The sequence below is a fragment of the Eutrigla gurnardus genome, assembly GCF_963514095.1.
Source record: "Eutrigla gurnardus genome assembly, chromosome: 15".
NCBI classification, from domain to species: Eukaryota; Metazoa; Chordata; class Actinopteri; order Perciformes; family Triglidae; genus Eutrigla; species Eutrigla gurnardus.
Window position 1 is genome coordinate 3,898,669 of NC_139938.1, and position 71,543 is coordinate 3,970,211.

General features: G+C 40.8%; 5 protein-coding genes across 11 annotated transcripts in view; 2 read left to right on the forward strand and 3 right to left on the reverse strand.

Annotated features, from left to right (window-relative positions):
- The window catches only part of tbc1d8b (TBC1 domain family member 8B), a 16,073-nt gene extending 9,718 nt beyond the window's left edge, over window positions 1-6,355 (forward strand). Inside the window, exons 17-21 of one of the 2 annotated variants that reach the window (XM_084028859.1) lie at window positions 87-152; window positions 2,139-2,231; window positions 2,406-2,453; window positions 2,690-2,787; window positions 2,907-6,355. In XM_084028859.1, the coding sequence (XP_083884985.1) occupies window positions 87-152; window positions 2,139-2,231; window positions 2,406-2,453; window positions 2,690-2,787; window positions 2,907-3,395 (794 nt within the window). In that variant the 3' untranslated portion in view covers window positions 3,396-6,355. The remainder of the gene's footprint in view (window positions 1-86; window positions 153-2,138; window positions 2,232-2,405; window positions 2,454-2,689; window positions 2,788-2,906) is intronic. The other variant, XM_084028860.1, reaches the window with a different exon arrangement.
- A 7,295-nt stretch (window positions 6,356-13,650) lies between these two features.
- gja2 (gap junction protein, alpha 2) lies at window positions 13,651-14,757 on the reverse strand (the record flags this gene model as incomplete). Its single annotated transcript, XM_084028908.1, has 1 exon — window positions 13,651-14,757. The coding sequence occupies exon 1, from the start codon at window positions 14,719-14,721 to the stop codon at window positions 13,651-13,653; it is 1,071 nt and encodes a 356-aa protein (XP_083885034.1). The 5' UTR covers window positions 14,722-14,757.
- A 4,860-nt stretch (window positions 14,758-19,617) lies between these two features.
- Window positions 19,618-22,794, reverse strand: gjb1a (gap junction protein beta 1a). 2 transcript variants are annotated; one of them, XM_084028915.1, is made up of 2 exons: window positions 22,062-22,200; window positions 19,618-20,552 (listed from the first exon to the last, which is right to left on the reverse strand). In XM_084028915.1, the coding sequence occupies exons 1-2, from the start codon at window positions 22,087-22,089 to the stop codon at window positions 19,816-19,818; spliced, it is 765 nt and encodes a 254-aa protein (XP_083885041.1). In that variant the 5' UTR covers window positions 22,090-22,200; the 3' UTR covers window positions 19,618-19,815. The 2 variants fall into 2 exon arrangements, with proteins under 2 accessions (XP_083885041.1, XP_083885042.1); XM_084028916.1 differs by lacking the exon at window positions 22,062-22,200 and adding an exon at window positions 22,641-22,794 and having other exon boundaries at window positions 19,620-20,552.
- A 3,629-nt stretch (window positions 22,795-26,423) lies between these two features.
- On the forward strand, window positions 26,424-46,762 carry ophn1 (oligophrenin 1). 5 transcript variants are annotated; one of them, XM_084028876.1, is made up of 24 exons: window positions 26,424-26,989; window positions 28,053-28,148; window positions 28,461-28,522; window positions 29,415-29,486; window positions 30,430-30,531; window positions 30,624-30,734; window positions 30,854-30,958; window positions 31,040-31,163; window positions 31,245-31,345; window positions 31,452-31,543; window positions 32,594-32,672; window positions 35,103-35,136; window positions 35,279-35,341; window positions 35,905-35,979; window positions 36,814-36,898; window positions 37,254-37,312; window positions 37,955-38,060; window positions 38,157-38,316; window positions 39,003-39,150; window positions 40,009-40,293; window positions 40,487-40,634; window positions 41,870-41,920; window positions 45,889-45,934; window positions 46,020-46,762. In XM_084028876.1, the coding sequence occupies exons 1-24, from the start codon at window positions 26,836-26,838 to the stop codon at window positions 46,029-46,031; spliced, it is 2,370 nt and encodes a 789-aa protein (XP_083885002.1). In that variant the 5' UTR covers window positions 26,424-26,835; the 3' UTR covers window positions 46,032-46,762. The 5 variants fall into 5 exon arrangements, with proteins under 5 accessions (XP_083885002.1, XP_083885001.1, XP_083884998.1 ...); XM_084028875.1 differs by having other exon boundaries at window positions 26,425-26,989; window positions 40,484-40,634; XM_084028872.1 differs by having other exon boundaries at window positions 26,426-26,989; window positions 40,009-40,314; window positions 40,484-40,634.
- A 4,221-nt stretch (window positions 46,763-50,983) lies between these two features.
- ar (androgen receptor) overlaps window positions 50,984-71,543 on the reverse strand; it is a 22,879-nt gene continuing 2,319 nt past the window's right edge. Inside the window, exons 2-8 of the mRNA XM_084028885.1 lie at window positions 66,102-66,253; window positions 65,864-65,980; window positions 62,045-62,323; window positions 60,348-60,492; window positions 55,540-55,670; window positions 55,263-55,414; window positions 50,984-54,891 (exon numbers count right to left, since the gene is read on the reverse strand). Coding sequence (XP_083885011.1) covers window positions 54,733-54,891; window positions 55,263-55,414; window positions 55,540-55,670; window positions 60,348-60,492; window positions 62,045-62,323; window positions 65,864-65,980; window positions 66,102-66,253 — 1,135 coding nt within the window. The 3' untranslated portion in view covers window positions 50,984-54,732. The remainder of the gene's footprint in view (window positions 54,892-55,262; window positions 55,415-55,539; window positions 55,671-60,347; window positions 60,493-62,044; window positions 62,324-65,863; window positions 65,981-66,101; window positions 66,254-71,543) is intronic.

Below are 71,543 nucleotides of genomic sequence, written 5' to 3' on the forward strand. Positions count from 1 at the left end.
AGTTCACTTGCTCTCTGCTCTCCACTAATGCAGCCATTAGCGTCAGTATCCCCACTGCTCTAATTTTCTAATTGCTTCACCCGCAGATACCTTGTACAGTGGATCGTTCACTAATAAGCTGAAATTCCTCTTCAAGCTGCATCTGCCACCAGGTGAGTGAACAACTGTAGTAGCAAATCTAAATGACATAAAAAAGATTAACGTATCTTATGTGACAACTCTAAACCCAAACCCACTGTGTTGTCATGGTCACATCTGTCTTTCTCTCGTTGACTACAAAACAGATTTGTGTTAGCTTCAACTTTTAACCCATTTCTCTCACGTCTTCAATAATGATGCACTCCTGCAGGATCGAAGTTCAAATGCAGCAAATGTTTTCATACTGGATCCTTATCAGTCTCTATATTCTACCCTTTATGGCAGCAGTAACGCGACAGCTACGACACTAAAGTGAAACATAAGGTCAGGTGGACATCCGTCTCCGGTCTACAGGGCTTGAAAATGTAGTTGTCCATAACTCAGCATTTGTTGACTGAGAACATTGCCTGTGGGTAGAAACTGTCCTTGAATGTGTGGGTCTTGCTGCGTGACGTGGTGGTGCATGCTTAAAGGCAGGGTTAAGAATAGTCTATGTTGGGTGGAAGAACTTTGCCATGGCAACGATGGGTGTAAGGGCATTTTGCAGCGGGCTAGTTTCTCCACAAAGAGGGTATGTGACGAGGATAAAATGCTCAAATTACAACTGACAGCTTAGCAGCAGCAGAGCACTGAGTCACTTTTTTTTGACGTGCCAGGCCAGTGAACGTCAAGCAGCAAAGCTTGTTTTATGTGTAGTGGAGAGTGCACTTTGCTTCAGCACCAAGGACAGGTCCCCAGTACTGAGCAGACTTTAATCAGCCCGAGGGCACCAAACGCTGTCTGATAAGTGGGACAGCACTTTTTTGGTATCATTTTATCTGGACGGTGATGTTTCTCCCCACAGTACATGTGAGGCTGATAGTTCATTGTGGAGTCTAATGAAATGACCCGTTGACGTTAATGAGTTCTGTCAGACCAAATTGGCATATTTGATGTCACCATCATAAGACAAACAACTACACATGCTCAGTGTTTGTTTTTATGATGCAAGATTCCACTCGCATCCCAGTTTTTGATGTCACAATATTATGCATTGTAGGTTTTTCCTTCAAGCAAAGTTGGAGTTTTGGACTTAAGAATGCAGAGAGAGTTGGAAGAGTAAACCACAGTAACCCCAAACACTTGCCGATTCACAGTGGGACAGCCCTTAGCCCTGGATCTGGGCCAAACGCTTCGTTGATCAAGGAAATGAAATCATGTGCTAATTAGAACTGAGTCTGTAGGTTTTTCAGTCCAAACAGCAGCTGGAGTCATTTATCAGCTTCAGTCAGTGAGCAGGGACTACACATCGACATCATCCGTGTCGTGATTGCTTGTAGGGGCGACAAAATGTTTTGTTTTAACTTGGAGCGACAGATGCTAAGAATGTTAACGTCAGGATGGCACATAACGCTCTTTGTGTGTAAATGCTTTCACAGTTGATCGTTAGTTACCTGTGTAAAAATTAACATCACACAAGGGAAAAGGCAGTATTTGAAGATAACTATACTTTGAAGATAATCAATATGTTTCATGATCATCTGCCCCTTATATTTTAAGTAATATGTTAGGTGGACCTCTTAGCCGCTTGAGTCTGGCAAGTGATGAAAGGTCACCACAATCATTGAGGTTAATTTTTAAGGTCAGAGACACTCGGAAGGGGTAACAAGGCGATCTTCAGGCTGTGCCGCTTCAGCATACAAAGCTTTCTGCCAAATATAATGACACCGCTGGCTTGCGAGGGTAATTGTGTAATCCAGCAATGCAAACTGACATGCATGCATGAATACAGCACATCTCATTTAACATGACCTCAGAGTGGTCAGCGTCTCAAAGATGCTATTTCAGGACTGTCGGATGGGGTTGTATTACACTGTATCTAATAAACATAACACGGAACAGCCATGTTTTCTTTAACTAAATTTAACTAACGAATGTCATCTATGTTGCTCATGTGAATCCTCTGTCACCTCTGTGTCTTCATCTTTCATCTCAGTGCACTTACAGCCGGTATCTTCTAGCTTTTACAGGTAGTCCTTTGCACTTAAAGGAACAAAGAATCCAGCACTTTATTCCAGTGACTGAAGACTCTTCTCACTTGAGTAGACTCACTGGTTAGCTTCTTTACTCTCTCTTTGCCTTTTGAAACTTCAAATTTCATCTTTACACTTTCCTCTTAAGTTCTGTCATAATTCTGTCCTGATGCTTGCCTGATTTCCTTGAATTATTTGATTGTCCTTGAAGCATTTCTTTATATAGTTTGTTCACACGCTGCTTCTATGTTTCAGCATTTGATCTACCAGAAGATGGCGTGATAAGGAAAAGCCCTGAAAGAGGTATCATTTTACCCAAATTGATCACAATTAATGGATATGACAAACTAGAATTACTACAAGCCAAGTTGCAGTTTACATAAATGTCTGTCCCTAATGTCATTAGGTCATCTTTTTGCCCTATTACACATGTGTAAGACATTATCATCATTTTTTTTAGCATTCTCTGAGATCATGCACAGAAAACTGTAAATGTCTGTTTTGTGTGATTGTTTACGGTTTGTGTGTCAAATTGACAGGTCGAGGAAAAGTGGACCTGCAGGCCTACCTGAAACAATGGCAAAATGAAATACTTAAGAAAGAGGAAACCATTAAGGACCTACCACGCATTGACCAGGTAATGTAATCCTTTTGACTGAAGGGTAGTGGCGAAAACGAAAAAAGATTTCACCTTTTTCACAATTAGACATCTGATGTGAAACTTCATATTATCCTAAGAAGTGGTTTCTATCTCAGACTCAGTTCATCCAGTTCTCCAAGACCTTGTACAACATCTTTCATGGAGATCCAGAGGAGGAGACACTGTACCGAGCTGTGGCCCACGTGACCAGTCTTCTCCTGAGGATGGAAGAGGTTGGACGGAGGCTGCAGGAGTCGAGCAGTACGCCCGAGCCGAGCAGTACGCCCGAGCCGAGCAGTACGCCTGAGTCCACAAAGCCTGCCAACACCACTGCTGCTGCTGCTGTGGAGGAGGAGGTGGAAGAGGAACCTTTAACAGAAGAAGCCGCTACAACCCCAGAGAGCTCCGATACCTCCAGCTCCCGCAACAGTCAGGATGCAGGGTCTGACCTCACAGAGATGGAGTGGTCGTTTTCGTTTGAGCAGGTCCTGGCTTCTCTGCTCAACGAGCCCACCATAGTCTGCTTCTTTGAGAGGCCCGTTGACTTTCAGACTAAACTGCAACAAGCTAGGGTTGCCCAGCTGAAGCTAAAGGCAAATAAGTGAAAGCATACAATAATTGATGCTTTGCTTCTGATTCAACCCCCCCCCCCCGGTCTCCATGAATTTCCTTTCTCCACTTGGACAGGACAGCGGGCTTTGGCAAGGCAGACAGTGGGATTACTCCTAAAGTAGTATCATACATGAAGAGGAGACATCCTGTGTGTGTGTGTGTGTGTGTGTGTGTGTGTGTGTGTGTGTGTGTGTGTGTGTGTGTGTGTGTGTGTGTGTGTGTGTGTGTGTGTGTGTGTGTGTGTGTGTGTGTGTGTGTGTGTGTGTGTGTGTGTGTGTGTGTGTGTGTGTGTGTGTGTGTGTGTGTGTGTGTGTGTGTGTGTGTGTGTGTGTGTGTGTGTCTGACTGTAGTTCAGTACATTGTCGTATTAGGCCTGGTTGCATAGGTTATATTATTGTCGTTCCTCAATTCTGATTATGCATTTTTTCCCCTCATGGAGCCTCGGACTCTTTCGGATCTTATGTACGTTTAGTTTAAGATGTTTTCTCCTATGCGTCATGGAGCTTATACAGTTATAGGTTTTTGTTGTGTAAGTGACATTCGGTCCTGTCGCCTGTATTTAGAAACAAGAGTTTGTCCTTCCCTCTTCCCCTGATGTCATGATGCAGAGCTTCATAACGAAGGACTTAAACGAGGTGACTGAGGCGTCCACAGGAAGAGTCTCCCTCTGGATATCTTGATACGTTTTCTCTTTCAGATAAGTGTAAATGCTAATGTGTCCTGTGACTTCAGTGTCTCCTGTTGTTAGGCAACATTAGTGCTATTCTGTAAATGTCAACCTATTGTGAGAAACAGCAGCTTTCCAGGTGAAGAGGCACATAATGAATGCAAGGGCAAGCAGGAGTGGGACTGGAAGCCATAAATAGATGTCAGACATTATCTGAATAGGGATGTCGGATGCATTTTATTGAGAGCATCAAAGATTCAATTATGGTATTATACAGTTGCAGCAATGCGCAAGAGAGGATGCCATACTGCCACTCTCATACGTCTAGTTCCTCCAAAAGCAGCACACACAGTAAAATTATTATAGCATGACTTCAGATAACTATGGTGTGTAAAGGTAAATAGTTTGAGTGCCACAGTGCTGCTGCAGGGAAATCTCCTGCACCAGCTTCTGAAACTGCAATCTTCATAGTGCGATTGGTTGATGTTTGCTTACGTCCGTCTCTGTATATGTAGGATGTTTTGCTCTAGTGGAAGTGCAGCATTTTGTACATAGGTCAGTTCAATAGTCGTGGGATTGCTGTATTTACGAGGCCTGTATTGACAATGTAGGGTATGATGAGCTAGTGGACTGTTGTGGACACAACCTAAACCTTTTGAAGGTCATTTTGTTTTATCAAATCTCAGGGTGCAATGTGTGTAAAATAAAAGGGAGAAAAGGGATATTTTTTTGATCTGGGATATATAAATTATATGACTGAGTTATACATAGCTTTAGCTTACAAATGTCTAACATTAAAACATAGAGCATGTGTAGCATAGTTACAGGACTCACCACATTATGCTAGCTTTCATTGAACAGCAACTATTACTGCTCGCCACAGAAAGCCAGATCTGATTTACAGTATTTCAGTTGCATCCTTTTTATCTGTGCATTTTCTGCTTCTCTGTTTTTGCCTTTATCTCTGTGAATCGTTTGCACAGTTGTTTGAGATTCACACATGGTAGATATGCCAGTATCTCAGCCAGATCCCAAAGGCATTGGATTTAAAAAAGGTCACGACTGCTTTAGCTGCAGCTTGTCATCTCCAGGGGCCAAATTCAGAGCTTTATCTCTGGTTTTCTAGTGAAACAGTTGTTTTGGAAGCTCTTTAAGCGCAAGTGCAATTCTCTGTGTTCTATGTTTTTATCATTTTGCTAGTAACGTGTTGTGGTTATTTTTTCAATTGAGATTGAAGGAAAAGTCTGAAATGTATTTCATTGTGCAATTATTGGGTTCATTGATATAGATTGTTTAAGTCTATGAAAATAACTCATTGGGCCTAAAAAGACAAACCTGTCACTATTTACATGACTAATGTAAACACACACATATATATATATATATATATATATATAAATAAATACATAAATGCAGCAGAGATTCAACGGATCATCTCTGACCATGGTCTGACTATTTCAGTGCGGCTGTTCCCCGTCACTTTCACTTTCAGCAATTGGAACAATGATTACAAATGGCAAATTCCAACCTCTGAAAGACTACGTTTTAGTGTTTCTGTGAGGCTTCTGAGCTTTTCATTTCAGTTTATTGCTTAGTCTACTTCTGATTATGTAATACTACCTTAATAATTTGAAATCATACTAAATATTAATTCCATTTGTTGGTCTTTATGAAGGAAAAAGTGGTTAAGACAAAACAAACGTTGTGATGCTTGGTTATTTATTATAGTAAATAATTCAAAGGCGACAACTTTTAAGAAACATAGGAAGGAAAATCAGATGGTCAGAAATCTTCATCCCCCTGGCATGCAGTCAGATTCGCCATTAGGCATCGGAGTGTATACAGCAGGCATGGATAATGCTCCAGCTCCTGCATTAGTATATGATTAATCAAGTCCTTATGTGTGCAAGTGTAGTGAAGAGCTTTTACAGTTTGTAGCTTTTGATTGAAAGCTTGTTTTGCAAAATATGTGAAGCACAGATATTTGTTTACATGCTCGATTATGCTTTCTTCTTTTTTTTATCCCCATGCAAAAGTATCAGAATAAAAAGTAATGATTCTATGAATAATACGGTTTGGGTCATTTTTAGTGTTACCTGAAGCACCATAGATCTATACACACCCATGAGAATCATGTTAATTGGTACTTGTTGGTTTGTGTTATAAGGCTCTTAAACGTCCGACTGTTTGGGTTATCTGTTAGTAAGTCATGTATGTTGTTTGTTTAAAATGATAAAGGGATAATCATGAAGGATTTTATTGTATAATAAATATAGTTATGGATGATTAGTCAGACTGTCAGTATTATTGTTTGAGAATTATAGTTGAAATCAAAAATTCTTTTGAAAAACACAATTTTTAAGACGTCCCTACAAAGAAAAGAAGGTAGGTTTATATACAAATGAGCAGCCTTTAGCCAACTCATAACTGCCCATAGGTGTATGTAAAATGTAATATTAGGCTACTTTTCTGGAATAGATTATATGCAGCTACATACAGTATGTTTACCTGTATTACGAATCACTGGCATGCCCATGTATGAATATATAGTAATGCTATTTAATGCTAAGAATTTAAAGGGGCTGTATACGAGATTGGGAGCTAATGGCGCTAACAGTGCAAAATACAGCAAACGTGGTGAAAGAGCTAACAGTGTTTACTTGAGGGGACGAACCCCAGCGTGCATGCTACACTTCTGCATTAACTCCATTGTTCTGGATGTTGTTATCAGCAGTAATTGCTGTATAACACAGTTCAGCGACCAACTTCACATGCCTGAAACACCTCTAACGGGAGTCGTCTAGGTGGCATCCCAACCAGATGCCCGAACAACCTCAACTGGCTCCTTTCAATAACATGGAGCAGTGGCCCTACTCCGAGCTCCCTCTATCTCTAAAGCTGAGCCCAGCCAGAGGAAGCTAATTTCAGTCGCCTGTATCCGCCACCTGATTCTTTCGGTCATACCCAAACCTCATGGCGATATTTGAGGGTTGGAACGTAGATGGACTGGTTAATTGAGAGCTTCGTCTTCCGACTCAGCACCCTTGTCGTTGTAGATGAATGCAATGGGCTTGTCTGGTTGACGCCCCTGGTCGGCAAATGGTCCTCCAGTACACATTGAGGATAGACAGCCATTTGCAACACATCCCAACACAACACACTACAGTATAATGAAAACGTCTGAAGACACCCTGAATGGACAAGTCCTGATCATCACAGAAACGCATGATTAAATAGGAATTTTCCTCACAACCCTCTTCACCACAACGGTCCAGTATAATGCCCACATCACTGCTGCCGCTGCACCAAACCGCCTGTCCCCCGCTTGGGGTAGCGACTCACTCCCAACCTGGAGGGTGCAGCCCACCCTTTTCAGAGCACCATGGCCTCAGACTTGGAGGTATTGACCTTCATCCCAACTGCTTCACACTCGGCTGCAAACCGTCCCCTAGTGCCCACATTCTGGAGCTAACAGGAATGCAATTCTGAGAATACGGACACCCCATATTTCTGCAGTACCTCCTACAGGATGCCCGAGGGACACAGTCGTATGCCTTTTCTATGCCTCTTTCACCTCTGATGTCCACCAGCGGGTTCTTCGGTTGCCGCCACGACAGGCCCTGATGACCTTCCCTGTGTTGAACATGCTCCTCCCCACGGATGCATGAAAAGTTCTTCCGGAGGTGGGAGGTTAAGACCTCGTGGACAGGGGCACCCGCCTGGCATTCCCAGTTCACCCTCACTACACGTTTGGGTTTACCAGGTCTGTCCAGTAGCCTCCTCTGCCATCTGATTCAACTCACCACCAGGTGGTGATCAGCTCTGCGCTTCTCTTTACCCGAGTGTACCCGGCTGCAGGTCTAACGATACGACCACAAAGTCGATCATTGACCTTTGGCTGAGGGTGTTCTGCACCTCCTTATGCTTGAACATGGTGTTTGTTATGGCAGATCCATGACTAGCACAGTAGTCCAGCAACAAAGCACCACTCAGATTCAGATCAGGCAAACTGTTCCTCCCAATCACCCCCCTCCAGGTTACTCTATCCTTGCCAATGTAAGCGTTGAAGTCCCCAAGCAGAACTATAGAGTCCCCAGTCAGCCACCAAGAGACTCAAAGAGACTCAAAGGCCAGGTACTCTACAGCTGTTTGGTGCATGTGCACACAACAGGGAATTGCATGTTTAATGTTCCTCACACTACAGTGTGTGCTACTAGGAACATTAAACCTGCAATTCACCTTTTGGCCATTATGGGACAGTGAAAACGATTGACATTGACATATCAGCTTTGAAATGAATATGGTAAACTTATTGGCAAATAGACTGACAGATAGTCTCTCAGCTGCCTGTTGCTTCCAAAAAGGACATAGGAAAGTGTGAGAGAGAATCAAATCAATAAAGTTTGGGGTTGGACAGCTAAATTAAGAGCCAAAACGCTCTATGCAGATCCGAAAACTGAACCCATATCAGTTGTTCACTTCCAGGTTTTTCCACAGCACGTATGTGGTTGTAAAGTTACAATACAATAAATAATATTTTCAAAAGCCAGAAATGTAATTTTCGACATGCAAAGGATGTGTAGCAAAATTAAACATGGCGCCACCACAGACTAGAGGCCAACTTTTAATATCTCGGGTAAAGAGAAGCACAAATCTTGGTTATTATCCACTTTCTCCATTAGTGGGTCATATTTTGACCTGAAAACCAGGCTTTATGATGACTTGTAATCTTACCACTCACTGGCGATACAGCAGCTACAAAAATAGCCTCTTGATGGCATGACAAAAGACACAGGACCATACAGTACATCTAGGCCAGCAATAAAGCCTCATTAACCCTGAAATGTCCACTCGTTAACTCGTCCTAAAGCGTGCACTCTGTCTGTCTGATTTACGAGTAGCAGTGTGACTCAGTGCGGATGGTGTCAGCGTATCACTCATACTATTCTGGCTCAGAGATTTGGTTGCATATGGTTTTAACCCAGAGTTCACAACCTTCACCCCTGTCACCTGTTCAGTTTTCAGCCTTGTCCTGTCAAGAGAGAACAGGCTGTTCTGGAAGTTTTAGAGTTCTTATCATGGTTCATAACATTGATGAAAGCCAGTGGAGGCCGTAAATGTCTAGTTTGGATCCTTTCAAGTGGGATTGTAAGCGATACTCATCCATAGACGGCACATCCCCATTTTGGAGAAACAGACAGGAGAAGACATAATGTTAGCCTCCTAAAAAAGAACAATATTAGTTTAACTATATGCTATATTTTGAATATGTTCACCGCCTTACCTTACTGTCACAAAGACAGTCTGAAGCGATGACTTCTTCAAAGCCTTTAGACAAATACAGTCATTTGACCTTGCAGATGGAGGGCGTGACTGGTCTGCCGCTGCCTTGATCAGTAAGTTTGTTTGTTATTGTGTGCCTTTGGTGTTTTAAAGGGTTGGATTCACCAAAGTCACACAAACAAACTAACTGATCGAGAGAGCAGAAGACCAGCAACATGAGGTAAAAAAACATGAGGTGGCTTTTAAGGGAACACATGTATAAAAGCTTCAGTTCCCAGATGGAAAGGGTTATTTGATAGCTGATATTAAGATCCATGTTAGCGTTTGCAATGCAGCAGATATTCTTCTGTGGTTTATTTTACAGAAATAAAAATGTGTACTTCTCACACGCATAGACTAACACAACACATCGTAATGGATGGCTACTGTAAATAAAACAACCCAAAGAAAACAGACTGGCTCCAACTGAATTTACCATGATCAACGAATAAATATCACCATTTCACATCGAATGGCCATGCAACCCATATAAACTCAGGAAAACTTATTCTAATGTCCACATATGTTGTTTTGTTGTGCAATATGGTTGGGAAGTGGGTAAAAAATGCTGCTGGCGCTTTTAAATTGAAAACACCAACAATAATTTATAGTATTTGACTGAATGAATGAAACTATTACAGTTGTTGGTCAGCTGCAGGGCAGAGAACGATACATTATACACACCAAGCTTCTTGTCTTCACTTGGGCTAAATTGCTGGCAACAACTTATTGTTGCTGATGCAGTAGAAGAAATGTTTGGCCCCCTACCCCCATTGCACCCACAACAGTCCTGCAAGTGTGCATGAGAGTTATTTATAGCAGCAGTGAGGAAGTCTTTGAAGCAGAGCTCTCACCAGTGTATGATGGCATGTGTTTTAGAAATGGGTCCATCCACACCGCACTCAGTCTGGACATGTTGGCTGCAGCTGCTGGGAATCAAGCAGTTAAGGTGGCAGCTTCCGGAATAAATAAATAGAACGGCTGCACCGAGCGCCGCAGGAATGAGTCCGACAGGCCGGTCATGAATCAGCACTTTTTGAATGGGTTCTCGTATATTTTGAAGCTTCTTAAGTGTCTAGAAAAAGGTGGCTGCTAACAAGTGGCTACAGACTACAAAATGTCATCACACCTAGTGGTCACAGCCTCGTTGTACTCACGCTCATGTGACCGTGTAGCTCGTTTATAGACGTTAGCCCTTTACTTCTGGCGATTAGATTCACGCTTCTAAAATCATATGATTATCTTGCTGAACAAGACATAAGAATCATAAACTTTTGTTTGCCCCAAACTATTTTCCTATTTTATAGGAAGTTAGCCTTGTAGCGGGATGTAATGGGAGTATGTAGCCACCAGTGCTCTTTAGTGCAGCTCTTTAGTGCATCCAAATGATTTCTCACTCTCAATTTTTGTTTTTTGTTTGTTTGATTAAAAAAATATACTGTATACGCTTTTGTTTTTTTTTTCATTTTGTTGCAAGTAGTTAATGCTTCTTAAATCAAATCATCTTTTTGGTTTTTGGCTTAAAAACTCTGCGATGACTTGCTGATAATCCTGAATTCTGTTGAGCATGCATGTGTGTCTTTTCTTTGCTTTTTCAGCATTTTCAGTCTTATCACTCTGCCCAATGACATGCTTGGTACAGGAACACTCACATGAATAGATCAAACAAAAAAGGAGCTTAGATAAATGATGTATAAATAAATACTGATGGGATATAACTCCTTGAGAAGCATGTGATTCCTGACTAGTGAGTATTTGTAAGAATATCTTTGAATAAATTCATGCCACTTAATCTCAAACAAAAGAGTTTTTCAATAAAGTGGAACATTTTCTCCCCCCCCCCCAAATTGTGAATAGGCCCAGTGAGTAGATGTCAACTCTTTTCTGGTAGCTCACAATGCTGATGGCTAAAAACTGTTACATAGCAGTATAGTAAGTATGACTTTGAGGTAAATATAAATATTTTTTTCAAGCAAAGATCCATTAAAATGATTAAACATTCACAAGGAGGGGACAGTTGAAATCCAACTTTACTTTTCAGCTGCCAAGTTGACACTGGAAACCGACTCTTGGCCTTGTGGCGCCAAATCTTTGATTTTGTAACAAATAAAAAAACAGGGAACCCAAAATGATTATTGTATAATATTTATTGCCCACAGTCCAATGCTACATGATGTGGTGACGACTCTCCTGGTCAGAAATGAGCTCAAAGGTCCAGAAAATCCAAATTTGAAGAGAGACCGGATGAACAAGCAAGCAGTGACTTGTGAGGTCCGTGTCTGAGGGATCAGTGAAGAACGTTGACAGCAGCTGCACTACTGGTGTTACGTAGAGCAGGAACTGAGGGTGGACACGTCAACTGATAACACTTAAGATTCAAATCCTGCAAAGTTCCATATCAAACACAAATTACAAATCATTTTCTTCCGTTTTATTCTTTTATGTTACCTTGTCATTATTAATTATTATTCTTACAAAGATGTGAAATGGTGCGATTGTGGAACCGTCTTGTCAGTCTGCCAGAAGAAAGGCTAACTAGGACATGTTTTAATTGGGACAGAGCCAACAATCACCCCTGGTCTAGAGAGGTTTCAATAATATTGTCTGCCTCTGACTTACATATAATGTTTCAAAATAATTTGCAATGTAATATAAACGTCATCAGACAAAGTATGAAGATCAATGGAAACAGGATATCAGGATATATGGAAGAAGCCAAAGCTTATAAATGATGTTCAGTTTAAGAATGACTATGTTACAGAACCTTATATTTTCTTGAACTTAAAGAGAAGTCAGAGGTCCCTCTGTGCTCAATTAAGAACTAGTACCTTACCTCTGGCAGTGGAAGTGGGTCGATTTAAAGGTATACCTCAACATTTACAGTTGTGTGAATTTTGTGAACTCCAGGTTGTGGAAAATTAATTTCATTTTGTTTTTTATTGTCCTTTATATTGTGATCTCTTTTTGAATCAATCCAGTTTAAAAATTCTGATATATTTTGGAAATACGAAGGGGAGATTCTGTGCTGGTTGTTTGAAAATTATGTTTTTGCTTTGGCAAAATTTATAGAAAAGGTCTGGTATCTGCGGCAAAGTATTCTGTATCCTATATGACAATCCATTTGTATTTGTATCCATATTTTTAATGGTTTAGTTATGTTAGGATGTGTTCTGTATTGTCTCACGTGGCTATCGTGGATGTAACTGTGAAATTATTATTTGATGAATATGATTAGTGTCCAATAAGCCCATGAGGGCTGGGCACCAACCATGGTGTTTGACACTTCAATCAATCAATCAATCAATCAATCAAATATTTAGCTGATGTGTAACTGCACAGAATATGAATTACTTAATATGGCAACTATATTTTCAATTTCAGCAAACCAAAACCCGATGCCTGGTACCCAGCCTGGCAACCGTGCTGCAGTTGGATCAAAGTCACAAGTAAGTAAAATATAACAACCGAGTGTTTGTATACGTCAGCATGTCTACTTTTTGTCAAGAATTCCAAAAAAGCACTTTCACATTTCTTGCCCATAATTTGGTGGATAAAAATCAAACATGTTCAATGTCATCAAACAGAACGGTTAGAAACAAAAGTGTTTGTCTCCCAAGCATTTCACATATTCTTACTACAGTAAAGAGTTCATTTCTATCAAGCAACAGCTTTTTGATTTGATCTTTTCTGTACATTCACAGTTTTAACGAGTAAACTGCTTGTAAACAATACAATTCTCAAGTCATCTGCATCTTTATCATCCACAAATATGGACGATCAAAACCACTGAGCAAGTGCAAAAACAAATTTGAACATTATTTAACCGGCAGGTCAGCACGTTTGTAGACACAAGACCGTAAACTGTGGATGTAGTGGATGAAATCATCCCACAAGGGGAAATGAAATGTATTATTTTCATCCCCATCATCACAAGCAAACTCCTGGTGAGAGCGCGGTAAAAAGGATGAAAGTGTCCCTGCCTTCTAAGTAACAACACGCTACTTTGCTCTCTCAGGTTTATTTCTGAGAACATTTGACCACAAGAGCCATTTATGGGTATGTCCTTAAAGCGTGTTTGAAATGGCCTCTCACATGTTCTACGTTTACAAAGCTGTCCTTGTGCGGCCTCAAATCTAGACTTGCAGATTGATCACAGCTGCAATCTGTTACAGGGTTACTCAGTAGTTTTGTCCCTAATAGTCTTCCGTACCTTTGCACATATTTTTACAGAGTCTCGGGTAAAAACAATCTCTGAGCTCTTAGATCTTCAGGTCGTCCAGCCTGCTCTTGTTATTGCTGTGCTTGCTTGACTGACTGTTCCTGCGCTGATGTTCAATAGGCGGCTCAAAGGCAGGGCTGGAGATCTTCCTCTCCTTCACATCATCTCCCTCCACTTTGCCTTTCCTCTCCACGGCCATGTTGTCTCTGTTCTGCTTGTAAACCACTTTGCTGTTGTCGGGGCTGTAGGCAGAGTTCGGCTCCGTCATGTTGTACTTAGAGTCCGTGGGGAACGGCTGGGGCACCGCGGGGTGGCCAGCAAAGTAGTTATAGTTGGGGACGTAGGGCATGACCACCTCCGGGCGGGACTTGGCTGCGGCGAGCGCGGCCTGAGATCGTCGGTAGCTGAGGCCCTGGTGGCACTTTGTGAAGCCCAGATGGTACATTTCCACCAGGTTGAGCAGCAGGGAGATGCAGGCCACGACCAGCATGAAGAGGATGAAGATCGTCTTCTCGGTGGGCCGGGAGATGTAGCAGTTCACCATGTTAGGGCAAGGCCAGCGGTCGCAGGTGTACATCGGCTTGAGCTCGAAACCGTACAGGAAGTACTGAGCGACGATAAAGGCCACTTCAAACAGCGTCTTGAAGATGACGTTGAGGACGTAGGTTCGCAGCAGCGCGCCTTTCAAGCGCACGTGGCCCTGGTTGTCTTTGACCGGGGCCTTCTTGGCTTTGTTGCCGAGTAACTGCTGGTGCTTTTCACTCTGCATGGCGAGTTCCTTCTGTTTCTCTTCCTCCTTCTCCTCCATGCGGACCAGATGAAGGATGTGGCCCAGATAAATGAGGGTCGGTGTGGAGACAAAGATGATCTGCATCACCCAGAAGCGGATGTGAGAAATGGGAAAGGTCTTGTCGTAGCAGACATTCTGACAACCGGGCTGCTTGGTGTCACACGTGAAACCGGACTGCTCGTCGCCCCACACCTTCTCAGCGGCGGTCCCCAGCACCAGGATGCGGAAAATGAACAACACCGTGAGCCAGACTTTGCCCACGACGGTGGAGTGTTCCTGGGCACTCTCCAGCAGCTTCCCCAACAGGTTCCAGTCCCCCATGCTGACTCGCAAATATATGCAGTTCTAGCGACAAATGCAGGAGCGAGGCCTGCAAGGAGAAGGGAAGTCATTATTTCTGCTTGGCTGAAATAAACACACAGCAGTGTGGCAAATACTGGCCTCATCGTGTGTCCTGAAGCTGTCAGGCTTTGTCATGGATGTTGGCTGTGAAACTGTGGTTGTGACAATGGTTTTCTATCTTATCTTGTATCTTAACTTGCTGAACGTTCCAAAAAACACTTTTTTAAATATTGGGATATCGGATTTTTTGGCCACTAGGGGTAGCTCCACTAACTCCTATAGCTGTATATTTACTGCTGTATTCACTAGCTAGTTGCTAGACCGAAATCAAAAATATGAGTGGAAAGAAGCAAAACGCTATGATCATTTTCTGTGAGTGCGTCACTGCGAATGACGCACTTTCACATCGCATGTCTTTTTGATCCATTTTTTCTTAAACATCATATTGATGCCAGCAGCTTTAAAGAGAGATTTAGAAGCCAGGGGTCATGACAGTATAAAAAAAAAATGTTTTTTATGTATGCACAATACCTGTCACACAGTTCATGTGGAAAAAATGATGTCCATTCAACCAAGTGTGATAATGAATTATCCGAGACACCTTAACAATTTAAACTGACAATGTTCACATTCAAACCGGCGAGAACATTAAGTCACAACTGTTCAGTTGCGTTTCCTCATTCCTCACTCATCATTATAAATATAGTGTTTGTTTATTTTTGCTCCTTATGACCCCACAATCCCAGGCTACTGTACTTCAGAGGAGTATAACTAATAGAAACATTTATTATGAATTCACAGTTTGTCCTCCCAAAGGTTGTGTCCTATCTAGTGTACGCTAATAAAAAGGCCAAGGACACAGCTGACTGTGTGTGAGAGAAAGCCCCGGAGCAGGCAGGGGAGACTCCTAGATCTTGTGACACAGAACCCAGCCGTGCTCCCCGACTCCAGAATTAGGTTTCTAGTTTATATTTCAGGGTCTATTGGTTACAACGTAGGAAGAAGGAAAAAATGTACTTAGAAAAAAAAATAGTCGTCCTTGTGGTCAGAAGTAGAAAGAATCGGAACACCTGTTTGAAATACATAAAGACCGTCAGCCAGGAATGAAAAGGATCACTTCAACACTTTTCACACAGTAATAACTGTTATAATTTTAACTGATAATGAGCTTCCCAAAAATAAATACTTGTATATCTACTATATAAAAGATACAGTGGATGTCCAAATCAACTGTCAAAACTGTCATAGTGTTTTCTTATAATTAAGTTATAAGACATTCCAAATCATTATCTTCATGAAAAAAACATGAACGTACCTGATAATGTTCATCTCAGTGCAGATCCAGAGTCAGTTGGTGACTCGTCATTTCACAGAGAGGCCATGTTCTGCCTGAAGAAAGTGCAGCACAGAGACAAAACTTTTCTCAAGATACTTTGAGGGTAGGTCTGATCCCGCCTGCTGCTCTCCCGCTCTGACCTGATCAATGCCCAGTGTTCAACGAGCCACCACGACTAAACGCCGCATGGTCTCTGCACAAGCACGGATGAAAACCACTTGTAGAAAAAAAAGTATAAAGCCCCTCACTCAAGAGGTGTTCCCATTCAATGGAGTGGCAGCTGGAGAGTCCAGTGAGGATGCAGGTTGGTCTTACATGTCAGTGGGATCTAAATATAATTTGCGGTGATGGGAGGGGCTTTTTTCTCCCATGGTGACCCTTGACTTTGTGGAGGCAGACACTGTCGAGCCTTCCCTCGGCGATGCAGTGAGCGAGGGACTGATAAGCTTCACACATGCTGGTAACACGTACAGAGAATATACAATCTGGACACTTTTCTTTATTCTTTGTAGCGACTCAACGCTTCATTTGCAGCATGTTGTTGCTGAAGTACAGAAAACACAAAAGTGGTGGAAAGTCAAATGTATCTTACTGTACTTTTGAGGAACTGGTGGTGTACTTTGAGTATTTACATATAATTTCATTCACAATATTTCAGGACAATTATTTGACAGCTGTTACTTTTCCAATTCAATTTTTCATTAAAAGATACACAATCAGCTCTAAAATATGTGTATGTTTTAAATTTTTGGCATTTTTTGGAAATTAGCTCCACTAGCAGCTTACATTTGATTGCATCAATAACAAAAACCCTGCAATAAAAACACTGAAAAGAACAGTAATGAATACTTTTACTTTTGGCACTTTAGCACATTCTCTCATTATAATTTTAACACACATATCAGTCATATACAGTACATATACAATGATTATTATCATCTAATCCAATAGCTACATTGCTTATAATTGCTATAAGTATGATCATCAAAATCATCTTCTTCCTGATGAACATCCATAAACTAACTTTCCAATTTGTTTAATGAAACGTGTGTGAAGGGACTGAGCTGCCCCACAACTAACTAGCATGTAACAACAACACAGGAATCACAGATTGGAGGAATTTGCTTTTAGTACAGTGCTGTGAATATTCTCTGCGTGGATCTGAACTCTATAGAGTGTGTTCGTCATCATGTTCCATAAAAAGAGAAGTGTCCTTGCACTCGGTCACTTCAGGTCCAGCTGTCCGCAGGGTCAACCATTGTCGGCCACACACTGACCCCCTTACGTGGCCCGGCTAATGATAACCCAAACCTCTGCACTCTGGCCTTCAGAAGGAGAACTCAATCAGATGTTTGCTCACAGGTGGTTCCGCGGCTCCGCGGTTCTCTCGTCTAAAGATGGTAACGGAGCCGCAACTGTAAAAGTGTGATTAAGTTTCAGCGATGCCCCGCTGATGGCCGAGGTCACTGCTGCTCTATGATTTCATGTATTACATGAAGTATTTCCATTAAGTCAGGAAATCCCATCACAAACCTACACACTGGAGCTGTTATAAACCTGTTATATGTTGGAGCACTTTGACAATTTCAGCAAGTATTATCATTACTTTAAGAATGTGGAATTGGTTTGGTGAGAAAAACTAGTAAAAATGACACAATTACACAAACTGTGGTTGGTTTTATTTTGCTGTGTACTGACAATATATAAACATCCAGCTTCAAAATCAATGAATTTAACTCTTGTGCCTCACTTCAAAACAAGTTGCTCTGATGTCCTCAGATTTTATGCACAAACCATTATTCAAGTAAATAAATATTTCTATTTTAACGTCTCTACCAACTATTCATAGAAAGTAACCCGTTCAATACCAGTTTGTTTTGTTTAATTTCATTAAAAAAACACAAATGAAATTACTTTCCATGTACTAAATGAGAGTGAAGCCATGGTTTAGCGAGCTTGAGATTGAATGAAGAGAGGGAGCATCGTTGGAGAAAACAAAGCAGTAAATCAGATCAATAAAATGATATTTCGGGATGGCGGTTATGTTTAAACACAAATAAACCAACGCAGGGCCCCGCGAGCAGACGGGGGACTGACACAAATGGACACACAGCGATAGCAGCACTCTACACTCAGCAGAGAAATGAGGAGCACGTGAAAGGCACATAAAACCACACATCGGTTTACCAATCTATTGGGCGACAAATAATGCTGCTTTGTATCAGAGATGATAGATGTGACAGCGATGGCCAACCCAAGAAGGATTGGCTGGAGGTTAAACATCTCGGGGCCCAAATGCTCTTTACTGATGCCCAGAAACATTTATTTTATATTATTTTTTTAACAAACATAAGTCCTGATCATTAGCACCAAAAATACATTTTCATAATTTCAATGCCAATGTTGTTTTACATAATGCCACTTGGTGGCAAAAAACTCAGCAATTAAATTTTTTTCTTGATACTTAATTCTAGGGGAAATTTTTAAAACATTTTCACAAATGTAAATGTTAATAATTAGCAACAACATTGATTTGCACCAAAATGCTCCATTTTACAGCAGCAATAACCAACAGTGGTAACAGGGAAAATAACATGCATTTACTCCATTGGGCAAATATGAAAAAAATGTCGGAAAATTGTGGAAAAAAGTAAAAAAAAAAAAAAAATACAATTTTGAAGCCAGTGCTAGAGATTGAAAGCTGGATAAAATAAAATGTGCCATTATATGCTGTAATAGCCATGGAATCAAAGATTGTGGGTTTTCTTCCAGTTTGGAACACTTTTGTCCTGAAGGGTCTGATTTTCTGTGTTTTGGCTACGCAGTTTATCATAGACTTATAATAGGAGCAGAGTTTGGACTTTCAAAATTCAACCAAAAATGCGAACATGTCCCGAGTGAGGCACAAGAGTGAAATGATATGTTTAGCAAACACGAGTACATTTCAGGAAAAAGAAAGTTTGCAATTCAAGTTTGTTTTTTCACACGAGTTATTGCTTGTATAATATATCTGAAGGAACCATTTCAACTTCCTCCAAGTGAAGAATCAGTATTAACAAATACCGTCAATGATCTAACATGTTTTCCATGTATTAGTACAACATGTCGCTAATAACTACAAACAAAACAAAACACCTCCATTAGATTAAATCCATGGTGATTTAAGGCTTGATGTTTGTGATCATATTTGATTTGTAATAGAATATTATCAATTAAAATGCCAAAAATATTACTACATCGTATTCCCGGCACACTTCTGATTATTTAAATAACATGCAACACATTTATTTCGAGACCAAAAATCTTCATCAAAATCAATGAAAGCCTGTAATGTGGTAAGTTGATATAACTCTTTATAAAATATTACTTAATTGATCTTAATTGGCCGAACGTCAAGCTGTTATATTATGTCAGTGCAAACTGCTGCTGTTTACAGTCTTTAGGTTCAGGGAAGAACATCAAATAGAACGTAAAATATATAATAATATAAATATATAATAATATAATATATTTCCTGTGGGACTTCTTTGAAGAATGATCTAAAGTCTGGTGGGAACACTACTTCCTCCCACTGTGGCACTGAATGTTTGTCAGAGTACGAACCAGTGATAAACCATGTCAAACTGGAATGTGCAGCATATTATGCACCTTACTCACAAGTTAAATGAACGGCTGTAGCCTTTATCTAAGGTCACACATATACGTCCTTTGTGCAGCTATGACATCGGTGCTTTTCGTTAGAACGAGCAGAGCCTCTGTTGGATCCAAGCCCCCAAAGTCGAGTTTCCAGCCGTGTGCAAATGCTTACCGCAGGCCTTCCCCACCAAGAAGACCACCTCGGCGATGTTGAGCAGAATGCAAACCCCCGACACGGCCAGCATGAACACGGTGAAGACGGTCTTCTCCGTGGGCCTCGACACAAAGCAGTCCACTGTGTTGGGACAGGGGTACGAGTCACACTTCACCAGCCGGATCATCTTGTAACCGGGGTAGATCATATAAAACAGGTACATGAAGGTGACCTCGAAGATGATGCGGAATAACAGGCTGATGACGTACGTCCACCACAAGGCCCCGGAGATCTTCATCTTCTGGGTCTTGATCTGCTCCAGGTCTTTGGGGTTGGTCCGCCCTGATAGTTTGTAGAGCCTCTTGTCGACGTGGCGGCGGTGGGCCACGTGCATGGCGACCAGCAGGGCGGGAGTGGACACCAGGATGAGCTGCAGCGCCCAGAGGCGGATGTGGGAGATGGGGAAGAAGTGGTCGTAGCAGACGCTGTTGCAGCCCGGCTGCTGGGTGTTGCAGGTGAAGCCGGACTTCTCGTCGCCCCACACGCTCTCCGCAGCAACAACCAGCACCAGGATACGGAAAATGAACAGGACAGAGAGCCAGATGCGACCGATGCCTGTCGAGTGTCTGTTCACACCGCTGATGACAGCATAAAATGAGGCCCAGTTCATCTTTGGTTCTGGGTCTGATGGAGAACACATTAAAAGGGTCAACAGCTGGTAGAGTATATATATATATATATATATTATAAATATGCTGAATATTTGTTTTCTTTTTTTGAGAAAACAACAAGACAAAACAAACCTACAGTAAATCACAGAGGAACATGGAGCAGAATAAACCGAAGACGTGTGGAGTACGTCAAATTAGTTCATAGAAATAAAAATAAAAGTACACACAGAAATAACATTTTTTTACAGTAAGTGAGTATTGTCTTCCTAATGTGTACCTTTGTATACATTACAAAAATTAGACCCAACTTCCCTTGACAGTTATTAGGCAATGCAATTAGAAGTCTTTCATTAAATTGAACCTTTCAGCAAAATGGGGCTTTGACTGACTATTCAGGGAACAATCGCAGCCGCTCTTTTCAATACTTTTCATTAGTTATTTCCCAAAAAAATTCACATATTAACGGATCAACGTCCTTCACTTTTACTCTTTCAACAGTAACTGGAATAAGAGTACAACCATTTGTTTAAGTAGAACTTGTAATATACCCGTGTGTAAATTTGCAGACCGCATCACCAACTGAAGAGGAGTTGTTCTCGTTTTCACGTAATACAACGCAGCTCCTCAAAAATGTTGTTCTATACATCACTTACAGATAGAATTTTCTGACTAAATATTAATATTATAGTATTAACTTTGTGCTTATGGTATCAAAATATATACATTTCTCTTTAAATGGAGAAAACTGTTTTAATGATTTTTTGGTATATTCTCGCTTTAATTGCTGAAAAAAACACTTGAAAATTGATTTGAGACAAAGATTATTAAAAAGAGCAGGTTAGGGTTATGTAGCGGGCTAAAAATGGTTGGACCCAAAATGCAGGTGGAGACAAAAAGGTAAGGCAAAAGGTTTATTTAACAAACAAAAACAGCCCAAACTGAAGATCCCACGAGCGCAAAAACAGCAAACTGGCTCATCCAAACAGAAGACGAAACACTTGCTGTGAACCAAAACCAAAGAAAAGGACATAGGAAGGCTTAAAGCAGGAACACGAGTAACAGGAACCAGGGTGAACAAACTCAATGAACCAACAAGGAGGCAGGGAGCTGACGAGGAACAGGTGAGACACATTAGGGCAGGTAGGTAATCAACGAGAGGGTGGGGGGGTAAGGACACCAGAAAACAAGGGAAGTACGAGACAGGAAACCACGGGACAAAAACTACAAAATAAAACAGGAAAGTAAACTATGAAAAACCACAATCATGACAGTTCCCATAATACTAAGTTCATAGAAATTAGTTCAAGTGAACTTAGGCTGGAGCATTTTGGACGCTTGGTTAAAAATCAATCACACGTCCAGTTTTCTACTTTTCCAGTCCAGAAAAGTTTCTCCAAGTCCAGAATTAAATCCAAGCCTATAAGCATCCAAAATGTTTTATCTCCTGTATGCTGATGGTAATTGGTGAATCCCCAACATGCTTGACTTTGCAGCCCTGCAGTATAAATGTCAGAGTTGTTACCCGGCTCAGCAGGAGGTGTAAGAGGCATAGGAGGCAGCGCAGAGGACAATGTTGACCTGCTGGTTTGGCATGGATGTGGATCCAGAGAAGAAGGGAGCCTCTCTGCCCTCTGCAGTTGGCAGGCCTCTTATGAGTGCAACACAGAAGTCTGGCACCATGCGTCATGTGACATGCTTTCACGAGTCACTGTGGTGTAGCATGCAAAGTGGGCATCAACGTAACACCATTTAATAATCTGGCCAGGGAAATGGTTCGTGGTCCAGAAGTATTTTCATTAAGGAGGAAGCCTCTGGTTATAAACTCATGATTCAAATAATCTAAAATAGTTTCTTTACAAAAGCATGCCTCGGGGAGTGTAAAACAATTACTGGTCTGTTTGATTATCACAATACCAATAGCAATTTTAAACTTTTTGTTTTTTTTTATCATTTAAGAAAAACATACTTCATCTTCCAGACTCAAGTGGAGACATAACAGTAAAGCATAAACAAGCATAAACCCAGATGTAACATCTGAACACACTGAGAACAACGTGTCTGTCCCGGCTCATCCTGGAGTTAGAAATGAAGCAGAACTTACCGTCAGCTGTTGTTTGGAATAAAGCACATCCAGAAACATTAACGTTGACTTAAGCAGATTTTTTTTTTCCCTTTGCCCCCCCAACAATCTGTGCACAAGAGTATCAGAGCACCATGACTTTGCATTGCTAATGATTCCCCTCACACTAGCCACTGCCCTGCACTGGAGGTCATATGCTTCTGGGTGCGATATTTGCATACAATGGCTCCATTTATTGACGCCAAACAATCGGCTTCAGAATTCAGATCAAACGTTTTAATTCCGGCCCAGCAGAGGAATCCGTGTGGGGCCGGCGGTCTCTCCTCTCGTCCTCATTGTGCTGTGTTCGTCAGGGGGAGGTGGAGGGTGTTCTTGACGCAATGTGTATTAAAACGTAAAGGTCTAAAACAAAGAATGACCCATGAAATCTTAAGATAGGAGAACAAGAGTTCATTATCATAATAGCCATCTAGTTTTCCTCCTCAGCCTTTAGATCCACATTGTTGCCGCCCACCTACCTAACCACCGAGTCAACCTGCTCAGTCTGTACGCCAGTCTGTACGCCATGGGACCAAAGTTTGACGTCTTCCAGTGGGATTGGACTGAATTACCTCATTAGTAGACATTGGAAGATTCATGATATTATCCCCATAATCATCGAAAAATATGCTTGAAACTCTTCACTTTACCTCTCATTTTGTCAAGAAACAATTAGTATTGCATCAGCGACAGAAAACGCCTTTTTTAAAGTCAAGATCATGAAGGAAAACTAAAAATAATAATACATTTTAAAAATACCTACATTGTGTGAGTCTGTTCATTCTGATAATTCCTGGAGGCTTTTTATTCATTTATTTTTTAATTGGATTAAATATTTTTCACTACACCATGACGATGAGCTAGAGAGCTTTTATTAAAATCACAGTCTGCAATGAAATAGTTTATCATCCCATCTCTTAGTTCACTGTTAGCAGAGAAGTAGCTCTACATATCTAACATTTAAATGTTTACATTTTTCATAGCTTCCACATGAAAGTTCCGATGCCGCTAAGTCAATAGGCCACGCCTCTAAGTATTTGGGCCACGCCCATAACACAATAGCCCACGCCTTTAAGTCAACAGGCCACGCGTCTAAGTCAATAGGCCACGCCTCCATGTCATAGACCACGCCTCTGCACCAACAGACCACGCCTCTAAGACAACAGGCCACGCCTCTTAATACACAGACCGTACCGCAAATGCAATAGGTCACACCTCCAAAGCAATAGGCCAAGACTCCAACGATACAAAACTAATGGAAAGCAGCTTTTTTCATTTAAAAAAAACTATCAACAATATAAAATGCAAGAAAAATAGCAGTTTCATGCCCCAAAGCTGCACAATAATTCAATCTGATTTCAAGCTCTGGGAACATTTGCTTCAAGTCAGGTTAGGGTTAGAATATCGCCAGGAAATCAATGCAATGTCCTCCTAATTGTATCAGTGTGTGTGTGTGTGTATAATCTTGCTTCATGGCGCCCTAGAAACCATCATCACTGTTTGATGCATTCTGACTCTGATCAACACTTGAATCAGTTGCACGCAATGTGATGCTGACAAAGGAAACAGTGGAATGTAGTACTCAAGTTCTGCACTTAGTACAATTGTTTGGTACTTGTACTTCACTGGAGTATTGTCATTTTATGCCGCTTCATACATCTACTCCACTTACTTTTTACTCAACTTCATTTATTTGATAGCTTTAATTACCAGTTACTTTGCATGCTTAAATTAATACAAAACAAGCCATAAATCATGATATATTATAGGTTAAGCTACTCAGCAGTATGTAATGTAATTAAAATTAGCATTTACCAGCTGCAACATTAAATTGATGAACACAATAAAGTATAATCCAGTAATATAATATGATTCTGAAAAGGGCCATTGTGCATAAGTATATTCTAATGCCAATAAATGTTATTTTTTTACTTGTAACAGAGTATTTCTACACTGTGGTATGGAAAAGATAGGTACTTCTTCAACCACTGGATAGTGGGATCTATGGCCAAACCACATTGTAAACTCTCATTGCTGCTGCCTGTCAGAGTTGTTACCTTGAGAAGTGGCGGTGTGCAAACATCCCTGTGGGACGCCAAGATGATTTATAATCTCTTGCGAGCGGTTCTGCAACACCTCTCACACTTCTGAGGTTGATTATGCAAATGAAAGCTTGATCCCTACATGGAGAAAATATGTGTGTGTGTGTGTGTGTGTGTGTGTGTGTGTGTGTGTGTGTGTGTGTGTGTGTGTGTGTGTGTGTGTGTGTGTTTGTGTGTGTGTGTTTGTGTGTGTGTGTGTGTGCAGGATACATCAGTCTAAATGATGACATCTGGCGGTCATTAACAGTCATTGCAGAAGTTTAATAACACTCCTAACTGCAGATGTGAATTCACTCTTGGGAAAGTGATGCATCAGAAGGAATGTGTTCAGTGAAACAACTCCATGTTGCTCAAGTGCAACACCTCAACACAGGCGTCCCAGGAGAGCTGACAGCAGATCTGTGCAGTGATTTTAAGGTTCATAACATTTGTCATCAGGCGGCAATCAACCTGTCATCAAGTCCATTTTCAGATACATCTCGAACTCCATTGATATTCCTTAAGTGGTGCTTAACCGAGCCAGTCTGTTTTTGACATAGTTTAACATTGATGTTCCCATCGTGTAAGAATAAATATCTTGCAAGATTACTGTAGTTGAGTGCCATCAGGGACACTTCTGTGCTTTATGTAAACCAAGTCTGGGGAAGCTGCCTGACCAGACCAGTTTAATCATAGCACTGTATCTTAAATGCAGGAACACACCCAGTCACATATATGGGTGTGACCTGAGTCACACTGGAATAATCACGTTCATGTGACATGTTCAGGTTCCCACATATTGTATTTGAGCAGGTGTGTCTGTATAATGATCTGCTTTGGAATTACAGTTGTGTTCCTTCATAACAGTGCTGTCAGTGAAGATATAAGCACGCTGATTCTTAATTTATTAATTCAGGGAAGCTGCCCATTCAAACCGGAGCCCGATCTGTCATTCACTACGACAGTTAATGGCCTTGCTCATTGGTGGTAGTGGGGTAATCTCTATATGGAGAGTCTGCATTTATATGCAGGACAATATTCGGGCATTAGAATCACGGTCAAGCAGGCCCTGAAAAAAAATGTAGATTAACCTTGTGGAGAGCAAAAGAGGCCGAACGCATTGGCTGAAATGCAATCTGGTCCAAAATTGGTAGTGTTGCAGCTGGTTGTAACCAGATCAACAACTAAACTCCTTTGTTTATTTAATTACATTCTAAGGGTGAAATAATACATACATTATACAATATTAAATGATTAACAAGAAAAAAAGATTACTACAAAGTCTGAAAAAATAGATAGATAGATAGATAGATAGATAGATAGATAGATAGATAGATAGATAGATAGATAGATAGATAGATAGATAGATAGATAGATTAGATTAGATTAGATCTATTATATAGATCGACATCCTAACTGCAGATTTCCAACAGCACTTGAATGCAGCATCGTCAACACAATCACATCGCCTGTGCAGCCGCCCCTTTAAGAACCTCCTGGGTGTGGAAAAGGGGAAGTTTTCAGCGTCCATAACCAGATGGCTGCGTCCCATTCAGCTGTGTGTTGCGCTCTTTGTAAAGCCGTGGGACATAACCGACGTGTATATCTTTGTTTCATAATATATATGTAATAACACGTATGTCAGCTGTTCCATAGCGTGGCGCTGACGTTTACCAATAAAACATATATTTCGAACCACGGTAAAGGACGGAAGGAGGTGTCTTGAGTAGTGTGTAATATTTCGGAATCGGACGCTTCCAAATGGATCCTAGCCGCTCTTCTAATCGCGATACTGTAACAAGGAAAAAGTGGCAAGGAGGGCCAGGATACCACTAAAAACAGCGTAGCCAGCGCGGCCGGGGACGGAAAAGAGGTAAGTGGAACTAAACCGCGCGTCCTCCCGGCTCCGTGCACCTCGTACCCGACCGGCGGCCGCTGCAGGCTCCCACGGACACCATGGTTCCTGCTCACACCGACACATGAGACTTTGGAGGCGCTTCAACTAAGCGGCGATGGCCAGCAGACGCGCGTAGGCTGCGAGGCTCGCTAGAACAAACCCAGTGTTTCTATTGTGTGGAAAGTCCGCGGTCCAGAAGATGGGGCACCCCCCTCTGGAGTTCAGCGACTGCTATCTGGACAGTCCGGACTTCAGAGACACTCTCAAGTCTTATGAGGTGGAGCTGGAGAGGACCAGCAAATTCCTCAAAGAGTTGATCAAAGATGGCAACAGTGTAATCACTGCGATCAGAGGTAAGCATGCCTTTCTATTCGTTGTCGACACATTGCATGTAAATACAGTGATGATGATGAGGCTTCGGATCAGCATCAGTGGGGCCTTTTTGAAGAGCCCACAGGGTCGATGTGGGTGGGTGGGTGGGGGAGGCTCATTCAGGGAGTTGCTAGTGCTCCCCTGGGAGAGGACCTGCTGGTGCAGATGTGCAGGATGTCTGGCAGTGTTTGTTTCCAAACAAGCCAACAGCTGTGCTGTCTGTCATCTCTGCTCCTGGTTGTATAGCATGGACCAGGACCAGTGACAGTATCCTGCATGAAGGCAGACACTGTTTTTGTTTTTTACTTGCCAAGTCAGCATTCATGCCGTCCAAATCGCCAGTGAGCAGCTTTTCAAGACAGAAACGGTCATTGTAGGTGGTGCAGCCGTGCTGCAGCATGGTGAGGGTCCTACTGTATATTCAGTCCACAGAGGTCACGAGGGCCCGTTGTTGGCACCATTGAAAGTCACATATTCATCTCAAGTCATTCAATCATTCATCATTCAAGTCCTAATGATCGGGACTCGGTGGCTCATGTATGAAATATACGTGTCCTGCTCTGCACTTTGTCTGGAATACAAGTCGCTTTTAAAGACACCGATTAAGCAGAACACGACTTGTTGATGGAAAAACATGTGAAACGAGGGGAATATGAAGACTGTTCCATTACAACAATAAGAGTGATTTAAGGAGAGAGTTAGAATATTATACTAGGTCTATTAGCCAAGTTCCTCAGGCAAAAAGCTCTACAGTATTAATCTGACAAGTTTTGTTTTGACAATAAAAACCCAGACAAAGCTGGGATAAAATATTGCATGGACGGCGTACTGGCTGCTGCTGTTCTGATGAATCCTGCCAAGAATGTCTTTCAACTTTAGACTTTCCTACCAGAGGGGAAAAGAATGCATGGTTACAATAATCCTGGGCCGAGAGGAGTGTTGAATTTAAAGTGTGGAGAATAGTAGGGCTGTATTGTTGTTATAATCATAGTTGTGAACTCCATTCATACGTGTCAAAAGGACTCAACGTTGTTGTTTTTACAGGCTATTCTCTGGCGGTGCAGAAGTTCTCCCAGACCCTCAGCTTGTTCCAGTTCGATGTCATCGGTGACTCCCTGACGGATGATGAGATTAACATCAGTAAGCCAACGCTCCCAACAGGGTTCATGCTTGTCACCTGTTAAGGTCATGATGAAGAGCGGACCACCTGCAGGAGATGTCATATTCATATTCCAGCTCGTTTTGCTGTTAATACTAGACAGTGGAGGGGAATCTTTTTTTTGGCAGGCACTTGATAATTCCTCACAATGCTTTGGAAAACGTCTGCCTCAGAGCTCAATGACAAATGTGTATGAAAAATAATAGCTGGAAATATGATCGCCATGAAGTCTATTCTAGTTTCCTCGCGTCAGATACTCATGATAAGAATGTGCGATGTCTTTATTTCCGCAGCCCAGTCGTTCCAGGAGTTCGCCGAACTCCTGCAGGAAGTGGAGCACGACAGGATGATGCTGGTGGGTTATCGGCTTCCTCCACGCCGACTCTGCATTCTATCTAAACCCTCATTAGTGATTAGAAACCACGGCAACACATCCTGCACTCAAGATGAGACCACAGGGAAGGGAAACGTTTGGCACGTTCTGCTGTGATAACTCACTTCCTGTTTCTTATGATGCGAAAAGTGACTTTGTTTTTCTCCATCTGTGGGTTGATTGAAGTGAGCCATCACATGACACACCCATACACACACACACACACACACACACACACACACACACACACACACACACACACACCTATAGCTGCTGTGGCCTTGTGAATGCTGATTGTGGGGAAACACTGGTAATGATGTTTCTCTCAGTTCCCCTCTCGGTTTTCTACTTCTCGTTTTGTTAATGTCATCCTATGGCCTGCATTTTGGTCCACTATGACTTTTGATGCTTTATTATACTGTAAATACCGAATGTTCCACCTCACACTTTTGCTCACGTTTTCCCACATCTTTCCTTATATGCCGGATAAACTCAGGCTTCTTTGGGTTTGTTTAGCAATCCAGCCATGACGGTGGAAGCAGCAGGTCCTGTTAGACCGGGTTTACTGGATGCAGATCTAATTTAGAGGCAACATTTAAACACTTAACGTTTAAACTCTTCTCAACGCGTTTCTGCCCCACGGATCAACCCTGTTTATCTACAAACGTACAGTGTGAAAGAGTGTATCCTTGTGTGTGTGTGTGTGTGTGTGTGTGTGTGTGTGTGTGTGTGTGTGTGTGTGTGTGTGTGTGTGTGTGTGTGTGTGTGTGTGTGTGTGTGTGTGTGTGTGTGTGTGTGTGTGTGTGTGTGTGTGTGTGTGTGTGTGTGTGTGTAATTGTCATGTAGTAACAGCTGCTGCATGTTTGCCTTCCAGGTTCAGAATGCCTCCGATCTGCTCATCAAGCCGTTGGAGAAGTTCAGAAAGGAGCAGATAGGAGTAACAAAAGTGAGTCTTTTCACTCATTTCTAGTCAAATCATTCCAACACGTTAGTCATTCTAACACATGTTTTTTTTCTAAGGTGACCCTCAGGTTTTCTTTGTTTATTTGTTTAAACTCTGCGGGACATCAACTTGATTATTCACAATGACCTTTGAGTTTCTTTCTGGTTATGCTCTGGTGATCACGAGAGGGTTTTTATTAACCAGTGACTGGAAATCAGTTGAATCCAATCCAACCACTTAATTAGTGTTCCAATAACTGCTGCAGAAGTACATGCGTTTGGGCCCATTTTCAAATAATAATTTAACCAGGTTACTTCATGTTTTGAACTGCCGAGTCATTATTATTCATTATTTCAACCGTTTATTTGCAAACTGCTTTTAGATATCCATTCTCACGTCCCAACAAGTTTTCCCACCCATAGTGTTCGGCTTTTAGACCTGGCTCAATAGGGGATGTATTGTTTTCAAATCCAATTACAATTTCCATTTTGTCAAATTAGCTGAATTACAATTTCTCCTATCATCCGCTAGTACCTAAGGAAGTAAAATAAGAACAAATAGTGGAAATAACTGATCTATAGCCTTGAATATAAGCTTTATTTTAGAAGAAATAGCAGTACAGAAATACCAAAGATATTTCATTTGGAAACACTGTCTCCATTGCATAATCTGTCCACCACAGATCTTTTTTCAACAGCAGGTTCAGTACATATGATCTAAATTTAAGGAATCAAACATTTTATAGATTTATTAGCCTTAAAAATCCACCATCTGCCTCTAAAATCAGCTCAAATTAAAAGTCTTATGAGTTTGAGAGCAGCAAGTTGTGAGAAATTTCTAAACACTATTTGTCTTTCATTCAAGCTGTGCCAGATTAAAAAAGGAAAAATCATACTTGATTTAATCTTTTCATTTCCCCCATTCCCACACACTATCCGTCCTGCAGGAAAAGAAAAAGAAGTTTGAGAAAGAGAGTGAAAAATATTACTCCCAGGTAGACAAACACCTGAATCTTTCCGTCAAGAAGAAAGAGAGTCAACTTCAAGAGGTGCAGTACGACAAATATTCATCGGGTTCGTTGTGAAAATGTCGAACTGAGAGCCACAAAGAAGTCACTACTTTGTGTTTTCTTTCCTCCAGGCCGATGATCTCCTCGACAAAGAGCGAGTGAATTTCTACGAGTCGTCGGTGGAGTACGTGTACCAGATCCATCAGGTGCAGGACAGGAAGAAGTTTGATGTGGTGGAGCCGGTGAGTGCTGCGAAATACACAGTGCACTTCACAAGTTCAGTGAACGTCCATCCATATGTTGTTAAATAGGTGCTCAATATAACCGAGGATGTCATCTCATTGATGCTGTGGTTGTCCAGGTGCTGGCGTTTCTTCACAGCATTCTAACGCTCAACAACCTGACAGTGGAGATGACTCAGGACTTCATGCCTTACAAGCAAGAGCTGCAGCTCAGCCTGCAGAACGTAAGTGGCGAAACAAACGATGCCGTTAGTGAGAGTTGATGTCCTGCTAATTGGGGTGCGCCGTCCTGGTTTCGCCTGCAGACAAGAAACCACTACGAGAGCACTCGTGAGGAGATGGAGGACCTGATGAAGAGGATGAAACACCCGTCGCAGATCTGGAAAACGCACCCGCCCATGGAGGGCTATCTGAACTGCCAGGAGAAGTGTACGTGTGTTTGCACAGAAGCTTACTTGCACAAGGCCTTGCTGGAATTCCTGGTCTGAACTTGTTTCTTTGTCCCAACAGGGGCTCTGGGTGTATCATGGGTGAAATATTATTGCAAGTATCACAAGGAGGGGAGACAGCTGGTCATGGTGCCTTGTGAACAGAAGCCTACAACTAAACAGGTGCTTCACCGGCGAGAAACATGCAATTACTACTACAAATCTCATTCTCAGGCTGCTTGCTCTGCCGCCATCGTCTCCATCGCACATACTCCCTCTCTCTCTGCAGGGCACCACGCAGCTGACACTGAAGTCCTGCATCCGCCGGAAGACGGAGTCCATAGACAAGCGCTTTTGCTTCGACATGGAAACCAGCGAGAGGTGAGCGCAAACAAACCCTGAGACGCGGTGAGATGAGGCAACGCGGAAAGCCTTGTGGGATAAACAGGTTGTCAGGCGGCGAGGTGAACAGGTGGCTTCGCAAGGACAGAGAGTGAGGGCTAAATGGACCGTAGCCCAAACAATCCCTGGGCAACGGGCACAGGCTGGAAACAGATGGCAGACTGTGTGATTTCAGAAGCAGGAACACAACAAGCTCATATTTATATAAGCACTTGGGCCATAGGCTGCTCCGTTAGGTTTCTTGAAATACGTGGAAATACTCGAGAGTGTCGGCGGGGTGTTTTTAAAGGTTTAAAAGCCACTCGAATTATTCATCAAGTGCTTGAAAGGGTCTCTGGATGCTGAGCGACTCGTTGGTGCCAGCCGTGTGTGAAGTGAACCACAACCCAACGAGGAGCAGGTTGTTTGATCAACTGAAGGTGGCAGTGCTGTCTAGTGGAAAATCATGTTGTCGGCTCAAGATGTCTGAATATTCCTGGAATGCTGCTACCTGACCATGACCTTTGACCTCCATAGAAAGTTTAATATATATATATATATATATATATATATATATATACATATATGTATATAAAATATATGTATTTCATAAGGGGAGTTTTTTTCAATTTCTTATAGTAAGTTGATTTGAGCAGTTGGCAGCTTTAAACTCGTAGCACAGTTGTCTGAGTTAACAATTGATTCAGTCACCTACAAGCTCAAAAAAAATTGGCACACGATTTTGTTGCTTCTGCTGAAGACGGATTGCAACAATGGGTTGTCATCATCTCATCACGCCTGTCTGATTTGTCTCCTCAATCATTAACACATGGGATTGGATCACTTACTTCAAAGACGCTTAAAGTCTTCTTGTGCTGTTCTCGTTATTTTGTCCACCCTGTCTTTCTTTGCAGATCTGTACTGTGATGTGTGAGAGCTCAAAAGACTAAATGTTCACAATGGTTCGGATACTGTAGCAGGAAATGGTGTGACTGAATCATTTAATTGCAACCTTTGCCTCCTTAATGGCATTTGTCACTGTTTCCATAGAAACGCACCAGTCACGTTCCAAGCTCTTACAGAGGGGGACAGGAAGTTGTGGATGGAGGCCATGGATGGAAAAGAGCCTGTGAGTTTGTTTCTCGCCTCGGTTTGGATTTGAGATATCGTTTTTGTCAAAAATGCTTTACTGCCAGAAATATCTACAATGTAATGTGTAATCTGCTGCTAAGAGGAGATGTTGCTAATAGAGTGCTGACACACAAAGCTGCCAGTTTCCATTTCCAGTCTGCAGAGTCCATCCAACCTTATTTGAAATAAATAAATGCTGGCTGGTAGTCAAATCTGTAATCACAACTTTCTGGGAGACATAGCTAGAATGAAGATGAATGAAGCTTCTTAATTGGATTGATCCTAATTAAATGTGTATTATATTCACAATATTAGCTTTTGTTGAATCCCGGAGAGAGAAACTACTTAACTGTTAGGTAGTGTGTTGTCTTAAACAATATTTATTTTATGGAAACAATGTCATGTTTCGTTATCAGATTCCTCATGTAAGTTGATGCTATGAAGCCTGTAAGGCACATTTTACCATCGGTGTGCGGCTAAATTATGGCAAAGTATAATGGCCCTGCACAGAAGGCCTGGATTCATGCCATCAATGATTTTAGAATCATGTCGAGGTGTTAATGGAAATCTCGCTGTAAGAACCGCCAGACTTGTGGATCTGACAAACGCTGCTGCTCCCGCGGGCCGTGTCCGTGTTCAGCAGTCTCAAGATGAAATACCAAACTGCCTCACTAGCAGAATTTATGTTATTGCTCGTTCCTCTTTTGGTCGTGGCTTTAAACAACTTCTGCTCTCTCTACAGCTGCTCTCATAGTATAGACGGATTAATGGTGGATGGTTGTGGACAAAAGCAAATAGACCACCACTGGCAGAGGATGTGAAAATAACAGAAGGCACATTTTCAGTGCCCTCTCTTCTTGTGCAACTTCCTTCATGACTTCTGAATATCATGCACATTTAACACAAGCTTTTTCCACCCATGCTGCCCAAATATTGTTATGGAAAGATCCACTGCTGGCACTCCTGCCAGGTCTGTCTGGACACGGATCAAGTCTGCTTTTCTGTTAGAATAATCTCTCACACCGACTCAGTGCACTCTGGATGCCTTCAAGCTCCTCAAATGTGAGAATTCTCTGCAGTCCTTCGTTATATACGATTGTCAACTGATTGTTGGTTGAAAGGAAGAAGTAATTTGAAGAGGAGGATTTGGCAAATTTTATTGACAAAACAACTAAACAATTCATCCAGAATGATCTGCAGATTTAAGCACTAATAAAAATAATAACGGTTAGTTGTTGCTCTAGTAAACAAAAATAGGACATGATTTCAGAGGATCTGGGCCCGTAATAAACACACAAGAGCAGGCTGACCCCAGTCTCAGCGAGCTGGTCTAACAGTCCATAAATCTGTTTTGGAAGATCTGTCACATTTCCAAACCAAGAACTGCTCAACATGCATGAACCTGTGTGCCAATAAGCCAAACGTTATGTAATGCTTCGCTTACAGATAGCTTCAGGGCTCCTTTTTGTGTACTTTCCACTGGAACGTCTTCTGAATTCAAAGCCCTTGGCATTGAAGTGTTGGATAGAGAGAAAGCGATCTCCAAACTTGTTTGAGCAAGAGGATATTGTGGCAATTTTGTTTTTAAACCACTGAAATAAAAAACAAATCATCCATTTCCAAAGTACTGGAAAGTATTGCGAGGTTTTCAGCGTCAGTATTTCCTTTCTTTGATGGTGGCTTCATCATCATTGCATCTATTAGATTAGATTAGTCCGTTTTGAAGCACAGCTACCGTGTGATCTTATTTTTATTATTATTAAAGTGACTCATTGCAACACTTGGATCAGAGCATTTTGTGTAATTTCCCCCTAAAACAAACCAGTTAGTTGTTGTATCCTCAGGCCTTAATCAATAACACGGCCTCATAGGGATATTTCACACTTTGAGCTGCTGTGACAACAAGCACTTGTCTGCAGCTGAAGAGTCCTTGAACAAGACTCTACTGTACGGTCTCCAGATACTCTGTTGAGGGACCTGACCTCTGACCTATTGGTGGGGAAGGCAACAGAGCAAAAACAAGACATTGCTTTGATATGAAAGCTGGTTTGAGTTGGATATCCTGGCTTGTCCGTAGATGTGTACTAGATTAAACCTGGCCAAAATGTCTCTCAGTAAACTGAATTCTTTTCATTTGTTTGGTTTTTGGAATCCTTTTCTGTTTTCCACCAGTCAACAAGACGCACATTCCATCCCGTCATCCTTTTTTCTCTCCGTTTTCCTTTGTTATTATTTTCATGCTATTTGAATCTGCTCATAAAAGTCAACTTTAGTAAACTAAAAGTTGAGGAAGTTTGTTTAGTGGAACAGGTTTCATCAACTCATTTTCAGTTTTACAAAAAGACGTGTTCATGAATTGTGCTGTAGGCCAGTCTTAGATTTTGCCATAACTTTAATATAACCTTATACATTTGTTTTTCAATTTCAGATCTATCATTCCCCAATTCACAAGAACGCTGAAAGTAGGTCACTCATCTTTACCCTCAAAGTCTAACGTGGATGTTTTGAGGTGTAGAAAGACATTCATCATCCAAGCATCCATATGCAAGTCTTCACAATTAGAAGGTTGTTTGTTTTTAAATCTTTTTTTCTTTACTTCCACAGTGGAACTGAATGAAATTGGATTCAAGTTTGTGCGAAAGTGCATCAACCACGTTGAGACAAAAGGTTTGTCCCAGCTGTCTGTAGTTCTGTTAGTTTGCTTACTTGCCCTGAAGGGGGCGTAGTTGAGTCATAGGTTACATGATGATGCCGCCTGCAGGCTGCTCTCAGGGGAATAAATGTTCTTCATCACAATACTACTAGTCTCCGATGATACAGAATTTTAATCATCGCATCTTTATCCCACACTATTAATGCCTAACGTCTGATTTCTGTTTATGACTTACTATCGGTCCTTCCCTCCATGCGTGCTAAAACTTCAAAGCCCAATAACTCGACCCTGAAGGAAGTCACAATATGTTTCTGCAGGAAGTTCATTCTTCCTACATGAATGAAAAGAGCTGCTCAAGCCATCCGCATTTAATTGGACTCATGATCCAGGCATGGATGGCACTTGTTCCGTCTCGGACTCAATCTGAACCTGAAATCAAATGTGCACAATCAGGACAGAACATCTGCAGCTCAACCCCGGCTCCTGCAGGCTCCGGAGAGAAGCATGTGGTACATTTCCACTGTTCTGCATTAGTCCACATTACAATTGTTTTCACCTCCTCCTCTCGTCTTTCCAGGAGTCTCACAAGAAGGAGTGTACAGAACAGTTGGCAGCAACATCCAAGTGCAGAAGCTTTTAAATGCCTTCTTTGGTAAGGAAATAAGCCCTGAACATGTCTTACATCCGTCCATTCACCGTGTTTCTTTGCTTGGGCTCGTCTTTCATAGTAAAACACTAATTCGGCCACTTTGGTGAAGCTTTCCTGTGAGAATGCTCCGGTGGGCTCTGCCTTAAAGTGGCTGTAAATAACTTCTAATTTATTAAATCATTTATTTACAGACGATGACGATGCTCGCAAAGAATGATCACCCGACACTGCTGTTTCGTTCGACTCAGCTTCGTTTTATGGAGTCTTTTAACACATTGCTTTGGTTTTTCAGGCCTCAATCTCAATTTAGTTTTCCACCGCACTGAAAGCATCATTTTCAGGTAGCGGCGTTCAGTGCTAACGACAATGTTAGCAACCAGCTAGCTGGTGAACATAAAGCATTTAGAAGCCTGATATTTCCCTCGGTAGTTGCTCGAGACCAAAAATAGACAAAAAGCAGAGTAAATGTTGGACTTACATTCATCAGGTGGACACAAACATATCCAAATGATTAATAACCCTGCTCTGCATCTGATGACTGAGAAAGGGGAAAAAGGTTTGCAAACAAGTCAGCCACATCAACTTAAAAGGTGATATGTCAGTGGTTTTACTTGTTGTTTCTACTGCCCCCTAGTGGCCAACAATATGTTATGGCAGGTTTACATTTTTCCATAGCCGACAGTTTAAAGAGTAGGAAGAGCACATTAATAACACTAACGATGGCTCTGTTCTATTCAAGGTCCCAGTAAGTCATGACAGTGTGTCAGATCAGTGTTTACATGGAATTACTGAAACGGCATAACGGATTTTCTGCTTGTTTGATTTGCTCCTACACAGACCCCACAAACCCAGGAGATGTGGATCTCCACAGCGGCGACTGGGACGTTAATACCATCACAAGTGCACTGAAGTTTTATCTCAGGTATGTTTGTCTGTGACGAGACACAAAGGTCATCACTGTGTAGTTCCAGATCTGCGGTTGACATTATGGTCACGATGTGAATTCAGTTCATTGGCCATCTCATTTGAAATTCTTCCCCCTTGTACAAATCCCCGCCATTCTTTTCGGTATTTTCCAACAATCTGCTCGATTGTAGTGTAGGCCTATATCTGGTTCCAGATGCACAATGTCGCAATTTTGATCAAAACAAAAAGCGCAGTTTGGACAGAGGCGTAACTGCAACAAGCGAGCGCTGCTTTGTGTTTCTCTTGTGATCAATATGGCGAGTTCTATTGCACTGCAGTCTTTGTTTATGTGTGTGTGTATTTATCTGCAGGAGCTTGTCTGAACCTCTGATGACCTACGCTCTTCACCGAGACCTCATCTGTGCTGCAAGTAAGACGCATTCTGGAAATCATCTGGCGTTTTGTTTGTGTGCTCATGTTTGATTGCTCTCCATTTTAAACTCTCTACTTTAGTCTCTTCTTGGTTTTATGGATACGTCATAAGTGAAGCAGTTTAATTGACTGTTTGCCTGTAATCTACAGAATAGAAACTCAGATTACATTTGTATGTTTCAGTTCATCTTTTCAGATAGCTTGGGCAGTAATTATAAACCTGCCATGCATCTTGTTTATCTTTACACCTGCGTTAACATGGATAAGCATTGCCTGGATGCAGGTTCGACACCATGCAGCCTGCAGGTTCAGCAGTTTAACAGGCAGCACAAGATCATTCTGGAAGACGTTAAAGAAATCTTCTGCTTGGTTTTTTAAAAATCTTTTCCACAAAGTCATTGTAAAACACAGAGAGACAATGAGTTTAATAGCATCAGCCTCATTCTGGCTGAGTCGTTGAATGGGGTCTCCTTATTCTATGTTCATCACGTTTAACTTAATCTGTTATCCATCACAAATTGAAAAAAAAAATGACTTCCTCACCTTCACACATACATATCTTTTGTGTACATGTTTATGATTAAGGTCTACAGGCACTGCAGATGAACTCCATATGCCATGTGTTGTCTTTGTATCACAGAGTCAGATAATCTGGACTTTCGACTGAGCGAGATTCATTCTCTTTCCCATAAACTACCAGAGAAGAACCGGGAGATGGTGGAGATGCTCATTAAGCACTTGGTCAAGTAAGTGCTAGCATGACGCGACCTTTTGTTCTTTTTCCCGAACCCATCTGAAATAATGTGTGATTTTATGGAACCGGACTTGATGTTTGTTGACAGCGTGTGCGGTCACAGTCAAGAAAATCGGATGATCCCTTCAAACATGGCTGTTGTCTTTGGACCCACACTGATGAGAGCAAAGGAGGAGACTGTGGCAGCCATGTTGGATATCAAGTTCCAAAATATTGTCGTTGAGATACTGATTGAGGACTTCAAGAAGGTACATTTTCAGTAGATCGCAGCCTTTGTCGAGTCTTAGACAAAAAACGTGAAAGACAATCAAACAAGTGATAGCAATTTAAACCTATTAAAGGAATAGTTTGCCATTTTAGGAGAGAGTTGGATAAGAAGATTGATACCACTCAAAAAATTACTATACATTTGATGCTACAATGAGCAGCCGGTTCACTTAGCTTAGCACAGAGAATGGAAATGGGTTGAAACAGCCAGCCCGGCTGGTAACAAAATCCAACTATCATCATACCATCACGTGTAGTCCCATAAATAAGCCTCAGTAAAAGTCCAGAATTTATATTTTTACACTTTGTTTTGTATACGTATTAAACAAGTGAGATATAACGTTGCTTTTAGCCTGAGCCAGGCTAGCTGTTTCCAGGCTTATGCTAAGCTAAGCTAGCCGACGGCTCTAAAGAGAATTTGAGTATTTCCCAAGTTGTTGAAAAATGTGTTTATGGTGATTTTGTGGAGCAGATTTTTTTTTTTTACATTGAAGTCATTACGTTTGGTATTTGTGTATTTCATAAGATTTTTCTGTGAAAAAAGCTTGTTTTTTCGTATCGTTGTTTTCCTGTTCCTTCTCATGTACACCAGTCTATCCGTTCTGTTACAGGCTGTAATAGTAGCCGCTAAACCAAAGCGATACTGTGCGGTTTCTCATGATTACAGATCTTCAGTTACATGCCGGAGGACAGCACTTGCCCACCCCTCCCTCCTCCGCGGATCACCCCGAGAAAACGGCAACCAATCACGATCTCCAAGCGGCCGCTTCGTGTTTACCAGCCTCTAAGTCACGACCACTTCCAGCAGGCAGAGAGTAATTATCAGCCTCCCTCGACCTGATTGCCATCATCATCCTCATCATTAACCCACCCTATTCTCCTGAAACTAGTAGTAGATTATTTTTAGTGCTTTAAAATATTCCAGAGACATTTTAACCACAACACACCAACATTTTCAGTACGATAGTGTGCCTATCAAATACCATTCAGACACATTAATTGATTAAATTGGCCACTTGTGACATGTAGCCCAGAAATGACATTCCTTAACATGGAATCATTTTTTTGTTTGACAAATAATATCAAATCAAATGTATTTTTTTTTTATTCTTCAATGTCTTATTTTTTTATTGGTGCTTTTTACTATTTCAAGTACAGATAAACGTATCAACTCTACTATTTTTTATTTTTTTTAATCTGGCAGTCTTTTTAAGGCCTCTGGCTAAATCATGTAATTTTCAGTTTGAACCCCTCATTAAGTGGGTTTGTCTCCATCGTCTCACTGGTGGAGAGACTTGCAGCTTTTCCTCCCTCTGTTGGTTAAATATTTGACTATTTACCTGTAAATGTTAACCGACTCTCTGTATAGGAAAACAACCAGCTCTGTATGATTAATCCAAAAATGCAAAATTAATTAAAAAAATGTTTCTTAAACCTTGACCTGTTACCGATTTAATTAATGAATGTCTGACATTTATTAGGAAAACATTTATATTTCTGAAGTTACTAAGATGATAAGAAGATGATGACTAAGATGACTATGATAAGAAAAAACATATTCTTCTCTTTTTTTTAAATAAAAAAACAAATCCTATTTTTTTTATCTCAACGTTAACTGTTGAGTCCACTCCAAGTACCTTGCATAAATTGATTATGTCATTTCTTTGCAACAGATGGCCAGAAGGACGGCTCCGTCTTGGAAGTGGAAGTCTCGAACCCCGTTCCCCTGCAGCGGACAAAACCAGTCAGCTGTGTTCCACTGGTCCCAAGAGAACCTCCTCCAAGACTAGCACCGATACCCAGACCAGTTAACCGCCAGGACAGACACTCAGACTCCGACGCTGGTAAGATAGACGATACGAGGCAACGACCAGACTCTTCTTCAGCGGCAAACGGGGAGTCTGGAGTCTACGTGAGCAGAGTACCCTCCTTCCAGAGCAGGAGACCACCTCCCAAAGGTACCCCAACCAACAGAGAAGGTATAATGAACCCTCTGAGCGTTTACTCATTCTTTAGTTAAACTGCAACTTGGCTGGAGCCATTTGCATAGCCATTTTATTATTATAACAGAACATCCATATTTTAGTGAACGTCGCTGCCATATACACATTGTAATCTGTAATTCTACATTAATATTGTTTTTCTCAGGAGATTCTGATGGTCTGACCAGAGTGAGGTCCACAGAAAAACATGCCATTTGTAGACCCCCTGTCCGGCCTCCTGAGCCCCCCTCCAGATACCCCGCTCCACCACAAAAGCCCCCGAGTGCACCCAGCAGTGAGGGCAGTGCCACATCCTAGTAAGAGCCTCTTACTTCATCTTTTCTCTGCGTAATGGTCAAAAGGTAGATAAAAACTATGGATTAGGGTTGGGTTGCGGCATATTTTTGACTCTCCTTTTCGTGATACCGGCACAATCTTCTAATCTTCTGCTATGGCAAGTGAGATGCCTAGTGGGAAAGGTCAGTATAACCGGTTCGGTCCCGTCTTTGGCTTAGTATCAGACCGGTTTGAAAATGTTTAAACCGACCCAAGCCTACTATGGATCTGCTGTTTTTGTTAAAAACAATAGAACACATAATTTACGCAACACAACACAATATCACTGGAGCATTTTAGCATCTTTCAGCTCATTGTTTTGGTGCAACAGTCCACCTGTTTTGTTTCACTCATTTTCAGTGGCGAACGCTGTAATATCTTACTGTACACTGCAGGATAAAGTTTGCAACCAGCTGGTGATCATACATAGTTTAGCAATTATCAGCTGAAGAATTAGCTATGTCTCCCTGGAGGTGGTAGGGACCAAATACAGAGCTAAAAGATAGTGAATATCGGACATGAACACACCAGCTGCCCTAACACATAACTCAATAAATGCCAATATTACTTGTGTTGATAAGCAGTTGTTGGTTGACAAGTTTACCAAATCAACTTGAAAGGGTGGACCTATGTCTGCACAAAAATCCAGTTACAGGTTACAATGATATGACTGATGATCATTAATTAGCTTATCTTGCCACAAAAGGCCTTTTTAACAAGAAAAGTACTTTAACTTGAGATAACAAACTCGATCATGGGACATTTTGACTTGGCAGTAACTGATAACATTAACAATAGTTCTGTTTCATTGTGTGTCTCAGCTGTTCCAGTGAACCAGCATGCATAATATCAGATATCAGATGTTCCATTACAATTATTTAGCAATTTACAATAAGTGCATTCAGCCATGTTGGGTGCACCAAGAAGTACAATATTCAACTGATCTACTTCAAGTGCTAAATTAGAGTTAACAGGAGACAGAGAAAGAAATGTGCATTCTGTATAGGTGAGTTTTTAGTCTATGACCTACATGGATTGCAGCCAAAGCTTTAATAGAAAAGTACCACACAAATGTAACACCACTAAATCTGTTGGAACCATATAGGCAGGGAATGCAATATAAAAAAAGTCTACGAAATAATAAGTACTGATCACAAAAGATGAAGTATGTGTGTATCTACAATACCAACATGTCAGTGTTCTTGTTTTTCTGCAGCGTCGCCTCTAAAACAAAGTTCTTTGAGAACGCGTCCAAGCATGTTGCCAGGTATGTAAGAAAGCCTCTTTTTGTCCGCGTTCCAGTTTGTCCCTTTCTTTCAGCATGCTTTACATTACCTCAGGTCATGAAAACGAAGATTAAAGTTACTTCTGATTAATCATGGAGATGGAAACACGTCTCCTCTTTCATGACTGTTTTTTTTATCATTGGAATCATAAACCTCATTGTTAGGTACAGTTTACTTGAACATGTTGCCTCCGCTGACATAAAAAGAGTCTTTTGGTCTTTAGACAGAAGAAGCAGAGTGTGACTCAGTGTTTATTATCCCACAACTGTATACTATGAATACTGTGTAGATGTATTTCAATCTAACAATTAGTTGTTAGGAGATTACGGGATAACAGTTGATGCAATGAATGTGCAAGATTGCTGTTATCACACAGCGTATATGGGCCTTAAAAGGTGCAGTCAGCCATTCTAATCAGCAAATATATACTCATGGTCACGTTCTCTATTCTGTGTGTTCTGAGGAAAAACCCAGTGTTTATAGACAGCTCTGTCTGTGTAAACAGGAAGCAAACAACACTAGTCCAGCCAATCAGCAAGAGGGAACTCCATTCTTGTGCACAGGACAGGGGGAAAGGCCATGGATGTATAAAGAGAAGCCAGTAACTGCTGTTAAAGCTTTGCCTGGGTAGGCAGTCCCCTATCAGAGTGGCTAAAAGATCAAGTATGGTGACGGCGCACCAGGATAAATACAACAAACAAATATCGGTGTCAGTGCACCAGGATAAATACAACAAACAAATATCGGTGTCAGTGCACCAGGATAAATACAACAAACAAATATCGGTGTCAGTGCATCAGGATAAATACAACAAACAAATATCGGTGTCAGTGCACCAGAGGGGTATTCTACCAAACTCGCTAATTAAAGCGGCGCTTACCTGGTTAAGCCTGGTTAGAACTAACGCCAACTTCCACTTGCGGCTAAACCCATTCCATTAACGCATTACAGCCGCGCCTTGTTGAGGCTAATTCAAGCCAGGTTAAAGTTGTCGTGTGTTAACGCCGTTCACGGGATATGAAGCCAGACCAGAACCGTGAATGTCAAATCATCGAGAAAATGGCAGAAAAGACCAGAGCAAAAAATATTGATGGAACTGTACGAGGAGTACAAACCCATCATAACCGATAAAGGGAATACTGTAGTGATAAATAAAGATCGTGAGGCTGCTTGGGCAAGAATTGCAGAGCGATTAAATACGGAAGTACCGTTAAGAGTAACATGTTCTAATATAACTCTGACTACAATTTCTCGAACGTGAGGATAGTGTAGAGGTAACGCGCCGACTTTGCACGCGGCAGGCGACGGTTCAATTCCCGACAACGGAAATTTGTTAAACTTCTTCCTTTGCCGGAACTCTCTCTCTCTCTCTCTCTCTCTCTCTCTCTCTCTCTCTCTCTCTTTCTCTCTTTTTTTAGATAGGCCTAGTAAATGCATCTACATTGACCAACTCATTTATCTCAACAATTCAATGAACACATTCAATGAATCTATTAATGAACTCACCTGAAAGGAATTTATGTGGCTGAAAATTGCATGCAGCAATGCCTTTGTCATTGGGATCTATAACATGCTATTAATAATAACATCTTTATGCCTATCATGTTTTTGCAAGTTATATTTGGGTTCTGGGGAAATTGTATGACATATTTATCATAGTTAAGGTAAAATGTTGGTCTAATTCTCTGATCTAAAGACAATTATACAGGCAAAAAAAACAACAACAAAAAAAAAACCACACATGAGATGTCCTCGCCGGGATGTGAACCTGGGATTCCCACGTTTGGGGGCAGGAGCATCACCACTCACCCAACTGGGGGCTTTTGATAGTGATGTGGCCAGTCGGTCTTAAACAAAATAAACAATTTATTCATATTTTTTTAAATTGCAAGCATGTATTCTGCCCCGGGGCAGGCTAGCTTGGTCGGATAAATTCCCATGGTTACTTAGCGGAGAGTGCCTCAAGTCATGTTGATTGAACGCAACTCTCGCTAAAGGTAGCGAGGCTTATCGAAATTAGCCCGGCTTTGCGCTTAGCGAGTTTGATGGAATACCCCTCAGGATAAATACAACAAACAAATATCGGTGTCAGTGCACCAGGATAAATACAACAAACAAATATCGGTGTCAGTGCACCAGAAAACGTTTATTCAATCCTCCAAAACACATAAAAACCGCAGCCACAATGTGCGTCTGGTGATGGTGCACCAGGATAAATGCAAAAAAACGTTCTTTATTAAAGTAAGTTCTGCCGAGAGATGTGTACTGTTGAACACAATGTTTGTGTAAGCTATTCATCATAATAATTGTATTAATAATAATAATAATAATAATAATAATAATAATAATAATAATAATAATAATAATGTATTTTTTTATTAATGCAGCTCGATGTATTCGTTACAGCCCTACACCTATATTTTTATTATTTATTTATCTTAAGTCTTTTTGGAAAGGAAGGCACTTACTTGCTTTGTAGACCTCGCGCGTCTCCTCTGGACAAACATGACACGACTTTGTTGTGGAAGTTTCATGTTCAGATGGTGGCGGGTCTCTTTCTGTTACTTTGCCGTTCACAACGACGATGTCGCTTTTTTCTAGAAAGACGAAGAAACGAAGAACCCATTTTATATCAACACCTGCCACAGGTCTCGTCGTTAGGCTCGCATCAATCGTTTGGCGGGTTGGATCCTGCAGTCACGTGTTCCTTTTCCATTAGTGACCACGTCTCTTTGATTTTTTATGTTAAAAGTCTTCAGTCAGAAACATCCATGCTGCCATTGAGCTATCCTTGTTAGCCACCAGGTGCTGCTACTTGTGCGTTGCCAGGTCGCCGGTTTCCATTCCAGTCCACCCAGGTCTATGAAAACCGGTCTGGATCATGACCTTTGTCTGAACCCATATAAACGAGCAATACAAAGCCACTTCATAAGTAGACAGCTCATGTCTGCATCAAATGACAAAATTGAACAGAATTGCTACGGTAACCCATCCAAAAAAGGCAACCAAATATAGGCCTACACTTTCTAGGTGAATTTGTCCTCCATCATCCCTCACCACAATTGAATGCAACTCATGTCAATCAAATATTTATCTTATTAAACAAGTTAATAGCGGTGGACGCAACAAAGTTGACTAAATCTGTGTTTTTTACCATAAAATACATACAGCTGGTTACATCGTTTTCACAATAGTTTAAAAAATACCACTAATGTTGACAAAAGCAGCCCACATGTCATCTACCAGCCCGACTTAGGTAGAAACTCGCCCAATCTGGCAACCCTGCTGCGACAACCGCTGAGTGGCGGAGTGATGTCACGTGACACGAGGGGAACGAACGTGAACGCTGGCCCCTCTTTCTACGTCCATGCTGTGTGCAGACGGGTGGTTTTTAGGGAGCAAGTGGGAACATAATAGTTTTACTAGACTTGTAATGAAAATGTTAAATTAAATAAATAAATACAATTCATAAAAGTGAAGCTTAGAAGTGTCCTAGAAAGGATGTTTCACTATATATAATTGTTTTCAGCTGTTTGTTTGTTCAGACAATGGATGGATTTGGGATTTTCTTTGACTCCTCCAAATACACTAGAGCTCATATCCAAGCTGCAATGAGAGTCGTGAACATAGTGAAAATACCCAGTAAAATGATTTGGACACAGGCCTTGTAAAACCTTGAAGACCATCCAACCTTTAACTGTTGAAGAACTTCAAAAGGGAGCCTATTCCAAATGTTTTGGGCTAATGTTCCTTCTGAGATTTAGGAAAACCCCTCATTACTTCGTTCAGATTTTTTTTTAAGCTTATCTTTCTATTTATTGTTCGTATTTGTTTGGGTTTTGAGTTCAAATGACAACAATCTTTCTCCTGGATCATCTCGTGCCAGAGCTGAAGCCATACATGGATCTGTAATGAACTTTTTTTCTCTCTCTCTCTCTCCTAAACGTAGTCCACCTGCCTCTCCGTCACCAGCAGCGACAAATGTAAGAAAAGAGGTGAGTGTTACAATGAATGCTGTGAATGGCAAAGAGTGCAGCTGCGTAACGAACTGAGATCTGTTTCCACATTTCTTCTCCCCAGAATCCAAGTTAACGAGACTCCAACACGTCATGTGACTTGTGCACCTGCTGCTGCCGGGTGCTGATCGAGCTGGATTGGATGCATTTGGTTCCATTTTGTTTTTAATAGTAGGAATGGGGCTATTAGGCTAGTTGTCTCAAAGTTTGATCATTATTCCAAAGTTAGGATGGAGTAACTGTTTTATTGTTTCCCCTCGTTTCATGACAGATGAAATTGTGGTTGGATTATGTTACAATATTTAGTCATTTTACAGTGTTTAAAAAAGTTTGAGGGGCAATTTTATTGGAGGGAACTAACTGCCACAACTGGCTATAACAACTTACTTAGACGCCTTGTCTTCACTTGTCTATGGCATCGTAAAATAGACCTCCCAAAGAAGACTAATTCATTGAATGGGGTTCATTCTTATTAACTTGAAATAATAGTCTTCATATTAACCTCAAGATAAATGTCATATTTTTCAAAAGGGGAGCTGGATGAAGAATTGTAAAACTACTATTGAGTCATTATTTCTGTTAAAAAAAAGAAAAGATAAATCGTTTGACATGTGATTCAACCGTGACCATACCATACTATGGAAAACAACACTCCATTGTTTGTTTTTATTTCCTCGTTCTTAAAACTGTTTTGTTATTTTTGCACTTGCTTTCTTTTTGTTTTGTTTTGATAACCAAACTGGAAAACGTGTCTGTCTGGTTGGATTTTTCAAAAAGGAAAATAAATATGAAATGAATGAAAATCAACAGGTTTAAACTTTATTTTTGTTTTTTGAGTGCAGCGTGTTACCTTTCACTTCTGTGTTATTGAACGATATTTCTAGTCCCATCTCCTGACGTTTGAAATCAGTCACTATTATTTTATATCTATTTATTTATAATTAAACACAAGCAAAATGCAAAATGACATATAAAACGTGAACAAAAGCAACAATAAAAACTAGAACTATGCCTCGCGGTTGTACCTCAGCCAACAAGTCAAGTCGCAGTTCGCATCCATATCGTTCCACACGTCATTCATTATTTTATCTTAAAATATGGTCAACAATGTGTTTTTTGACGCACAGAAACATTTGACCATCAAATTCTAATCCGTTCATCAGGTTGTGCCCATAAATTTCCTGCAGCCGTTCATTTTTTAGTATTTATTTCATCAACTTACATTAGTTGGCAAAATGATGAATTACCACAATGAAAGAGGGTTGGGCCCACTGCCTTTCCACAGCCTTCAAGTAGTAATATATTATTTGAGGCGAAGGAATGGGAATAGCTTTCCAGACATGTCATACCCGTAATACCCACTAAATCATACCAACCAGCTTTGAAACTGGATTTTCTATTTATAGTTAAAAGAAAACTGTTATTCCATTAGAAATCACTTATATGAAGTCAATTTTACATTTGCACTAAATGAATATATATTTATATATTGTCTAGTGTTGTTTGTGGGGATATTGCAGTAAACAGTTTCTCAGTCTGTAATTTAACTTGGTGCCAGACCCATTTGCACCATCAATTTGAGACAGGCAACACATGCTAAAGTTGGGGTTTTATGAGCTCAGCTTTTGTAAGTTAGAAATAAAGCTATATTGTATTGTACACACTGACAGTGCAGGGGGAGTTTGCATATGCAACATGTAAGAAATCAAAGCAAGCTATATGATCTATATAGTTGTATAGTCGGATTCTGCACAAAAAACACAATATCGTGCAGGTCCACCAGCAACTCCTTCAGCTCAGACTCCAGAACTTCACCTTGCTGCTCAGCCAATCCCCACTGGAAGCAAACACTGACACCCCACTGCTGGAGACCCGGACCATGGGACCACTGAGGGAGGGAGGGGAGGCACAGAAGAACCAAAACCAGGACTGATGCAGACTGTCAGACCATGATGCAGTAAAATGGCAGTTATGGTGCTTGGAAACAATACCTCTTTTGTTCCACAGTGACCACCAAAATTAAAGTTCCTTGTTGTAGCTTTATTTATTTATTAATTTTAGAAATAACTGTCTCATCATCTGTTTGGCCAGATTCAAAGAAACAGGAAATGTTTCATTCATCTGGACTTCTTCCTATTGGCAAAGACATGCAAGGGTGGAGTTGGGTAAATTTACAAAACACAAACTTCTCTGTAACAGCTTTTTGGTGACAAAATGGCTCCTGTTATGTTACGGGTCAAATTGACCCGTTTTAAAGTTTGAAGATATAGGAAAAATAGTTAAAAGTATTTTTTCAGTATGAAACTTCTTCTGCTTGCCTTAATTAGTGTAATCAACATATAATATGAAAATGGTTCATCTCACATATTTGCAACCACCCCCTGCATGTTTATATCACATAGATACTGTTCGGGTCAATTTGACCCAGCAGTCAAACTGGAGGTAAAAGGGTGTCAGAAATGTCAGAGCAACATTGAGACATATTTCACCCCAATCACACACACACACACACACACACACACACACACACACACACACACACACACACACACACACACACACACACACACAGGTGTGAACAGGGCCCCTCAATCTTCCATGTTTGCCTTCACAGACACCACAGCCCTGGTGTCTTACTGCCCCAAAAAGGGAAAAAATGTTGTGCTCATGAACACTCTGCACAAAAATGCTGAAATCAGCATAAGAGAAGACCAGAAACCAAGCATGATCCTTGATTACAATGCCACCTAAGGGGGGGGTAGACAACTTGGACAAAGTAACAGGGTCCTACAGTACCAAATGAATGACTGCGCGCTAGCCATTGGTCATCTTTTATAACATGATAGATGTATCGGCCTACAATGCATTTGTCATCTGGACTGAGATCTTTCCTGACTGGAATGTGTCAGGAAGCTGTACAAGAGGTGCATTTTTCTTGAGGAGCTGGGGAAGGCGTTTGTGACACCGCACATCCAATGGAAGCAGCACCTGCCAAGGACCCCAGCCGCTGCAGCCATGGTGAGGGAGATCCAGGAGAGGACTGCACCAAGTACTATACTATACCAGTGCGTGAGGTGAGTGTGTGTGTGTGTGTGTGTGTGTGTGTGTGTGTGTGTGTGTGTGTGTGTGTGTGTGTGTGTGTGTGTGTGTGTGTGCATGTGTGTGTGCATGTGTGTGTATAAGTGTATGAGAGTGTGTTGTGTGTGTCTTGGTATCAGCAAAAAGACACCATAGTAAAGTAATCATGGTCCTCTTGTTTCTAGGTTGTTGCTGAGGGAAAGAGGAAGAGGAAGAGGTGCCAGGTGGCCATCTGACGATGTCAAGACAAGCATGACCTGTGCGAAATGTGCAAAATTCATTTGCACAAAGCACAGTGTGATGACATGTCACTCGTGTGCTGTGTAGATGTACAGACACACACACACACACGTTCATATTTGTTGTATTGTTGTATTGCGATTTTGTTCATTTCTGGTTCACAGTGCATGTATGTAAAACAAAATTTCAATGTTATATTTCAAAGTTATGTAAAACTATTGATTGATGTGATTTATATGTTGGTCTTTCAAAAGTAATAAAGTAGTGAAACATTAAAAAAAGGTTTGAACATGTATTTTTTTTTATGAAAAACGAGTAAATTATCCTAATTGAACCATTTCCTGTTAGAGGTAAGGAACACCATTGCACTAAATATTGATAGAATAATTAGTAATGGAGTTAGTAATGAAGTATTCACACTGCTTGTTAGGATTTTTTTGGTTTCAGACATCCTTTGGATAAATAAACATGCACCGGGTCAAATTGAACCGGGAACACCATTGCTGTTCCTGACAAATGAACATAACAGGAGGGTTAAGTGAGAAACTGGATGCAAAACAAGTGAATCATTTAAAAAAAGAGCAAAACGTTTTCAAGCATGCAGGAGAATGCAGTGGGGTCCAACAATGAACCCTTTGGGATCCAAAACAAAAATGTCTGCCAAGTATGAGCTGTTTGTCCACTTTACATTTGATTGGAAAGCTGTACAATTATATTATTTTTCACTCCCGCTAAGACATTTGATACATTCCCAAAATAAAACGAAGGGTTGAGCGAGCAACTCTGTAACACTGTAAACATAGAAACACAGAACTCTGAGCAAAATGCATGCTAACCTGTGCAAAATTACATTGACGTAACTGTCTTCATAAAGTCCATTACCTGTGATTGTTTAATACGAGCCTCATACATTTACATTTACATTTAGGGCATTTAGCAGACGCTTTTGTCCAAAGCGACTTACAATAAGTACATTTGTCAAAGGATGGAAACAAAGAAACCACAACGTATCATTGCCGATAAAGTAAGAGCTAAAAAATAGAAACAATTGTTAGGTCCTCATCTGAGTATAGTAGCTGTTCAACAAACATACCTTAAGAACAACAGTGCTATCGACTATGAGCTATTCTGAAACCCAACCATGCTGCCTTTGAGGAGCACAATTAGTCATCCTGTGTCATGTTTCCATGAGGACTTCACTTTGACTCAAATATCCTGCTCAACAGGAAATACATACAATTTAAACAGCAAGCTATTCTCAAAATGCAAGTTAAGTTAAACAGTCAATGTGTTTATCTTTCCCACTCCAAACATTCCGAATGAAAAAGAGGAACACAACCTCACCCATTTTTACGCACCTAAGTGGTTCAGTATAACGACCTCCACCTGTTCTATAAACCACAACTTGATTCCCGACTGCAACTCCAGCAGCCTCGGCACTGGACTTGGTGGTCGGTTGGTGCGAATCTAGGGCTGATGGATGGAAATTCCCTTAGAGCTTTCATGCCAATTCATTAGCTTTATGTAGTAAATGAATATATATATATAGTATATATATACACACACACACACACACACACACACAAATAAAGGATGCGTGTTCTTACTGAGGTCAGCCTCTCTCTTCTTTCATTCCAAGACGACATGTGACCATTTGGATTTGGAGTTAAAATGACGACATATACAGTAACTTGTACAATTATTTCAAACAAACTTTTAATTGCCTTTAAAAGATGATGCAGCTTTACACATATTGAAAAACACACATATTGAAAAACACAGTCACCAAAGGTAAAAATCATACAAGAGATGACTTTAAAAGTCAAAGTGTTAGACACCAAAACAGACATTTAACTGACCAATATATACAGTTACTGTAGCTTATACAAAGAACCGGGTTAATATGCAGTGCATGGGAACATACCAGCTATTGTCCTTTGACATAATACAAACACTGAAGCCTACTGTGATTAAATCATATTAGTATTGAAAATGTACAGGGCAACTAGGTGGCTCACTGAGGTGCCTGACCCACTGGTACTGGAAGTGCCCTCAAACCCCCCACATCTATGTGCATAATAAATGTTAAAAACAGCATTGAAAACATTTGCAACATTATTCAGAACCAGTGTTAATTTCAAGGATAAAGAGTAACAAAATGGCAACAACAGTTTTATAATATAGTGCATTCAGGAAATGTAAGAAGGCCTGATAAATATCTATTTCTGAATTTTGGAAGTTGATTAAAATGTAAAATAGGGAGAGTCTGAATCATTGTACTGTTTTATAATTAATCTGGGTTCTTATGTTTGAATAAGTCTTCTGTGTAGTTACAGCTTCACACTGCTGCTTTCCCAAATTACCGCAGACGCATGTATTGGTGTCAGGGCTATAATCAGCAGCTGGGTGAGTCTCACGGACAACCTGAACTTGTCCACAGCTACTGGAGTCAGTTTTCTCCCCCACAGCACACATTGTATAAAAAGACGAGATGAAGACATTCACTCCTGCAGACGAAGCACTTCAAACGCTCAACTGAACTTTATGAATGAATCAGTTACTATACACTGTCAGTGGTCAACTTATCACTGTACAACAAAATGATGTCATGCCTTCGGACAGACGTCCCGACCAACGCTGACACCGTGAGTCCGTATACAAGAAACACATACAAGGAGGTCCATGCATTGCTTTGTGTAAAGCTCTAGATTTAAACACTTACACGACGCATACATCTACAAGATTGTGAAAGAAATGTGGAATTGTTAAAAGTGTTAGAAAACATTGGTGCAGAGAGTACCAGACGTGAATTTGAAGTTTTGTTGATCTGCTTCACGTCGACCAAGATGTACATTATGTCTCACCACCGTGGCTTTTTGTTTATCAAATAAAATATAAGCTGATATTTGAATATAAAATAATAGAATTGTATTTGACTCCGTGAAGGAATGCTTTTCAACAGTTTTGCTCAAGTGTCTTTGATCAGTTATCTTCAAGGCATTCTTCAGATTTCTTTTCTTGGTTTTCCTCTCAGAGGTTTGGCAGGGCGAGTCAAGGACTTTTACGTTCTCCATGTGAAGGCCTTCCAGTTATACGTTGGCTGTAAGTTTCGATTTGTTGTCCTGGTGGGAGTTACTGCCTTAATCTAAGATCGCTGGCTCTCTGAATCGACTTCTCACGCAGTGTTTGCCTGTATTTGGTGCCATGCTCTCGTCTAGTGTCCCTACAAGTCTCCCAGTCCCTGCTGCTGCTGCTGCAACCTGCTGCACCACGATGCCAACCCCACGCTGGGAGTCGCAGCAATTCATCTTTGTGCTTCAAGTTGCATTACGAATATTCGGTTGTAGAAATCAAAACTCACATATTTCATCCAATTTCACTCATGCCAAGTACCTGCTTTCAGAAGTTTACCTACTGTGTATGAATCAATGCTTTAAAAATGAGTAACATCAAGAAACACATTTGCTGCCGATGTGATGAGAAAACGGATTTAAGTGCGACAACAGTCATGCAAGGTGTTCTAGAGTCGTTGGCTGGAAATGTTACATCATGCTGTATTTCCTGATGACAAGGTGAAATATTCTTTAAAGGGAAAATTCACCACCTTTTATTTGGATGTCCAATCGGTGTTGATGGGGAATGTTAGTTCTGGTTAAACATTGCATAATCGTGATACTCGTTACCTGGAGGGATTGGAAGGAGATACGGGTTTATAAAATGTTACGTTTCTACATCAACAGCATTGTATGTGAGCACATTATTTAGAGGCATGAGCACTTCTATGCTAGTACAGCTACTGAATGTCTACATGATACTTCGACTTTTTAATGATTGTAACACTGAATATCGACATACCCAGCGTTCTTTAAGGTGATGTTGGTTCACTGTTACTCAATGATTTTTAGCTTTTAACATATTTTGCTGCTAAATCAGTTTGACAGCCTTGATATCCTTAAAACACATATTGTAGACCCTTCTGTTGGCTTCTCTCTGAAATCCCTAAAATGATATATTTATTCAGCTTTATTTGGCCAGGATCCACTCCGGCCACATCTTCTATGCAGCCATTTCTTCAGCAGTATAAACGTGGCTCAAATAGGCTGAAGATCAAAGAGAGACTGGAAAGCATCTTTGTCCATAACATCGTCTGCACTCATATTTGTTTTAAACTTCCTCACAATTGGACTTCTTTTTGTAACCATAACCGCAACCAACCATAAGAGTCGCCCCCTGCTGACCCGGCGGTTGCCATGGCTACCCAGAGGCGGAGACTAGAAATCCAAGCTGAAATAGCCTGCAGTACTTCCTTGCTTCCAACTACTTCTAACTAAATGATGGCGGCGCATGCAGGAAGAATCAAACTTTTTTTATTTTTGAGTGTGCTTCAATTTAACGTAGTGAATTTTTCCCTTTCACAGTGTGTCCGTCTCACAACTTCACCTGACCCCTTTATCTTGTCCGCTGTGCTTCCCAAAGACAAAGTAAATAAGCCATTGACTTTATTGTGAATTTAATCTTCATTTGATTTCAAGTGGATGAAGAGTCTTGTATAAATAGATAAAAACAAATATATTGCCGCTGCTTTCGTTTGCTTCGTCAGAAGTTCTAGCGACCCCAGTTGTTGAGAGGCATGTGAGCTCAAGAGGTAGAAACAATGATGTTGGATTTCCTCATCGGTAACTAATACTCTGCTTGCAACGTCACTATTAAGTTTCTAACTAAGAGCGCTTATGACCACACAGTACACTTTATCCTCAATGTACATTCACAAAGCAGGACAATCAATATTTTAGGTTTGTGTGTGATGTAACACATCAAGTTTGTGATATCGATATATCGGATTGTCACAGCAATGGGTTTTGCCCGTTTGTTCGAAAGTTTCAGAAAGATTATGTCAGTTCTATTTTTAAAAGAAATCTGAGTAACGCATTTCTGATTTAAAGGCACTGAAGCTCTTAAATGCCTCTCAAGTCGTATTGACAACTTTCAATTTCACAAGCAGCTTTTAGAAAAAGTTAGTTGATGGAAACAAGTACGTACTGTTTATTTCTGCTCTCTGGGTCGTCTCTTGTTTAAATATATATATGTATGAATATCTTGTTGAATGTACGTAGGTCACATGCAAGTTTTTAATCCTGCTACTTATGTTGCTGTAATGATTTACAGACTTACTGTGTATGTAAAGAAGCTTCTCTGCTGTGACTGAAAACACAAAGTTTCCACTTAAAGAAATAGCAGAGATGTTGACAGCTCGCAGCGCTTCAGATAAAAGCTTTAACAGTTCTGAACAAACAATCTTAATTATGATTAAAAGGGAGCAAACGAAAAACTTGAACTTGATTACAGGACAAGGCTAAGAGCTATAAGACTGGAGATGTAGGGAAATAGTACCTTCATTAACGTTTATGGAGGCAGCAAAGATGAGTCACTTTTTGACAAATCATTTTTTTTAAATCCTTCTACTCGTGAAACAAGATCGGTTTTGCCAAACCTGCCAGGATCTTTGGTACATGTACTGAGATTATTTCTCCGATCATCTCTGGGAAGCAGACCTTCGTGGGGAGGGACTGAGCCTTGACAAAAAGGTCAAATGTAAACTGATGGAGCTTCTTTACCATCTGAAACAGAAGAAATACGAATAAATGATGTCATTTGAACCAAATTGACAACTGGCAGTGTTATGACCTTATTGAGGATTGGAGCGCTCTGAAGTAACATCATTTTAACAGTTTTTAGATTTAAAAGTGTCAGATTTTGCTTGTTTTTTTTTCTTTTGGCTATTAAAAAGCACATCATCCCCTCTGACTTAATTGCCAACACACCTTTGTCCTGCTTTAGACTGTTTTCCATGCTTGTCTTAATTGGTCAAATGGTCATAGGTCTCATATATGACCCAACCATACCTTTTCCTTCAGTTGGGGGAACACACACACTTGAATAACATGAAAAACAACATTTATTTGAAGCCAATGGAAGCTGTGCGTCTCACCATCTGGAGGGAGTCCAGGAGTCGGGTGAGCTGGTAGAACCTCTGAGGACAATTGGTCGCCATTCGACAGTTAACGAGGCGATTGAGTTCGTTGATGTAGGTGAGACGCAATTCGTCGAAGTACTTCTGGCTCTTCAGGCCCTCGACTGGAACTGGTGGAAACAGAAAAGCTGCTATGACTGCAAGCTCGACAGTTGTCTATCTCTTTCTCTCCTGCATGATAAAGCAAAGCAGTTTGCGTTGACATCGATGCTCAGTACTCAGGACTTATGCTTACCAATGCTGAAGAGGAGCAAGGCCTTCATGCAGAGGAACTCTTCCTGAGTGATCTGCAGCAGCAGGAACTCCTGTGAAAGATGTCTCATCCGTATGCAGTGTTCATACATGGTGGAGACGTGCATCCGATGTCTGCGGATGGAAAAGAGGTCAGGATGACAAACCTGGAATAGTGGAAACTTTCAAATCATAAGATGCGGAGGAAAAACTGCTTTACACCTCGGGCATTTGGTCTGTAATGAACAATCGCTGAAGGGGGGAAGGATGTCAGAGGTCAGAGCCGTATCTATTAATGGTGTAATGGGGACATTGTCAGTGAATTGTCTTTATAACGGTGCAGATCTCCGTTGTGTGATCTTTGACATTTGGAGCAAGATGTTAAAAGCACGCAACTCTGTTACACAAGAATCTCTGCCTTCATAATTGGCAATAAGGTTTGGTAAAATGCGTTAGTACTTATATTGTCATAATAGAAGAAGTGATGGGATATTTCATGTCAATCATGCCTGAACAATCTTCAGATATTTCAAAAGGCATGGGAGCAGTGGGAGAACATGCATCAGGATCAAAGTTTCTCTATTCAGCCTGATATAACAAATGGGTCCTATGAGTGAGGACAGAGACAATTTGTAACATATTCTAATGCTGTGAAAGTAGAACTGACTCTCACTTTCAAAACACTGATAAGACCTACTGCACGGAGCTGCTGCACCTTTGTTCAATGCGCCACGCAGCCGGTAATATGTGACTTTCAAACCTCATCGTCGATCTGATGGCTGAACTTTCTGGCTTGAACAAGTCGATGTGGAAACACGAGTGATTTGTAACGGCTCATACAGCCGAGCATTGACTTAACAAGTCTGACTGATGCACCTAAAACAACCAAGCTGCATGCAAAATTTAAGCTTGGTTAATTGGTTTGTTCAACATTTTGGGAAATATGTTTATTGACTTTCTTACCGAGAGTCAGGTGAAAAGACTGATGTCTGTCTGATTATTAATATAGGACCAGCAGCTGGTTAGCTTAGCTCAGCGACAGACAGGAAACAGCTGGTCAGCCTCGTCACATGTTAATTATCACCTCTAAAAGTGACTACTTCTAATATAAGACATGCTATTTCTTGTTTGTATATTCATCTAACTGTGGCAAGAAAATAAATGAGCATATTCCCCAAAATCTCAACCTGCTGCTGCTTTAGGATCAGTTAACAGCGAAAAATGTGTTTCACAGCAGCGATCTGCTCTTTCACTTCAATATAGGCTTGTATATATGTTAATTACCGTAAAGCAGAGAACAGTGTTCCTGATGTGAATGTCGTGGGGTTTCTGAAGGAGAGGTATACAAGTGCACCTGCACTTTTAGTTCAGTGAAAAAGCCAAATAATCTGTCAGTCGCTCCTTAATTCAGTCTGCAATTATGATGACTGCATCGGGGTTTTTGCCCCTTTTAAAGGACGGACTTGGCTCAGCAGGAGACGGTAAGCAGCTCATTTAAAAGATGACAAGGAGCACTTCAGTCCATTACCATTTTATGCTAAATTTCTTTCAACTAGCTTAAATTACCCAGCTTTCTGAATTATATGGCCTCCACCAGCCTCAAAATCTGAACTACTGATCCACCACACCTTGAAAAACTGAATATATTTACTTCTGTCATGATATCAAACATCCTCTTCTTTAGTTTCCAACATATGGATTTTGAATTAAAAAAAAGGTTTAATTTCAATCATAAATCTATGACGGCGTACGAGGGCCACTGTAGGAAAAAAAAGCAGAGAGGTGGGCAATAATCTGAGAAAAAATGGCAAATTTGCGACTTTAAAACTAGCAAATTTGCTAGTTTAAAGTGGCAAATTTGCTAGTTTATTACGATGCTAACAACTGGCATTTATGCTAGCTAACTTCCCATGAATGTTACTTTTATCTTTCTAATTAATCCATCACAATGTGTGACAACGCCTCGCTAAGGTCTTTAGGGTGATGGCTGTTGATGGTTGTTGGTTCATTTTATTTGGGCCAAATTGTTATCTTATGGGTGTTTGTTGATCGGGTCGTTTGGCTAATTGGCTAAGATCGGTTCCCATAGAGGAAGTAAGCATGTAGCTTAACCCGGATGTTTGCCGTTGCTATGACAACAAGTGAAAGCTACCGCTAGCTTAGCCAAACCACCCGATCAATAAACACCCATAAGATGACAATTTGGCCCATATAAAATGAACCAACAATAACGAACAGCCATCACCCTAAGGACCTTAGCAAAGCGTTGTCACATGTTGGGATGGATTAATTAGAAAATAAATGCGACATTCATTGCAAGTTAGCTAGCATAAATGCCGGTTGTTAGCATCGTAATAAACTAGCAAATTTGCCACTTTAAACTAGCAAATTTGTGACTTTTTTTTCTCTGAATATTGCCCGCCTCTCTCGGCTCTGTTTTTTTTTTTTTTTTTTCCTACAGTGGCCCTAATACGCTGTCATATAAATCTGTCTGAGACTCCCTGGTTATTTCCACTCGCTCTCAGTCCAGTATTTACACACCGGCATCTTCTGTGGGCTGTAAGAGGAAAAACACCTGCCTGAAAACATCCCTGAACTGTGGCCAGAAGCCTGAAGCAGCTCAGAGATATGTTTAGATTTACATAATAATCAACGTAATCTGTTCACTGATGCAAACACAGTGGACAAGGCCTCGCTGCTTCATGGAGAGCTGTGTGGATTATAGCTTATTATCTCCAGCGAGGAGGTTATGTTTGTTTGTCATGTTGTCAGCAGAATTACAGATAAACTACCAGTCATGAAACAGATGCAGCCACGGCCAAGGATTACACTTTGGAGTGGTTTTGAATCACAGGTCAGATATGTGCATTATTTTTCACTTAAGCAGCCTTGTCTGGACCTTCTAGCTTTATGCTGTTTTAAATACTTTAAAAGGGGCAATGACATTTTGTCATTAATCCTAACCATTAAAAATGGGCACTTCTCTGATTTACTCATCTGCAAGCGTATTATTTAGCTAGTAGTGTTGTTAAGAGTGTTCTTGGGTTGAGAGGTACTACTTATACAGCGTTTTTCAGAAAGCCTGAACAACAAACTGGTGGTATAGGTTAAAAAGATGCAACCATTAACTGGGATTAACAGGGTTCAACTGAAGGCACCTTTAGTGGATTTAAAGGAAGTTAGCTTTTTGAAGTTCAAATTGAAGATTTGATTGAAATATGATAGAGATTATCGTTGCATCCCATCTGTTACAGCTTATTTTTTACAGACTCTTAGGAGGAGCTAAGGGATCTAGCTGACTTGAAACTGGATCTAAGTAGTTTGGAAATCAGGCTCTCTATATTTCCTTTAAGGATACATAAAAAAACAAAAGTTTCTATCAACACAAACAACTGGCAAATACAATGACCTGCAAGAAATGCATTAGCATAAACATAATCTAAAAACCAATATGGTTTAAACGGCAGCGTTTACAGGCTGCTGCAGGAGTTTACCTAAGCAGTAACGGCCACTGTGCTTCCTCCATGATGCTGTAGTTGAAGCTCCCTGCCAGGACAGAAACATCCCAACACTTTCCACAGTTTGTTAAAAACGAGCTGTCGTGTTGCCTCTGATTGTGCTGTCACATTCAAGGAGAGCAAAAACAGCAAAAAGGGAAAGCGAGCAGGACATTAATGAACCTCCCTCATTTATTCAGTGAGGCACTTTATTGCAGGTTCGCTGAGCAAGAGCCAGCGTCACACTCACTCATACAGTTACACATCAGAACTGGGAACTGCCCAGTATGATCACTAATGTCTGTCAGACACTGAGCAACTTCAAATGAGTTTGGGTTCTGTTGCTCATTAACTTCCCTGTCCAGATTTATCCGGCCGGTTCAAGAAAAAGCCAGACACCGTTCCTTTATTCTAACCTTTTAGTTATATTCATAAATATAAATTCTAATTGGAGTTTTTTGCCAAGCAAAATAAGTGTTTGCAAAAAGGCAGAATATAACAAGGGACAGGTGGTGTATGGTAAAGGTAATTACGCCCATCAAGATACAATTTCTTACCTCTTTATGCATTTTAAGATATATAACTGCAGAATTGGACCCATAATAAAATAAACGTAAAAATAAAAATAAACTGAGCAATGAGCAGTATTTATCCCCTCATCCTGAAAGACGTATGCAGTTTGTTTAGGATAGACGAACATCAGCATCGCACATAAAGTACACACTGAGAATGTGTGCATAGGAGCTGAAATCGTGCTGCTGTGAACTTTACATTTTCCTAAAATTATGTGCAAATCCCCTGCTGTACTGTTTATACGAGATATCAATTAAAAAAATCATTGATTTATAGATCAGTGTACATTTTCTACTTCCAGAGATCTACAGCAGTCAAATTTGACAAGACTCAATGAAACCATGAATATTCCTCACTAACACTCACACAGAACTCACCACTGTTATGAGTCATATTCAGAAGTGAATCAGCTTCACCGCAACTGTGAGTGTTTGAATGCTGCAAACTAATGTTCCTCGCTTTAATCTCACAGTAACAAAAGATCACATGAGGAGGGAATTGGATGAACATGGTCGCAGAAAGCCTGCACAAAATCTTCAGAGATGTCTTTGTGTTTGGAGAGAAGGAGACAGAAAGTGATGAAGACAGAGAGAAACTGATGTCTGTATTATGTATGACGGCGCCGGCTTCCAAGCTGGGGGGGATTTCTATAGATAATGAAGAGCACAGCATGCCGGTCACCCTCCTGATGAAATCATTTTCGAGAACACAATCGAATTCACACATTCAGAGTTGTACATACTCATTAAAGACGAGATCCGGGGCAAAGTAGAGCATCCTGCCGTTGACGTTCTTATAAGACCGCCATCCCAGGGCAAACACCATCACCCCCATCCATGACTGTTGAATGACCGTCATCTGGTCGTCCACGTGGAGATTTCTAAAACCTAAGGACAAAGATTTTGAATCAGAAAATACAATACCATATGGCATATTTTATACTAAATGTAATTCTACAGAAACAGAACATTTATATTAAAGACATACCCCAAACTATTTTGAGCTTCAAACCACTCATTTTTAATTTACTGGAGGGAACACATGAGCAGATTTTAACTGATCTGCCTCCTATCATATCTCATAATTTCTAAAACAAACAAACTGTTAAATAACTTGTGGGGTTCCCCAAGGATCAATTCTAGGGCTGCTGCTTTCTTATATCCACACGATACCCAACTGAAGAAGAAGCAGACATATTGTGCAGTTGAATGATTTTATGAAGAGTCCAAAAACAGGCAAGGACAACGGCCAAGTCACAAAGACCAAAACATTCATGCAAAAATAAAACAGGGAACAGGTAGCCACACAGCTCCATACAGCAATGACAGGATGAAAGACGAACCAACCACAAACAGTGAAAGACAGGACTATGAATAGACTCAGACAACAAGACAAAAGCTGGGAAGACATGAGAGCAGGCTGGACTAATTGGTGGTTGAAACAAATAAAGGGAACAGGGCAAGGCTCACGAGACTATACAACACAGGATGGAAACCCCAAACACAGGAAGTCAAACAAACAGACCACAAGAGGCAGGGAACGTCAAAATAAAACAGGAAACCCAAGACCACGACAAGTATTCAACACCCATGCTCTGGAGGCTCCAGGTGTAAACACATGATAAATATTTGCCCTAATGACACTGTGAAACAGTTATGATTTGGTAATTGGTAAGATTTTGGTCCACAAGCGGCATCCCATCAACCTGAACGAGCTGGAGAAAATCTGCCAGGAAGAATGAGGAACAGCAGTGTGCAAAGCTCACGCCCCAAAGACCGAAAGCTGTTATTGCAGCAAACGCTGGTTTTACAAAGTACTCATGAGTTGCAGTTAAATACGTTGTTTTTAATTAAAAAATTCTGTTGTGGAAAATATTTTTCTTGAATATAGTTTTATAATACTGTCATACTCTTTGAAAAATAAGCGTATTAGAGAAATATCAGAATATCATAATAGTTTGCAAACGAAATAAATATTGAATGGAAAAATAATGTGTAGGTATTGTTTCTTTCGCAAGCCACTGTTGAGTGTGATGTTCGGATTTGTATGAGTCTGACCTTTAATTGTATTTCATTATTTATTTAATTATTTTTGTTTCGTTTGATTTATCATTTCTATTTCTTGTGTGAAGTTAGCTTAAAAAAGAGCTGGTTTACTGCATTGTGTCACAGATTGGCTTATCCGAGAACCATACTCATCGTTTGTTATCTTAAGGGCAAATTCCCTGACTCTAAACGGTATTTAAAGCTGCTATAATAAGCACTAATCACATTTCTACTGTATGATAAGGGTGCCACTCTTTATGGAGCGTTTTAGCGTCCTTCAGCTCTTTGTTTTGGTTTTATGGATCGCAACGTTGCCATTCTGATTCACTCTGGCTGCTGCAATCAACGCTGTCATAAAGCAGCAAAAACCCTTAATAATCAGCTGGTGTCCTACCTGGCAGTCCCTTTGCCCATTTGACCACTTTGACCAGTTGTCTCTCTCCCAGCTCGTTGAGGCTGGTGAGCAGAGTGGCGGCAGAGTCCGGTTGGCCGTAGTCGTGCCCTGCATTCACCACCTCGGGCTCAATGGACTCCAGGATGTTGAGGAAGACCAGTTGGGAGTTGAAGTTGAGGCCCGATTTCGGAGAAATGTTCTGGATGACCTCTGAAGGGTCCTGAAGAGGATGATCCTCTTCAGGGTTTTTCTGTTGTCCAATCTTCTTCAGTTTTCGGGCTACAAACAAAAGCAAGGAATTAATATGAATTATTATTATGTTTTAATGCTATTTTATCACACAACCGGTTAACAAGCAAGCCTGGTCTTTAATGTCCGATCCACCAGAACAGTGTGGTTGCAAATTATATTAAATGACTGATCTGATTGATTTTGACTGATGAAACCCTTTATCTGTCCCTCGTTGTCTAATGAGTTGATACATTTTTCCTGAAACCTCTTTTCCCACACCCACACACACACACACACTAACACACACACACACACACACACACACACACTCTGAGGGCCATGTTTGGCCCACAGGCCGTCATTTGAGCAGCTATGCTCTAAAGCCATGGTGGATATTCTGCTGCCTATGTTTAACTTGACCCATTGCAGATAGATGTGGTATCTCGATGAGGCTGATGATAGCACAGGGTTTCCCTTTTAAAATATCATGACAATACACTGAACTTCTGATTATAAATAAATAAATCACAACCTGAACATACAGTGTACATGCTTTGGGTAGCTGTTTTTGTTGTTGAACATTAAAGTGTGTTGAGATTAAATGTAAAATGTACTTTCCAAATCATGTTAGAAATGTCTCATAGTGCAACTTTATATAACCTTAGGAGGGAAATATCAATTTTACCCAACAATACTCAGACTGATCCACTAATAGCATTAAATATATTGAAGCATGTTCCATTTGAAAGAAAACTCTCTGAACAGATGAGCCTCGTCTAGTGGAAAGGATTGTGGTCATCTTGTATGAGAGCTCGCTGGTGATGTAGACGTACCAGCCGAACCTCCCAAACAGGGGTTATGAGACAACAAAAGGCCCAAAACATAAATAAAAAATACGGTATGTTTAGTTTTTAAAAGCCATGCTCAACTTGACAAAGTCAAGATCAATGAAGAACCTGCAATTTCTTTCCCCACAAATGCTGAAAGTCCAGAGGCAGCTGCTCCATATGACAAACGTAATTGGAGCCAGGTCTTTGATTTGGTATCTGTCGTGTACAGTAACAGTAGTGTACAGCGGACTGATTATATTCAATATAGTCAGTTTAAGACCGCCAGCCATTCACTGCACTCAATGACTGTTTTATTTCCACGATTAAAGAGCCGTGAGCAGTTAAGCTTCAGCTAAGCCCGTTATTTCAGGATGATAGCTGTAACAGAGCATGAGTGACAAACAAACAGATATAGTGACTGTGTGCAGAGTGCGTTGAAGAACAGACATTTCTGTTGTTCACTTGTTTAACTTTGTTACAATCTGCAAAGACGAACGCGCTCTTTAAAATAAGTAGTCAAATTAGTTTGACAATTAATCTGTTTCCATAAAACATTAATTGTAATGCAGTTGCCAGTTGCAGCTTCTGTGTCTCATTAAAACTGGCTTTTCAGTTCAGTTGGATAAATATTGAAATGCCAGTTATAGGCACAACTCAAAAGCAGCAGGGTTGAAAGACAATTGTAGATTATATAAGGATATAAGGATAACTGGCAGGTTTCACATTTCCACGTCAGATCCAAACATTTCAAATAGGAATGGTTAATTAAAAATTCCTCCCCGGGATTCTCAGTTGTGACACAGGCAGGCATCTGATCTTTGCAGAGTGACAGTGTAAACAGGGTGTGGGTTGAGCTAACCTTAACATCCCCATGCTTGAGTTGAAGCCAGTAAAAACAGGAGGTCGACATCCAGACGAACGATTCAATATGGTCTCTGTTACACCCACAGGTTAGATTCAGACGAGCAATTATTTAGTGGCGATGTCGTCTTTGTAAAGAGCTGCGACACGTTGGCCGACCAGCACAATGAGCTTCAGCATCGCAGAGTTTTTCCAGCCGACAGAAGCTCAATTTCACTCAAATTGCACGTGTAAAATTGATTGGACATTTCCTCCTCAATATTCTCCCTTTTTTTTTTTTTTGCACCGCTACCCTCTTTGTCTTTACCTGTCTGAGTCTCAATCATCATCGTTATGGTAACCACCTTCTCAGGTTGCCAGGCGCGACTTGATTGCACAGAGTCCAACCGCCCCCCCCCCCCCCCCCCCTTTTTGTAATGTGTGCCTTTGCAGAAGCCACTTTACTCTCAGGTTGTTGTCCAGGCCAGATCGTCGTTACATCATTAGCTCACCAACGTAAGTTTTGGTGCATCATTATCACTTCAAACTAAATATCTGAGGCCGGAAAAATGACTTGGAATCGCATATTGTAGTTTTCCCGAGAAATGTTACTCAACTTCAGTGATATATTTGTGAAAAGCCAGTGAACAGCCAGCCATGTGAATAACTCTCTGGCTGGTGGGAAAACAGAAGTGGTCACTTTGGATTAGAGGTCATTTGTTCTGAAAGTCAGGTTGAGGTCATTAATGGTCCATTTTTTTTTCGTATGCAAAAAAAATAAAATCTGTGAGCTGCATTTGAATTGCAGACGAGCAGCTTCCTTCACGACGCTGCAAAACGATACAGCGATCCGGGTTTGGCAACAGCAGCCTCCCTGCTCGGCTTCTTTTTGGTGGATGTCATTAGAATTCCGGGAATAATAGGGAATTGAAATTATAAAAATGAAACCTCAGAGCAATTTATAATAACTGTGCTTCTCAATCTTGAACAGATGGCAACAGACTCAAGATTCAGATTTCATTACCCCAAAATATGAGAAGTGAAACAAATACATTTATGATATGATCTAAAGAAACACATTTTATCCAAATCAGTAACTAGAAACCTCCTTCTTCAGTATTTTATGACTCTGCTATTTTTCCAAGCATTTTGAGTAGAAACTCCGTCGGATAATGAGTCCAAATGCATTATTTTTCTGCCTCCACTTCTACAAATGATTGCCATAAATGTTCCCGTGAAATGCCACGAGGGAATTACGTGTCCAGGATGAGAACGTGAGTGAAAGGAGGCTCTTTTTCGCCACGACTAGAAAGGGTGTGCCTTTTTACTTACAATCGCAGCATTAGATCTTATTTTCCCTCCATGGGTTTGTAGGTGACTGGTGGCAAAATTACCAGCATGTCTGCCGCTTTAATTCACATGTCTCATGTCAGCTTTGTGCTTCCAGTACAATTTGCCGCCGTTAACAGAATGACAAAAATGGAAGAGAGTGAAAATTGAACACAAGACTAAAATTAGTCCACTACATGTCAATCTTTACAGCCTAATATGACGAGCAGGTGTGGGTGACACTAAGGAGAAGTGAATGGAACAGGTCTAAATTGCACGGCAGCTCAGTCAGGGGCTTGATTATCAGTAACATCCCCTATTGTGATGATGCTGCAATTGAAGAGACCCGGCTAAGATGTGCAGTGCGGAAAAAATAAAGTACTTGGTCCAAAGAGACCATTAATAGTTTCACTTTTAGGACATCACTTTCTCTGTAGTGGGTTTTGTTTGTACAGCATGGCGTTTATTATAGTCCAACCTGCACAGATGTATAGATTTGAAATGTAACGGATGATACTACTCACAAAACAGTGTGTAACAGCAGCAAAATAATCTAAAAAATTCTTTCTTCTGAATGAATCCATCTTACCTCCGAGAGTCATTCCAGCTTCAAAACACTTCTTCAGCCGACACGACGGACAGTTTTTTCTTCGTAGCTTATCAATGGTGCAGTCGTTTTTGCTCGCGCACAAATATTTCTGTTTGCCTAATTGGACAGAGAAACCAGAGGTAGATAAACAACCTGCTGAATAAACAGAAAAATAAATATATACAGAATCTTCGGTTTACATAATCCCAGCTGAAATAAAAGTGCCTTTAAGTCTTACCTTCTGCGGCTCTTTTGAAGAAAACTTTACAGCTGCCACAGGTGAGCGCGCCGTAATGGCAGCCAGACGCTTCGTCCGAACAGATCAGGCACGTCCTCTGTGGCGGGAAGAAGAACTCCATGGGGAACACGTGCTCTCTGCCAGCCTCGAACCTGCAGTCAAACATATGAAACAGGACTCCTATGAACCGCGAACAGCGACGGGACACATGAAGGCCAATTCGACATCTCACTGTTGATCACTGTGGAAATATATCTGGATGTATTTGCATCAGAAGCCACTGTTGACGTTCCACAGCTTGGACGTATCAACTGGTTCACTGCACAACATTTTATTATCCATTTTGTTTTTTCCCTTGTTTGTATTCGGTTTCGTTTTATCGCTTTGTACAACTAATAGCCCATTTAGGACAAATAATGTGCAACCTTGAGCTCATATCCAACAGCAGTGCGTTACAGTAATGGCCTTTTTCCTTGTTGAATACAGGGTAACTGTAAGCACGGGTGCTGTTCACTGCCCAGAAGCCTGGCTCTCAGCGAGCAACTCAAGAAGGACAGAGGGTGTGATGACAGAGGACGATGTGGGAAAGATTTCAGTGCCAACACCGCGGCCAAGGGGTGGCGTGGGGGGGCTTCAGCCTTGAACACAGAGATTGGAAAATGTTCAGACATAACGTTGCCTTGGTGACGTGCAACTTAGATATCATGGGTCGCTGTAAAAGAGGCAAGGCTGAAGCTCGACTGTGCCCCGATTGATTTCAGGTGACAGGAGACATTACGACAAAGTACTTCAGACAAACGGGGGGGAAATGACTAAATGACTAAATGACTAAATGACTAGATGACAAAATGATAAAATGAAGATGAGTTATCCCCCACATCCAGCCTTTAAGTTTTTGTCCAGCCAATATTATGAAACAATGAAGATCTTATTCATATTCAACACTAATTAAGCCCTGAACCTTCAATTAGACTGGACTTTACTCAGAGTAATGACAGATCAGAGATCAGGGCTGTAATTAATAGTGACAGAGGGAATTTCCTATGTGGTCTCGGATCCATCAGCAGTAATTGTTTAAAAATATGCACGTCAAGATCTGTATGGAAACACTCTGAGGATTGGTCAAAGATGTGTGCTTAACCATGTCCACTTTCTGAATATGACTTGGATAAAACCTGATGGAACACATGAGGATATTTTCATAGTATATCGCCGTGTTATTCAGGGTTTACGAAGGCCGGAACAGCTGTCACATTAGATTTGAGTCCAGGATGCGGCACAATGCTATGTGAGACTGACTTATGTCTGTATCTATTTTATACTATTCTTGTCATCTTTTAAATTATTCAAATATGACTTCACTTATGTTGTATAGTGGCTGATTTGCCATCATATTTTTGTGATACATTATGGTCACGTTCACTCTCATCTTTGAAATGCAACACACACTGTATAGATGCATATATTTTAACAGGAATTGCTGTATTACAAAAATTAACCCCTATTGCAGGAACAATGTGTTATAGCTATGCATCTTCTTAGTTTACATTAAACTTTGTGTTTTCCACATTCTAATTTTCTAATAATGAAGGTCACTAAAATAGAATTTTAGCCATTTAAATTAAGCCAATGCACAGCATAGTTTAATTAATGCAGCAGAGTAGCAGCTTCTGTGTGTTCTACTGTATGTATGCAATATTTGCGATAATTAACATTATAATGCTAGACTTTATTTATAGAGCCCTTTTAAAAACAGACTTATTGTGCCTGATGTGGTAAAATCATGAGAGTAAAGGTAATACAAGACAAAAACATTGCTAATAAAACAAATACAACCGTGCAGTCCGATTCATTTTTAATGTTTTGAGGGAAAATATGTCAGTTACTCTGCAGCCTTAGCTCTTTGTGCAGAGCGTTCTGGCCCCTTTTAGTCGAGAACCAGGACTTGGCCCGACCCGAGGAACCGATGATGCTGCATGAGCCACTTCCGTGATTTCCGAAGAGATTCAAAATCAATGAGCTGTTAGAAACACTTACTTTATTTCACATGTGTGCTTCATCCGTTTGCATCATTTCACTCTGTTTTACTTCCTAAACTAATATGCATCCATTCATTTTTTGACGTCGAAATGAGCCTGGAAACTGTGTCGGGCTAAATAGATTAAAAAACATCTGTTTTCACTCATTTATGAGGTAACGGCTTGCTCTTCCTCCTTGGCCAGAGCACACCAATAATATTGCCAACTAGCTTTCTTTACTGAATCCCTCTACTGTACATTTCTCTCGCTGCAATTCAAGCTCACTGTTGACGGGTAAGTGGCTGCTTTACTCTCAGGATGTAATTCACTTCACTTCAGACACACCAGATCAGAGGGCTCACTTCCCACGCTGCTCTTTGCTACAGGCTCTTTAAATCTGGTTGGTTAAAGATAAATTCATCTCTTCCATCTGTTTGTGTAATACGTATAATCAAAGGTTAAATGCAGCACATGCCACTAAAGCAATACCATTAAAAAGTCTTTTGTCCAACAATTCTAGGAAATTACATCTGTGTGAAGACTGGAATCCCTGGTGTGGCTGGTCCGTCAGCCAGCCTCCCAAAGTTCAGCCAAAAGTACAACTACATATGCCTGCCATGCCATGTACGCTCAGCCCGCGCTGCCGGTTCACTGCCATACAGCAGCAACATGCAGCGGTAGAGTCACAGTCCTTGATTCAAAACCATACTTAAATAAACGTATCCACGTTTCAGCAGAAATGATAGTCAAGCGGGAAAGAAAAATGCATTTTTAACCCTTTTAGATCACATTCCCGGTCATATTGTGCACCTATTTAACAATAATTTACAAAACAATTAATTTCTTCATATTTTATAACAAAATTTGATGTTTTATTCTTCCTGGAAAATTAAGATATGACACATGCTGACATCAGCTTGCACTAATCAATAACAAGCAATAATATCATGAATCGACCTACAATGAGAAGGTTGTGTCCCACCTTCCCATCCCGTTTCACCCGGAAATACGTCACTAGATACTCTTTAGATGCTTTTACAGCTCAGGAAGTTAAGTTTAGGGCAACAAAACCACTTCAAGCTACGATTTCGAGTAAAAAAATCCATTCAGTCTATCAGCCTTAGGCCTGCATAGAGATTGACCAATGGGAGCCATTGCTCCAGAAGGACCCTCCATCCAATCCCCTCGTCCCCTGCTCCTCGTCATCCTGCCTCGTCCCCTCCCTCTCCGCCTCGTCGAATCATGGATCAGTGAGGGGAGGGGTTTGGTTGGGGGGCGGGATACTTTTTTCAAATCTGTCTCTGATTTTCAGAATATAGACCATAGCTTTAAAGTCAACGCACCCTAACTAACGACTAGAATAGGGAGTGACAAACGAGTCATGTGACTATCGACAGGATTCACATGTGTATGTTTGCCCCTCCCACCCTGTGTGGCCGTCCTCCCTCATCATACGTAAGTTGCCTGTAATGCAGCAACTAAAAAACATCCATACTGCTGCAGCCATCGTGCATCTTGTAAAGTTACAAGAAGAGGAAAAAAAGAAGAAAAGCCCAGACAGCTGAATGACGAATGTGTGTAAATAAATACACATTACAAATGGGACTCAGGAGGTTTCTCATTAACAAAGAGGAAGGTTGGATCTCAACCAGCCTTGAAGTCTAAACTGAACCCCATATGGCCCCATGAACCCAGATAGAGGTCAGGCTTTGGACCTCCGTCACCGATCGATCGTCTTTCTCTTCCCCAGCGTTTCCCAACTGTCGGCCCAAATATATATATAAAAAAAAGGCAAATTCCATGTCTTCTTTATTTAAAGCATGAAAGTTAGATCACAGCTTGGTAGGTTTGGCGGACCATGCTGCTATATCTCCTTGTGTTTGGGGTGTTGCAGCTGGTTTCATTGTCCTCACATTAATGAGCACCAGTGATCACAATTAGAACGATGAGTAAACGACTCATAATGAGGAAGTGGAACGCTGCAGAAGGCCCATTGGTCCAGGACTGGATCTCTCAGGTGGTCGCTCATAGAGAATATCCTACAGCCTCAAAATGAGGGAGAGAAAACTGGTTTCCGTCACTACAGGGGAACCAGTGAACACTTCAGCATTAGGTTGTGTGGTTTTGTTCAGTGTCAGGCTCATAAAAACACATGGGGTGTGCCAATATTAATATTTGTATGCTACACCATGTTGTTTATTTGTAAACGTGCAGGGACTGTACATGAGAGAACCACTTGGACTATTTATTTAAACATTCCTGCTTTAATACTTGGAGTAGACGAAACACAGCGGTCCAGTTTTCCAGACGAATGTATTTAACGTGTCATGTTGAGAGGAGACAGATGTTTTTCATGTGCTGGTCAATTTTATGATTTTGGTTTATTTTGCTTCCATAACATTTTTTTTCCAGACAGATCCAAAATACACATTTGGGAGTTTTTTTTTTATAGCTACTTGGTTTATTAGCATGTGTAGATTCCTCCTAAATTCACTTCAAGGATTAAGCATTAAGTTGTGACTAATTTGCATATTTAAACTTTACATTTTAGAAAACTTGTAACACAAAAAATAATTGTCTTAATCAACTAGGGAAGTTACATGATGATATATATTAGTTGAATATTTGATCCTATTCACCCGCCGTGTGTTGCTCAATGTAGTGAATTTTACAATTTAAAGGCCGTTTTCTCAATAGGTTTTTCCTCAGACTCAGAAATCTCCACTTCAGTAGATACACTTTCCACTTTCATTTCTATCTACATTATTCTAACACAACATTTTATTTTATTATTTTTTTATGTCTTATTTCATGTTCAGAGCTCAGTTCTGGAAATATAAGTGTTTGATAAGATAACTCTTTCATGGTGATATCTGTTAACTACATTTTTACTACTATTATTATATTTTTAATATTCATCAGGTGTGTCTCCCTTAATGCTATTATTTTTTATTTACCTTAGTTTATTAGGTGATGCTGTTTTTAAAAAAAATTTTTATCTTTGTGCATTAACCAATCCTCATTCATTTCTTTTTTTATTTAAGTATTATTGTTTTTTATTCTGTCTGCTTTAATGTTGGGATTTTTTAAGCAAAAAAAAAAATCACTGTCGCATCTACATTCCTTGCTTTATCAGATTAGTTAATTTAGTGACAAACAGTTATATATGCAGTTATATGCTGAGCACTGATAGTATTCCTGGAGGCCACACTCAGATTCGGTGGACCACACAAACATAACCCAGCAATTACAACAATAAAAAGCATGTGAACTTTGAAAACGCTCATAAAATGATCAAGCAGCATCTCAAATTGTCACTGAACTAACGCTCGCTTGCCTCCACTTTGAAATGGATTCAAGTCAAATATTGCTTACTTGTAATATTCCAGTCTGTGTGCACTGTCGTCACATCTGACCTATTTAT

Bases quoted from the DNA above. Each gene is read 5' to 3' on its own strand.
- gjb1a (XM_084028915.1), bottom strand. From the start codon at position 22,089: ATGCCTCTTACACCTCCTGCTGAGCCGG. The intron at 20,553-22,061 runs GTAACAACTCTG...GTTCTCCATCAG, and splicing joins TACACCTCCTGCTGAGCCGG to ACCCAGAACCAAAGATGAAC.
- ophn1 (XM_084028872.1), top strand. From the start codon at position 26,836: ATGGGGCACCCCCCTCTGGAGTTCAGCGACTGCTATCTGGACAGTCCG. The intron at 28,149-28,460 runs GTAAGCCAACGC...TTATTTCCGCAG, and splicing joins GGATGATGAGATTAACATCA to CCCAGTCGTTCCAGGAGTTC. The intron at 30,959-31,039 runs GTAAGTGGCGAA...TTTCGCCTGCAG, and splicing joins TGCAGCTCAGCCTGCAGAAC to ACAAGAAACCACTACGAGAG.